The sequence below is a fragment of the Anas platyrhynchos genome, chromosome Z (assembly GCF_047663525.1).
Source record: "Anas platyrhynchos isolate ZD024472 breed Pekin duck chromosome Z, IASCAAS_PekinDuck_T2T, whole genome shotgun sequence".
In the NCBI taxonomy this organism is placed as follows: Eukaryota; Metazoa; Chordata; class Aves; order Anseriformes; family Anatidae; genus Anas; species Anas platyrhynchos.
Genome location: NC_092621.1, coordinates 74,301,554 through 74,372,167, shown reverse-complemented (window position 1 = coordinate 74,372,167; position 70,614 = coordinate 74,301,554). Strand labels below are relative to the sequence as shown.

The following is a 70,614-nucleotide window of genomic DNA, read 5'->3' as shown; positions in this document are numbered from 1 at the left end:
CCATTTCTTCCTTATCATGTTAATAAATGGGATATAAGGAAATGTAGGAAGCAGCCAGGAGGCTCCGTGGCTAAGTATGTGATTTGAAAACACAACATATTTTATTTTATTAACAGGGGCAGTTGTAGCTGGGGTTGTTGGGACCAAAATGCCACGGTATTGTTTGTTTGGAGATACTGTGAACACAGCTTCCAGGATGGAATCTACCAGTGAAGGTATCAAGCTGCAATCTGCAGGTGCAGTTCTGACCACCCCTTAATGAGTACTGCAGAAATGTTATGCTGAGAAATGTCAAGTCCTGTCCTATTTCAATGACTGCAAGTTCTGTAAGGATGGTGTTGGTTTCTGTAGCCAAATTTGCAGATGTTGTTCTCTACAACCTTTGTAACCATGCCCTCAATTTCCCAAGTCTTAGAGGGGGATTTTCATGGCTTTACAGTTCTCTACAATAAGAAATGGTGTACAAGAATCAGATTTTAGAGAAGATAAAAGAAAGAGTTAAACGTGTAGGTTAACTGTTCATATTCTTTCCTTGTACCCAGCTGTGTTTATAAGAAAAATATTTTCATGAATCCTATTTTTAATTGATAACTTTTGTTCCATGAAGAACACAGGAGACAGTAAGATGCCAAGGGAGCTGTGTCTGTCTTTAGCCAATATAGAAGGTTATATATGTGTTTCCTCCCTCCCCCCAAAAAAAGAGATTAGACCCAAAAAAAGAGATTAGACAGAAATCTCTGTACCTTAAACCACAGAGGTATCCTCACTTCTTCCCAGGGGATAACAGGACCCCATGTACAGCTAACAAGCTTTATTTTTAGCCAGTACGAGTATCTGAATCTCAGCTTCTGAAATATTTTAGCCTGAACGATAATAACTGGAAAATAAAATAAAATAAAATAAAATAAAATAAAATAAAATAAAATAAAATAAAATAAAATAAAATAAAATAAAATAAAATAAAATAAAAAAGGAGGGAATGAATCAAGGCCAGACGTCATGGATGCCATGTTTTTGTTTCTTTCAATCATGAAATGAAGCTAAATAGTTTTATGGCTTATATTGTGATGCTTTCTAAAATGAATTTATAAATTAGGCAAAATCTGAGGTGTTGTCAAATTTAATTTTAGGATAGTAAGTGATCTTCAGTATTTTGCATGATCCATTAAAAACAAAGCAGGAAGGCAGAAGAGTGGTCCTACATCATGCCTTTGGAGGATTAGCCTGGGGATTTGAGAATCAAGCCAAATCCGTTCCTTCTTACCATTATAAACATTTTTTTCCAAAGCAAATGCTAGCTAGAGTGGAACACATGCAGCATTTTTCCTCCCGTCACTCTCCCCAAAAGCTCCTCTTCTCCTCATCCTCTTTTTAGGCTCGTTGTATGGTCTCATTGAAAGTGTTTTAAAAGTGATGATTTCAAAATCTACTTCCATCATTCTTGGTATTTCATTTTTTGTTCTGTATGTATTTCATAAAGAAGAAAAAAAGAAATAAAAATAAAAAATAAAATAAAAAATAAAGGAAAATAAAAGATTTGGGGGCAGATTTTTGCACATTGTGCAAAAAAAAAATTTTGTGCAAAAATCTGCCTTTTTTTTTTTTTCCCCAAAAGCAGGAGTATTCTGAACTCATACTATCTGTCCTCCTCTTTGATCTTTGTTCTCTCATTTGCAAAAGGCAATCAGCCTAAGTTTCTCAGCTAAGTAAAAAAAAAATTGTCAAAAATAAATAGATAAATAGATAAAGAAATAGTGGAAGTATCATAGTATTATCTCTTACCCCTGTTTTTATTCACAGGCTTGGAGACAGAGCAAGAATGGCATTTTCCTTTATGGTTAGACTTTGCTGAAAACATTTTGTGTGAAGGCAGTGCTGGGTTTTTATCAACCATGATGTAAAACTACGTGTGTAGAGCTTTCTTCACTAGATGAAAAGGGTGCTTGTCAGTAATTTCAGTCAGGTGGCTATGAGGAGTAGAAAAATAATATTGGATGCAGGATGTGAAGAGTAGAGTTTGCTGACAGCCATGTATTTGTCCCGAGATGCCCTCACAAAGAGGCCAGGATATTGGAGCTTGTGTGTGAACATTTCAAATAACAGAGGAATGACAGCAAAGACATGAAAAAAGCAAGAGGAAGTTCATTAATGAGCCTTGAAGTCTTTGGCATGCAGAGGGATATGTGTCTGTCTTGAATGGTTAAATCATTACAACAATATGACAATTGTCTCTTTTTCCAGCTCTTAAAATACAGTGCAGTTCAAGTGCATACCAGCTGTTGGAGCAGATTGGAGAGTATGTGTTAGTATGCCGTGGGAATTTACAAGTCAAGGTGTGTATGCAACGTTTATACTCAGCTTTTCAGAGAGGAGAGTGTGAAAGTACTCTGGAGTTCCTGAATTTTAACCCATGCACTCCTCTGTGTCTCAAAATCTGTGGGTTTTATTTCCTGACTCTTAAAAGAGGGCCTTAGGCTTTAAATCAGGACCTTGTTAAAGGACAACCCTGATAATTCAGAGAGTAAGGGACTAAGCCCAACTTGGATGTACTACTTGGCAAGTCATTCCTTATTGAAATCAAATATGTTAATTAAGAGAAAATATAAATAATAACACTTCCATAAGAAGTCTTCCATAAGACTAGTAATAATAAATAATAACACTTCCATAAGACTAGTCTTCCATAAGAATATTATAATCTGGAACTAGTTTTGAATGGGACTTCCATTACAGCACGGTTTTTCAAGGCAAGGTTTTGTGCCTGTTTTCCTATGTGTAAAATGGCTGACATGCACATCAGCTTCCTTTTGGGACTTACTTTAAGGTGAAATTAGAAGATTATTACACAAATGATGGGTGTTATTCATTCTCTTCCTCAGGGAAAAGGAGACATGGTAACTTACTGGCTTGAAGGTAAGAAAGCCTCTGCCACCCAGAAGGAAGTCCCCAGCCCATCTGTGACTTTTCAAGATCCCAACAGAACTTCGTTTAGTTTAATACCAGGTGTCTTTCAGGGTGATTCTCTCTCAAATCCTGCTTACTAGCCTCTCACTGACCCCAAGATCCATACTGCTTTCAGCCTGTTAGATGACCCTGCTGGTTTAGAAAGTAAGAAAATAGATAGTGTGTTCCTCTGGCCTCGTGGTTGTATTAGCCTAGATTTTATTCACTGGTGTTCCTCTTCCATCCTTCTTTCAAGATAAAAAACAAAACAAACCAACAAAAACCCTGGGCGTTACTGGGTTATGCCTTGCAAATAGCATCCATCGCTTCACAGCAGGTCGGCTGGACATTCAAGCCTGTAGCTGCTCTGACAGTAAAGAAACAGATGGAGTAGTGTTGCTGTTTAGTAGTATGATAAACCTTGTGGGTGTGATTGGTTTTGTGGTGAGAAAGGAAAAAATGATATGTAGATTGTGATAGAAAACAAGGCCAAGTCATAGAGGGAATGAAGCAGTGCAACCATAGTGGATACAGGCACAAATGAGAATTTGGATTCGTGCTTTAGTGTCATCACCATGGCCTGGAGCACAGGAAGAAGAATGGTAAGAAAGTCTGGGGTAGTTCCATAGATTCAACACTCAGCAATACTTTCCATCTTTGTAGAGAGATCTGTAAACCTAAGGAGAGTGATGGAAAGTATTTCAAGCTGTTAAACAGAGGAGAGTCCATTACAGCTGCCCTTGTCTTCGGCTGCTCTGGGACCTCTCTGAAAAACTACACTTAACATTAGCTTGTATTATGGGGTTGCTTTGACTAAAGTGGCTGTGAACCCCCTATTGGTGGCTAGTTATCTGACTGTGAAATCAGGCAGGCCTCTGAGTCACAGTGTAATTTAGGACACAGTTTAGAAAAGGTCATTCCTGAACAAGCATTTCCTGTAAAGAGAGACGCATTACTACAAGTGGAGTAATCTGTTGATGAACATGGTCTGTAAGCATTGCTGGTATTGACTTTCTTTAAAGAAAAAGTGTATGCATGGTAAACCCTGCCTGTACTTTTTAGGGTTCAATTTATGGCAGTAGATAACCTTCCAAGGCTAATATATTTTTGAAGAGTTTGGGCAGTCCAGGTGAACTGATTAAAAGTGCAACAGAATTATATATGTAAAATAGGTGAGGAAAGCATAGTCACAGCAGTTCCACCATAACACCATCTGGACTGGCCAAACCTGACTGGGAGGAGGTGAAAAGGAAGGGCTATAGGTGACATGGCAGCATTTACTCTCCTTTTTCTGCTTCCTTACCCTCCAGTCTGTTCCTGATTCTAGGTACATTTAGAAAAACATATATATAAAAGCAGGTTTTTTGTCTGTAAATTTGTGTAACTCAAGCAAGCAGCTGAAGAATTGCCCATGTTCCCATGAAGTCAGCATAGTTTTAATGTTGAATATTTGTGTGTGGTAGTGAGAAGAGGTTGACATTACCGCTCCTTCTTCAGCTTCTGTGGGAAGTTAATGCAGCAATAGCATTAGATTTTTCCAAGGTGCTTAATGGAAGTGGAAACCTAAATCTTTTTGTATTACAGAAGACTTATTGGAAATAATAATAATAAAACAAAACAAAACAAAACAAACAAACAAACAAAAAAAAACATCCTGAGTGAAATTTTGTCTCAGAAATCTGTGGGAATACCAGCGATCTTGGCAAGGAACATGCAGAGAGCTGATCTTAGAACGTGAGATCCCAACATGGAACCTGTCCTAATTTTTAAAAAGTTGAATTTTAAATTCATTTCGTATTTTTTTCTAAACTGGAAAAGTTCCTTTCTCTATTTTTGATTCTTGTATTAGTACCTGGTGCAGTAAAGTTACCCGATTTGTAATCTTAGCAAAATAAACCATTCAGTTGTCCAGAGTATAGTGCTGACTTTTAATAAAAACATTTTCTTTATCCCAGTTATACCTAGATATTTTGAAACTCTCAGCATGTAGTAGTACCGCATGGTGTATAATCTAATTTACATTATCCCTTTAATGAGTTAGCATGCTTTCTTTTCTTACTAGAAAGATGCATATCAAAGGATCTTTTATCAAATATGAATGTGAAAGCATGCACTTTGTTATATGTTCATCTGTAGAAGCATTGCAGTTTTAACTCATCTGCTTTCTTTTAATGTTTTCGGAATTAAAAGCTTAAAAACGAATGTGTTCTGAGTCTAAAGTTTTCTACATATAAATGAATTCTGAGTGACCATTAGCAATCTTGTTGGATGGACAGCCTCCACCATGGGTATGTCCTTGGGTAGTATTCAAATTCTGCTGATGATAATGGACAGACTCCTGTTGACTTCAAGAGGCTTGGAGTCTGTATGGCTATTTGCAAAAGAGGTACAGCTCAGGGAGCACCAGTGCCATTCTAACTCTCAGTTTTTTCACTGTCTCTTCAAGAGAGTATCTCCAGAATGAGATTATTAAGTTCTGTTGAATCTGTGGTATCTCTCCTGAGACTTCAAACAGTAGTCCTCATTAGTGTTATTTGTTGGCTGACTGTGATACTACTGTTCATTTTCTAGAATATAGAAGTAATGAAAGTTACGGATACAAACTGAAGTGTCCTCAGTCAACTGGCAAGTACGTAAGATTTAACTCAAGACTTTTGAAAGCTGCTGTCGATGCCTCCAGCCGTATTTCATTGCCACCTACCAAAACAACAGGCAAGTTACAGGGACATGTGCACTACAGAGTTGCACAGATTTTATCAGGCATTATATAAAATGCAGCAATCTGCAGAGGTTGTACTACACAGCTAGCTCAGCAAAGGTGGCTGCAGCATAAAGCCTGTGAGATTGCCTTGCTTTTACCTTCTGGGGATGACATAACTGCAGAGATTTTTTATTATTATTATTTTCTCTGTATTGTGGCCACACATACATATAAGTACGTAATATATATATAATATATATAAAAATATTATGGTTATAAATATAACTATATAAGGAGACATTAGTGCAGATCAATATCCAATATAAAGTCACAAAACTGTTGACATCTTTATTAGAAGTGTCTCAGGTTTGAACACTGCAGACATCTCAAGTGTGATCCCACTGAGGGAACACAGGATGGTTGTCAACATGAAACTTCAGATACAAGGGCGATGTGGTCTTTGTATCACCTGCAAAACAAAAATGCTGTCCCATTCTGCTGCTCTAAATCTATATACTTGTGCGGGGATTCACTTGAGACAAATGCTACTGAAATTCAGCTCTCCAGAGGGTTCTGCTATAGCTCCCAGTTTTTCTCACTGCCTGAGAAATACAGAGAGGTGTTGTGGCTCCCCTGGAAGCTGCTGCCTAAAGTCCTCGTGACCATGGCAATGCAGAAAAGCTCTGTCGAGTGATTGCTGTCTGGTCACTGTGAAGTCTGACAAGCAGCATGATGCACATATATGAGATGTGTTAAATCTGCAGAGATTCACATCCCAGTCTTTCAGTGTCTACAGTTATGGAACATAATGCAATGGATAATGTTCCATTATGTATTCATGATGTGGTAATCTTATGAAAAGTTTGTGTGTCTTATTGTTTGTTTATTGTATGATTATTGCTCATTGCAGCCCGATCTACATGCAGGTGAGGACGCAGGCATGTACTTTAAATAAATCTCATAACACAAAAAAATGACTTAAGAAAGTCTTTAATTGGATTGATAAACCATCACTTTTTTTTTTCATTTTGAATGTTGAGGAATAGATTGAACAACCACAACATTTAAAAAAGTTGCAACAAGTTAAAAAAAATGGTTGATGTATTTAAAGGTGTAAAACTTCCTAGACTTTTTTTCAAACCATTTACATTGGAAAGAGACTGTGTTTTGCCACTGAAAAATTAGTCTTTATCCCCAGCAAATATCTTTTTTTTTAGTTTGCTATTGATATTTGCAGATATCTCCAGTTCCATGCTCCTTTTAGCGTAAACAGAAAAGCTGTCTGCTTCTTCCTACAGCTATGAAGTGAGATCAGAAACATCGGTTTGTTTAAAGAAAATAAAAGGAAATCAGGTGGAATGAAAAACAGTACAAGGGCATAGTATGAGTGCTGAGCCTAACGATGGAGTCAGCGACTGTGTAGTGTCTTGAAGGTCGGGTCTGAGGAAGAGATTGGCATGAGGTTCCCCAGGACGCAGAGCAGGTAGTCGTCTCTCTCTCCCACCCCACTTAGATCCCCGATAGTAATTAATAGCCCTTCCATCTCAACTGACCTCCATAGTTAAGTCTTTGGTTTTTAAAGAGTGTCTTTCTGGGGCTGTCCTTTCAAAGCAGTAAAAAGGCAAAGCTATACAAGTTTATTCTGATTATTCTCCAGCTGGCTAACATCTGCTTTTCGGATAATGAGTACTCTGTCTTCCTAACTCCTGTCTCGATTGTGCCCTACCTCACACCAGGCAGTACAAAACACTGGATTAAACATTATTACATTCTAGCAAGGAATACAAAGATAAAATCATTTGCAACTGAATGTTCTCTCCAGGGAAAGTGGGGGAAAATTCCCTCCCTTCCTAATTTAAAACCTATTAAAAATGCACTTTCTGATATAGAGGTATGAAGTAATAATTTTGAAATGTGAGATATTTTTTTTTTGGTGGTGTGGGAACCCTGATAATTAAAACTTCCAATGAGCATACACAAGTCCATATGGTGTCATTTAGAGTCCCATAACATACTAATCACAGCCCTCTGGTTCGGACAGTAAGGGAACCATGCTACACCACCTTCTGTATTTTTACCCCATTTTTGCACTGCCCTAGTTCTTATGCACATATGTACCCTTTTTGAAACTAACTTGTAGTGTTGGATTTAACAGTTTCTATATTTCACTGAGTTTGACCTTGAAGCTCTACGTTTTTTTTTTACTTTTAACACCTTTTGGAATTTTACCTTGTATTTCTGCGGCAAGGGAACAGGTTCTTCCTAGCCAGTGAATGTTAAAAACAAAGCTACTGTCATTGCCTCCTTTTGTGCTTGATTGGGCACAATTGGTAATGGTTATCGCTGCATTTCATGGTCAAATACAATCATGTGTAAATGTGGTTTGATGAGATCTGAAGACAAATTGGCATTCCTGGCATCAGACCCCTGCTACATGCATTAGACGTATTTTTTATGGGACTAGAATATAGCTCAGTAATGCAATACTGTCTGTGAAACCTTTTTGGTCTCTTCTGCTTTCAAGAATATTTTTTTTTCTTTTTTTTTTTTTTTTAAGGTACAGAGTCAGATTTTCAAAATGTTCACCCCTTTTCCATTCCCTAAGTAATGAAACTGTATGTTGAAAAGATTCTAATACTAAATCTAGCGGAACTAACCAAGGGCTCAAGGCTTTTACCAAGGATTTGGGGAATTGCTGGATGCAAAAGAGTAGAAAATCTGAATTTTCTACTGGTAATGATGCCACAATTTCAAAGGGGCTATGATAAAACATGGTACTGGGACATTCAAAATCCGTATCCTGCTGGAAGAACTATGTCCTTAAAGAGCCACAATATAGGGATTTTTTGAAAGATTCTCTTATTGTAAAGAATATGATTTTCAAACTTTCAGGATAGCAGCAATAGGGTAGAGGCAGAAAATTGATGTGAGCTGTCTGAAAGACTGGGGGTCCCGTGTGTAGATCTCAAATGGATTTATCTCTGTGCATCCTGTTACCTGCTCTTGCAAACAAGTGGTTGACATATGTACACCTATGCATGATGCAGTGTTTCTAAGAAATGAGAATAAACCTCTCTGCAGGCATCTGACAATAGGATAGTCAGGAAAGGTCCTCGCAACTATTCTCAAGAGAAAGTGGCAAATGGTTTAAAAAGCAGTGATAGCTGGACCTTCCTCTCTGGTAAAGAAATACGGGGTCTGACATTCCTCCTCTGAGAGGACTGATAAACTAAAGGCAATGTTTACTGATGAAAGTTTGCCAGAAAGCATTATAAGTGAACTCTAGACTTGGTCTCTGCGTTGCTTGAGAACACAAGACATAAAAGTGCTGATAACACCAGACAAGTAACAAACGTACCTAGTTGTCCCAGCAAGCATCACGTTTGGACTGGCTGCAGGTTACAAACAGGCTCAGCAAAGCTGCTTTGCAGCCGATGCCCCATGCTGTGTGTCAAGAATGTGTCAAGAAAATTGCTCTAGCCTACATATCAAGAAAAAAAAACTAAACATTTTAATACTATTGATAACAGTATTTACATAGAAACCTTTCAGGATTCAGAAAATTGCTCCTTGTCCAAACTGCATTCTCCAGCATGATGTATTTACTGGCAACATGTTGAGAGTCCAGTGTCTGAGTGCAGGCTGTGCTCTGCAAATGAATAGATAGTTCCTAAATGCTTGTGAAAATCAGGCTGAGATTTTGAGGGGTGACAGCCGCCCCTCCTTAACCCATGTCTACAGCATCTTTAGAATGAAAGGCGTTCATTCACACACACAGAGATGCAAAATCCTAGGCCTGTGCTGCAAGCACTTATGATTTAGTAGATGTCTCTTACATTGGGTCGATGCTGCGGGCTGAGATTCTACCACTCTGGTCAAGAGCAGGAGCTCTCCCTGCAAACAGTCCTGTCATGTATCAGATCTGCAGAGAGGGGGTCATAGTGCCTGTTACTCTGCTAATTGCAACGTGATAAATGCTCGCTGGAGCTGGGACTGCAGTCAGTTTTCATCAGATGGGGAGGAAAAACTGCCTGTGGGAAGGCAATTTCTGCTCAACTCAGATCAGGAATGAAACACTGGTCCTGAGGGATGCTCACCTCCCACTCACTTGGTTCTGGTCAGAAAGCACCAGCTATTGTTTACTTCTCAAGAGGGACAAGCCACACGCTGATTAAAAATCCCAATTTCCTGCTAAAGGCTTTGCAATGATCAGCTCATATGGCTGTAAAAATGCTACTTCTGCCCATGGATATCGAAACAAGGCAGGACAAAACTGTCCTGAATACAGCTGATTTGTCACATGGTTTCTTAAAAGAAGGTAAACTCCACTGTAGCACTATGATAACTTCTAGTCTAAAACCGACTTAATTATATATTTTAGGAACCTCGGAGTGTCTAAATCACTGTCTTTCCTTAAATGCTAAAATATGCCCTAGGGTAAGACCAAGCAATGTGCAGCCATTGACCTCAACAGGACCACAAACAGAGCTCCACTACAAGTGCCTTCTTTGGAGAACAGCACTGAGGGGAGAATTTAAACCCAGAGAAATTATAAAGTTAGCAAGGATAGAAAGCAGCTCTCATCGCCAGGTCATGGCTTGGAATCGCACCCAAAACTGTGGTATCCTGGAGCCAATTTCAGATTCAGGACAAGCAGCAGCTGCCTCTGAAAAGCAACATAATTATTGCTGCTTGTTCCAGGATCAGCACTGGCCCTACAAGTTCTAGCAGCCATCAGAAGAGAGCACATGAGCTGAATGAAAATAAATCCTCAATAATTCTCAGGCCTGGACATGTTATCTGCATAAAAACCCTGAGGCTGCTGTCATGCTGTCTTTGATCAAATAAGCAGTGGATTTTTACTGGCAAAACTATAGTGTATGAAAAATGCTCACTTTGTGGGGGGGAAAAAAAAAGCTTTGGTTTTAAATGGCCAAATTCATCAATTACCATTTCATTCTCTGCTTAGCTAGCAGAAAAGAAAGGAAAAAATCATAGAGATTGGGATTTCAGAGGCAGTACAACTATATTTATTTAACTTCAAACTCTCACATGTTCAGAAAAAAGCCCTGTAGTGAATTATGCTGGATTAGCCTAGAAACATTGCTCAAAGTTATATTTTGTTGTAAAGTCGTACCTCAGCTAATTCAATGGAGGAAAGACATTGCGTATAAATATGCTCTAAACGTACATTTTTTATGTCTGTCTCTATGTTGAGGGAAAATTTTGTTTCCAATAAACTTGGGTTTAATACAGATTTTCTTTAGGTTTTAGATTCAGAAAGGAAATAAAGCAGATGCCTCAGATCTGCACGGCAGCATCTCAAGTTATGTATTTACTGTTCCATTTGTCACTAGGGTTTGCTGTCTTGCCTTGCAAAACCCCATATAACTTTTGACAGAGAACATCTAATCCTAGACAAAATGGAAAAAAAAAAAAAAAAAAACAAAAAAAAACTTGACCTCTTCCTATATATATTTGCAGAACTGTACAAATCTAGGCTCCCAGCGGGCTGATGCTTTGCTCTATTATGCAATGCTAAAGGATTGCTCACAGCCCTGGCAAAGGCAGCATTCAGCTACCTGGCAGCATGCTTCCCCTCGGTGGGTCTGATCTCCAGGGGCTGGGTGAGATCCTCACCTGTGTCCCCTAGCAACAGAAAGAGATTAAAGACCCCATTCCTAATCATGTACCTGAGCAGCAGCTCAGCTGTTGACTTCAGAGGTTACAAGATAAGATTTTCCCATGCCATCAAAGAGCTGCTTCTGTACGTTGCAGAGTAAAATCCTGCAGCGATTGAGCCTGCAGGAGAAAGCCTGTCTGACAACGACAGAGAGCTTTTATCTGGACATGGGAGCTCGGCGCTTCTGGTAGATGGTCTCTTTTTGTGAAATTCCTTTGCTCTGTGTATGAAACGTGGGTTGCACAGAGTTTTTTCATTCCCACAGCACTGTTAATGTATTCCAGAGCAGCAAAGCTGCCCTGTAACCACCTATTAAGAGGCTTTAACTGGCTCAGACGAGATAGCATTTTTTATCTTTTTTTTTTTTTTTTTTTAACTTCTCCTAATAGACTTCAGATGTCCCATTAAAGCTTGGCCACAGCAGAAATGTAACATCTCATTTGGTCTGACAAAAAGAAACCTTCCATAAAAAAAATGTATTTCCCCCTTTTGAAAACCTCTTCAGAGTCTGTTAGTCTATAAGAAGTTGGCAACAACAATCAAGTTTCCAAGCAAATAACTAGGGGACGTGTAAAGTTGCCCTCCGCTTCCCCATCAGTTCCACAGGCTGCAAAGAGTGGCTCCTTTCAGTGGAAAGTTCTTTGCCACTTTCTACACGGTATTTGTGGGTGCTACAAGAGAAAGACTCTGTCTTCTTTCTTATGCTGATAATTCAAAGTGTTTGTCTGCTGCAACTTACGGTCGATCGAAAGTAGGTGAAGTAAAAACAGTTACAAACACTGCCGTCACAGAGGAACTATTCAAAGTAGGTCTGAGAGTTGAGTTACAGGGACTGAGACTTTGTGAGATGCTAGCAAATTACTCCATGTTTTAGAAACCACGACCCTAAGAGCTTAACCCTTAGAGTAGCTGTTTAGCGTACACATCACACAAGGTCGCGTCTCTATTATCTACATAGCTGCCAGATAAAATTTTGTACACTACATGGAACATGCAATTTTCTGCTGGGGAGAAGAGGCAGGATTTGCATTGCTGTATGTAAGCCGCAGGCTCAGAGTTTGAATTAATCCTCATTACTCACTTCATACGTCTCATGCTGTATATCCACAAGTAGTTAACAAAAAGCTCTGCCAGCCAGGTCCTCTGCTCCCTCAGCTCCTGTGTGAACTGTAACCACTCATGAGCCGCAGAGAAACATCTGGCAGTTTAGAAAAGGCACATGAAAATGACATTTTCCAAAGAGTCAGATCCAGCTCTCAACAAAACCCATGCAAGTCTATTCCCTAGAAGTACTGGAATATTCCCTAAAAAGTACTGGAATCATTTTTTTTTAAGATCCTGAGTCCACTGACATCTGCAAGAACTGTGTCATGATCATGTTGTAATCCCCTTGTCAAGTATGCCTTGAAAATCCAAACGTGTTATGCACGTCTCAGTGAACTCAATACTGGTAAGGAACAGAGCTAAAACCTGTACCTTTCGTGCCACTGATGACAGCTTAGTCTTTGAAATCTCCCCCGAGCTCATCTAGCTCCTAGGAGACTTCCAGAAGAGCCCACAGGGTCGGCACATCGACACCTTGAAACAGGAAAGTAAAATCCTGCCAGGAAGGAGAAGGAAGGGAAAAAATGCTTCCAGGCTCCCTAACATCGGTCAGCTGTTTGAGGGCATGCTGGCACCTCTCAGTCCCTCCCGAAAGCAAGGGGACACTATTGACAGGATGTACCAAGAGCACCACAGAGTTTCCTACAGACAGCTCCAGAGTTTTGACTCAGCTCCTGCTCCCAGCTGACCTCCTGCCAGCGTGTCTATGGGCTCGTGTACCACAGACAGCAGGAAAACAAAAGGGAGAGGAGGGGAGAAAGTAAAACTATAATGGATTTTTTTTTTTCCCTCAAAATGAAAAATTGAATTCTTTAACCTTTAAACATGCTTGTTTACTTACAGAAAGAGTATTTCAGGCACAAAAGGTTTGAGTATCAGTCACATACCAGGTTAAATTGTAATAGTATCAGGATTGTCCCATGCAGTGCAGTCAGCTATATTATCCCCTATCAAGAAGTTGGAGCTGTAGTTTTTGTATGAATACGTACATATATATAAAGTATGCATTGTTCACACTATGGTCTCCTGGTCTGAGGCGACTCCGGTAGGGTTTATGTAACAACAGTATCTGTCATAAGGGCTGTTCTCCTTGTAGGAGCAGACGATGATGCTGTCCTTAGGAGCAACAAAAATGTTGTCTTCAACGTCTGGGCAAGCATCGCTGTCCCTGGTGGGAGAAGAGCTCGTCTTCTCCAAGGCACTGTACGTGGAGCCGTCTCCCACAAACACGTTCCCTGGCATCTCCGGGTAGCAGGTCTCCAGGTATCTCAGCATCTCCTCCTGGTCCACCTTCCTGATGAGGCTCTTACACTCCCCCGCCGTGGTGGTGGTGGTGGTGGTGGTGCAGATGGACACCGAGTCCTCGGTGCGCGGTGCCCTGCGGTCCTTGTGGTACACCTTCTTGGCCAGCTCGTCGCAGCTCCCCTTGCCGGACTCCAGGTCCGAGGGCGTCCTCAGCAGCTCCATCACATCGCGGTCCCTGCCTTGCTTGCAGCACGGGCACTTGTTCTTGGGCCACTTGGTGCAGCCGTCAGTCTTCCTGGTGAGCGCAATGGCAGCGATGCCCGGCAGGCAGATGGCCGGCCCGATGGCCAGCAGCGGGATGTCCCCCAGCGTCTCCCCCTTGATGCCGGACACGGTGAACATGAAGCCGAACACCAGGAAGACGCTGACCAGAGCCACCACCAGCCCCGTCCGGGGGTTGATGTCGTCGGGTCTCATGGTCCTCGCCATCCTCGCTGCCCTACCAGGGGACCCTGGAGGATCCCCGACGGCTGGGACGGGTTTCGCACGGCTTCTTCTCGGCGGCACGGGGGCCGGGAGCCTCCTGCCTTCCTCCTCCTGCCTCCCCGAGCCGCTCTGCGCCGCGCTGCGCCGGCCGCCGGGCTAAGGAGGGAGCGCCCCCCCCGTCCCCCCCTCTCCAAAGCCCCGGCGCCCTCCCACGCGTGACGGCGGCCACGGGTGGGCTCGGCCGTGCCACGAGAGGTGGCTCAGAGCCTGCCAAAAAAAAAAAAAAAGCGAGGGGTGTGCGCCGGGAGGGATGCCTGCCCTTTTTCTTCTCCTTCCTCCTCCTCCTCCTCCTCCTCCTCCTCGCCCGCCCGCCGTGAGTACGCGCACCGCCCCCACGGCCGCGGGGGGCTGCCGCCGGGGGTCGGGGTCGGTGGGATGTGGGGCGGGGGGCGGCTTTAGGAGGGTTGGTGTGGGGTGTGTTAGGGGTGTCCCGGTGCACACAGCAGCGGGGGGGTTCCTCGGACACTCCCCTCTCCCCCCCCCGCCCGCACGATGGGCAACACAAGCCGGGGCTGAGCTCCCTTCCCTCCCCCAAGACCCCCAATTCACAGCACCAAATGTCACCGGGGGACGAGCAGGCAGGGAGCAGCGCCCTAGGAGATGCTGGGCTCCCACCCCAAGAACCAAGACCACCCCCTTTGTCACCCCTCCTAGACCCCAGCCTGGCTTTTGGGGTGCAGTTCGGGGGTCCCGTGGTGCCAAAGTGCCGCCGTACACTGGGGTTGCTGGCTGTGTTCGGTGTCTGTGAGCAAGCACAGGAGAGGACCCAAAGTGCATGGGAAAGTGGAGAGGAGTGAGGAGCCCACCAGCATTTTCTGGCAGGTTGCTTCGACACTTAATGGTGATGTAAAGGAGTAAATGCTTTCACCCGGAGTGGAGGCAGTGGGAGGTGGGAAGGAGTGCCACCAGAAAGCCTCTGAGGGAGTAAGAGGGCATCCTGAACCAAGCTGCGAATCCCCAGCTCCTGTGAGTTACCCCATTAATGTGACCCCTTCTCCTCGACTTGCTGTCAAGATTAGGAATGCACAAAGCTCAGAGAGCCCATTAAAAATGCTACCACCGACCCTCATCTTCACGCACCCTCCCCACCGCACACCATACACAAAGCACCCCCACGCTGTGGATTTCCACGCTGCCTGCAGACAGCAAGCCTGAGGATGTCCTCTGGGCAGAGGTCACAGCTTCTGCCTCCCTGGCTCTTCCCTGGTAAGCAAGGTGTCAAGTGGTGGAGCCTTTGGTGCCTTAACTTGAAGGAAGCACAGGTGTGAGGGAGCAGGACTCAGGCTTCCTGGAGAGGGAGCTTGAAGTGGTGGTAGCAGCCTGCGTTTGGGTGAAAATTGATAATAGTGATCCCATAACAAACTAACATCCTTTGAACAAGTCCCTTAGGAAACTATCCATAAAAAAACTCCCTCAATCTCTGTGTTTTCCATGTCTTGGACAGGAGTAGCGTGGTCTCCGAGAAGCACCACAAAAGTGCGTGACATTAAAGGCTTCAGCCTGAAGCCTCCCAGCCGGATTTCAGCACAGGGTGACTCCTGCCGCCGAGCAAGGATTTTGCGGGGCGAGCAACGGCTGTGGCTTCTTGGCTCGTATTTTCTGGAGCGAGAATTTGCTGCTTGTTTCCATCTGCTGTTATTTGGATACACAGCTCGCATGTCCTCACGTTAGAGTGAATAATGCCTTTTCTGCCCCTCTGTTAAACTCCGGATGAAGGGAACAGATTAAGCTCCAGCCCGTCTGTCCCACGGAGATGGAGAGCAGCGAAGGCAATGCAGGGTTATGCCGGTAGCAAATTCCATGAAACTCATCCGTCCCTGCTCCCTGACCTTTCCTCCCCTCCCCTTGCACTCGTCTGAATAGTTCTCAGACTTCTTTTTGGGTGGAAAATTGATGATGTGCAGAAGAAATACACTATGCTCTTTGGGAATAGCAATTAGCTGTCACGGCGTTCATCAGGGTCCGTCAGGGAAAGGAAAACCGCCTGAGTAGATGACACAGAAATGTAGATGTCATTAGTGGCATCAGTGGAGGGGAAAACACACTGTAAGAACAGCAGTACATGTCAGAAGATCTAACAGGAATAAAAATGGCTCTTCAAATGGCAAGCGACAGGGTTACTGAGATGGAAGAGAGAACATCTACTCTGGAGCAGGAGGATGTTAGCAGGCAGGAAAATGCTTACAGGAGCTGTCAGGACAAAGGTGGAACTAAACGCCTCCAATTTGTTCCTTTGTAAACGGTTCCCCAGACTAACAGCACGGAGATTTTACGCTTTCTGGGGAAGGATGGAGATGGGAAACCAATCACCCTGTTCCAGGGGATTATGCTTCAATTGCGAAAATTGTCTTTCCATGCTAGAAATCAAGAGGTCATCGAGTATCCACTTACACAGGGGAGCAGCGATGAAAACAGTTGAACTTTCTTTCCTGGTCACAAATAGAGAAAAAAAATCTGACTCCTGTGGGCTGAAACACATCTCCCTTGTGGTTCCTTGCACAAAAGTTTTTGATTAAGTACCACGGTGACTGAAAATTCAAAGGATTGTTTCTTGTTAATTGAGTAGGTGAAGTGGTCATTAACCATCTCTTCATGCTGTTACCAATAACTTTGTTCATTCAAAGCAAAACTGAAGCAGACTTCAGAAACACGAGTGTTCTTGCTTGTGATTTTCCAGCTTGTTTTTTTTTTTTTTTTTTGATGACTCAGATTGGGTCAGTCTCTCTAGAAAAGACTTTTGGAGAAGTCTGGGGGTTTGGTCACCACATCTCCCCTACCAGGGCAGGCAGGATTCAAAGGCTGGACGTGGGTCATCACATTTGTATATCCTATATAAACAGAGATATTATGGTGAGCCAGTATGTTCCAGACTGCAACACTGATTTCAGCTTGTTCGACGACCATGTGCTTGTTTAGATACAAAACCCTTTTCCTGTCCCACGTAACACGTTGGTGTAACTGCTAATCAGGTAATGTGCCTCCCTCTCTCACTGTTTGCAGCTCAGAGAAACAGCCAGTGTTGGTAAAATCTCTGAGCATTACCCAAGTTGAAAGCTACTACAGCGGTGTCACCTGCCTCAGCTCCTTATGGCCGTGGCGCAGAAGCTGGAAAACTGCAAATTACAGCTAGTTTCAAACTGGAAGTAAGGGTCTAAAATCAAGAGCTAGTTCAAAGTGCACTAACTACTGTAGCTTCAGCCATTAAATGTAGCCTGTACCCAAAAGTGCACAACCCCCTTTTTCATCAACCAGACCCATCACGTGTAAAACACATAAACTGCAATAATCCCAAATGAATAAAATGAGGTTGAACATATGCTAGGAAGTTGGGAACTTTAACACGTTAAAGACCTGAGAGTCTTCAGCAGCTCTGATCCCAAGTAGTGCTGCGAGCCTGGTGCATCCATACAGGAGTAACTCATTCTCCCAAAGGGCCAGACCCCTCAGGCAGGGGTGACACCAATTTTTTTTATCTCCAGTGTTTTTAGCACTTGCCTCCTCAGGAATGTAGAAATCCTCAAACCTTTTTTTTTGGTACAAATCAGGACAGCATGGATGTCATTAAAAGGCTACTGGCTGAGGGACACACAGAAATTTTCTTGGCACTCCTTTCTTGAGCCTGCTCTGAACCCTCTCTGTTGCAGACCTGGTTTTCCACTTCTGTTGGGAACGCTGTGTGAAACAAAAAACTACCTGATGAGCAAAGTGTGTAGTATATTTTTTTTAGCATCCTAAAAGGAAACAGACCTGGGAGATGTAGTTTCAAGTCAATACATTACAGCTGACAGCTGGCCTATCTATAATGTCCAGACTATCCCATAACGAGAGTTCAGGAGCCCTTGGTAACACTGCAGGTAAAATGAGACTCGCCACCTTCTAACCTCGGTGGTGATGCTAAAACTTGACACAACTTGATACCACTTCTGAATGTGGGATCATGTACATCCCAGCTGTAATTTGGATATGAAACACAGGATTTGCTTTGCTGACAAGTTCTGTGTGGGCAGGGATGCTCAAGTTTCAAGCTCTTACACTGATGCCGTTGTGCACACACTTGAGCCTCTCCATTAGCTTGAGCATGCTGGTGTCATTCTGCTGAGGTCACTGGCTCTTCAAAGCTGCTCGAGAGCTGCTTCACCACATCCTTCCAGCCTGTTATCTCCATCAAGTAGCCAGTGCTGGAGGTGGATGATGAACGCCAAGTCCATCTCCAAGTGCTCTTTAACATTGTCTTTTCTCAGCCATGCTGGCAGAAGAAAGTACTTACTAATTTCTCTGTGCTGAGCAAAAGTGTGCTGACATCCCTGTGTTCCTCAACTTATAGCTGATTTTAATATATTTTATTATTCTTCATTTGAAAGAGCTTGTGGGTAACCTGGCTCCACATACCAAACTCCTCTTATTTACATGTATATCACTTTGGGGGTCAGTCTAGCAGGACCTTACAGCTCTCCCATCCCTCCTCTGAAAGCCACAGGTGGTTCTCTGCCTCCTCTTGTCCTCAGTTACAAGGAGCTCACCTGAGGAAAGATTTTTAGACTGTGGCTGTTCAGTAATACCCCCGTGTCACGGTGTTTGCAGGCAATCATTTGTGCTTGATTGCTGCTTGCTGGCCAGTTGGCCGTCGGTCAGATGTGGTAGGGCACAGCTGGTCCTCTCAAGAAACAAGTGGCAAAAAGGAAGTAGCAGATGCCTGAAGGGCTCGTGCTTTGCTACTGAGCCAGCACACCAGGAGCAGGGCTCAGAAATCTTGATAATGAGTCATGCATCAGTCTTGAGGTGACCTCGGGAACTTCAGCAGGGTTGCTCTGGAAGAGGTATGGGCTGTTGTATGAGTCACAGCACCAGGCAGTAAATTTTCTCCATAGGAGCAAAAATACCCTGCCCATGTAATTCAATGGGAATTATGTTTAGCTGTATCACTCTGCCTGGTGTGCTTTTTCCCCTTAATATATTTCTGATTAAATACACTTTATGCCTTCTGTCTAAAACCGCTCAGACAAAAGATGCAATAATCTCAGCGGAGTCGCTGACAAGCGCTGCATGTTATGAATAACGGCGAATAATAGGTGTCTTGCTTTATCCCAAAGAACACGGCAAACTGAGGCTATACTTCTTAAAAGGGGTCTCTAATTGGAGTCACATCTGTGGAGAGGGAGGGAAAATAGCTCATGTCAGGTTGTTTTGACCTAACTCAACAAAAGAAGCTAATGATTTCAGATGTGCTGAAAAACCTTTAAAACAGTTTTGAGCATAATCATGTAGAACTGACCACATATTAGGGCACTCAAAATGACAAGTGCTCCCTGGGAGGCTTGCTGGTACTCTTCCTGTCTCTTTGGGGAAAATTGGTGACAAACTAAGGGAGCTGAATCAAAAGAGTACTAGCACTTCATGTTATTTGCAGGCTCTGGAAGTCTGGAACTCGCCAAGCCAACTAAACTTGAAGCCAATGAAAAAGAGAGTGGGCATGCTCAATGGCCTATTCAATACCTCATTTAAACAATGCATTTAATTATTTATTCATTTATTAATTACCCCTTGTTGTAGGTATGAACAGTTGAAATCTTTGTCAGAACAGTCCTGTTGCGTCCCCTCTGACTACTTTGTGCCACACTGGATCTTTGCCATTAACCCTGGAAAACATTTCCAGGCACAAGGAGAGCAAGAAGAATCACAGAATCCCTAAGGTTGGAAAACAACTCCAAGATCATCTGGGCCTACCATCACCCCACCAACGATGTCACCCCTTAAACCATGTCCCTAGGCACCACTACCATCAGGAGAGGTCAGCATGGACTCACCAAGGGGCAAGTTATGCTTGGCCAGCTTTATAAGCGTCTGCAATGAAACAAGCAGCCTGATGGAGGAGGAGAAGGAATTGGATATTGTCTTCCTGGACTCCATCAAGCCTTTAACCCTGTCCCCACCACCCTCCTCGTAGAGAAGTGGTTGAAGTATGGGCTGGAGGAGCAGACAGTGAGGTGGATCAAAAACTGGCTGAACATCCAGACCCAGAGGGCAGCGGTCAGTGGTGCAAAGTCTGGTTGGAGGCTGGCAAAGAGCAGGGTGCCCTGGGCAGCAGTGCTGTGTCCTCCAAAAGGGAGGCTGCAAAAAAGATGGAGATGGGCTTGTTTCAGTGATGCCCAGTGCCAGGACAAGAGGCAATGGGCACAAAATGGGATAACAGAGGTTCCTCTGAACATCAGGAAGTGTGGTAAAGCACTGGCGTGGGTTGCCCAGAGGGGTTGTGGAGTCCTGCTCTCTTTAAAGATACTCAGAAGTCACCTGGATATGGCTCTGGACAGCCTCTGCTGGGTGTTACTCCTGAGCAGGGGGGGCTGGACACGATGACCTCCAGCATTGCCTTCAGCCTCAGCCATTCTGTGATTCTATGATGGCAGAGGCAATGATGGGCGAGAGAGGGTAAGGCACTGCAGGGGCTGTGGATAGAGGAGGAGGGCAAGATGTGCTTTCCCAGAGAACAGGGATGCAAGCAAATCTCTTTGAAGAGGGTGAAATCAGCTCGGCGCATCAGGAGCTCTGTGTGTGGGGAGGAGTGCGATGTGCCACAAGGAGCAGGGCAGCTGTGTCCCCGAATAACACGAGATCTGTATTTCCAGCAGGCAGCCTGTCTGATCCTCATCAAGACCTCACCCATCCACTCCGCTAGGAGAATCTGCCACCACAGTGGCTCCCAGCTCCCTGGGGACAGCTGCCACCTTGCCTGGCCACCCCTTGCTGTCCCTCCAGCCAAGTGTCTCAGCGGGCCTTCCTCTAGTGGTGACCCCCCTGCTGCCATCACCATCATCACCACCTCAGGTCCCCAGGGCATGTGCTCTGAAATTCACCTGTCAGGGGGCACCAGACACCGAGGCCAGGGACAGACCATGTCTGGGATTCCCTCCTGCACAGCCAGCTGCTGGAAACTGCCCGCAGAACAAATGCTGTTTGGGTTTGTGAGGAGTTTTGGGGGGAAGGAGGGGAGGGAGAGGTCATTAGATGCCAGCATCTTCCTCCGTGGGTAATGCAACAAAGTGGTAGGAGAGGGTAGGAGCTGTAAGGTCCCTGATGGAGTGGGATAACATCAGTAGAAGTTCTGTTACCCAAAGGAAAATGCCTGAACCTTGCTTTGGGACTTGCATGGGTTTGTCTGAAGACCAAAACTGACTGGAACGGGCACTGCCCACAAGAGCCATCACTGCCAGCAGTGCCCAGCCATCTGGGGGACCTCAGTGCCATACTGACCGTGTGGTTATGGGGACGGCTCCACAGACTTCACTATTTCCTCCCAAAGGATACACTCTGCCTTTTCCTAAAGCTTTAGCCTCAGTAATTGTTAACCAAGACCTTGCAGCTAGAGAAACGATGAAGGCTGTGAGTCCCCCACGTTACTGCTTGGTATCGGGGAGCAGGATTTAGAGGCAGGGTATTTGTACACGGTGCTGGGAGTGCAGCCATGTAAATGCTTGAGAAATAAAATAGATGGTATATTTACTAGATGAGGAGATGTGTAATCACAGAGGGAGAAAGATGGCAGTGGGGGAGGACTTTGTTACATACCTTTCAGTGTAATGTACCATATTTTTTTTATCTCAGAGCATTCAGCACAGGGGGTAATGTTAAAGTTTACACTGTGGTGCGGATGGAGTGATTGCAGCACTTGGAGCTGGTAAAAACCTTGGATGCTAATATGTGAGGATATCAAATGGCTGCTGATTGCAAGCGTGGGTGTAAATACACTGCTAATTCACTCCCTTTCTGCAGAACAGACCTGTCTCTCTCAAGACACGGGGAAGGATGCTGTGCAAACAGCCACATATGTTGCAGAGGAGGAGCGGAGCACGGGCAGGTCTCCAGCCCACCCCGGGAGCGAGGGCTGTGTCTGGTGGGTGCGCCGAGCCTCCGAGCATGGGCTGACGGGACCACCATGCGGGATGCTGCCTGCTACAAAACTTCCGAGCATAAAATCCTGTCACTCGCTGCTGCCAAAGCTGTGGTCTGTCACTTGCACAGTGGCAGAGAAACTACTATAACAGCAGCTTAATTACAGGGTCTTTTCTTTTCCCTGTGGGCTCTGGAGGCATCTTGAGCCGCTCTGTCTGGGCACCTCAGGAGCTCAGCAGCAGCAGGACAGCTGCTGGAGGTCTGTGGCCCGGACCTGTGGGTGAGCAAGCTGCTGCAGGAGGGTCCATCATACTGCCCTGCCCTGAATAGCATGCCATGGGCAGCACAGTGATACCCTCACCCCAGGTGCATGCATCCTTGCACTTGCAGTTTCCAGGATACCTGCTTCCTGAGACTTATTCCTGCTTTCCCATCTGCAGGCTGCCTCCAGCTGCAGGACGTGCTCGTCCTGGGCTTGGCACCAACCCCACCACCCCCTCCATTGCAAAGAGTGAGCAGAGGCCAGTCCACAACCCTCACGTGCTGCTCTCATGGTCCCCAAAAAAGGAGCAAGCAGCCACCAGTGTGCACTGAGGAGTGCCTCGTGCCCTGATGGGAAGCGGCAGTATGACGGGATGAGTAATTAATTAGCTTTGTGCTGCCATGGGCATTTCCAGTCCCAGCTGACAACGGACTAATTAAGAACCTCCCTGTGGTGTCTATTTTAGATAGCCAGTTACTCTGGTACAAATTAACAAAGGCTTCTTTAATGGTTTATTTCACAGGCTACACATTAAATTAATTTATGGGACAATTAGCAGGAACCTGAATGGACATTTCGAGTTCCCAGCCACCAAAAGCCCAGGCAATTCTGCTGAAGAGTGCTGTAATTTTATCAAGGCAAAACACTTGCTTCCTTCTAATTTTGTGTGTCGTGTCACTTGTTCTCAGGCATTACCTTAGCACAGGTCCAGAGGCTTTGGAAGCTGAAGGTGACCTTGTAAATGCCGCTACCTGGGGATGGACTGATGGCTGGCCCACCTCGTACGTGCAGTGTCTACCTGGAGTGATGGAGTGCCCCATTCCAGCATCGTGATAGAGGCTGAGGAATCAAACCTCGTGTTGCCTCTGTGGGTCTGCATACCAAAGAGTTTCCCCGGAGAAATTGCTCAAGCAAGGGATGCATCGCTGTGAGTCCTCCGCTCAGAGCCACCTGCCCAGCGGTGGCCAGGTCACCACCGTTTGTTGATGGCAGGGAGAATTTTCACCCTCTTCTTCCTCAACTCAGTTCTCAAGCAGATTAACTTACTGGAAGTGAAAACCCTGGTGGGATTGCTGACTGGCATTTCTCAGCACCCCTAATTGTGCATATTCTTTGCCTTGCTCCTCCCCAGCTGTTGTGCACTGGCAGAGACAGGAACATCTCCCTGGTGGGGACATTTCCCTGATGGGAACATTTCCCTGACAGGAATATTTCCCTATTTCATGGCAACAGAGCCACACAGCAAAGGCTCTGCCAAGCCAGGCCTCCACTGCAGGCCTTGCCCCCTGCTGCAGGCTCGGCAGTGCGACAACTTCTCTTTGGCCCTTTTGGGATATCCCACTCATCCTTTTGGGATATCCCTGTGGCCTTCAGGCCCAGTTCCCTAGGTCTGGAGGTATCTGGGAGCACCATGTCGCTCGGCTGAAGCCAGGGCAGATGAGAGGCCGTGCAGGCCGGACATGGTCGCTTTCTGAGGTGCTGCAGCAGATGCTTGTGCAAAAGCTGGGTGACAGGGAGCTGTCCCCGTGCTCACAGCCAAACACCTCTGGGGAGCCTATTAAGCTGGGTCTTCTAGGTATCTTTGCCAAGAAGAAGCTTTATGTCAGTGCTTCATTGGCGCAGTTTGCACCTTCATCCTCTTCTGGCCTCCTTGCTTTGCTGCGCCAACCCTTCCCTGGCCAGCTCCTGCGCCTGGTGAACACAGGGGCATTTGTCTCCTGGAATAGTCGCACAAGAGCTGGGATTTTCATTCATTTGCCTTTTATTTTTTCAACTTTAAATGGCGGTTTTCAGGGAGGATGCTGCCTGCAATACCCCCAGGATGCAGACTGACATGCCTCGGGATGTTAGTAGATGGGATGCCTGGGCAAGCTGTGGTGCTGGCAACCCGTCTGGCTTCTGAAGCTGCCCCTGCCTCCACTGCTCATTTTCCAGAGCAGAAAATTATTATCAGAGCATGAATCTAGGCAAGACCTCAAGGGTGAGCTGGGTTTAAACTCTGAGTGACCACAACCCACTGTGCTACATATTTCTCTGCAGAGGCTTGCTCCACTGCAGCAGATGCAGACTGACCAACTTCACAGCTTTGGTTTTTTTTTTCAGACCCTTACTAGACATGCAACTCTGACTGCTGGGTACCTCCAGGTCCCCATCAGCTGCACTGCACTGGCTGCATGGGTGATGCTGTCCCAGGGAGAGCTGTCTCCTGCCAGTCTCACTGCAAACAGAGCATGCAGCCCTGGGGCTTGTGCTGGAGACTGTGGCCACATTTCTCCCTCTGGGGTATGGGCTCCTGTTGTAAAACCCTATCCTGAATTCCTCCCCCTTCTGCCCCAGGGAGACCACCAGCTGCTGTGTTGTCCCACGGTTTGTTGCAGGGTCACTGCTTGTGGAGGACAAGGGCTGGCACGCGTTATTCTTCCCCTTTGGATGATGCCTGCTCTCACACATGGTGCAGCTTGTGTCAGAGAAGCATGCTGTGGCCCTTTCTCTCATTGTAATATATTTAGCCCTGTGTCTGGAAGATGGCTCGTACCAGGCAGAGCTGGGCTAAGGTTACCTCTGTGACAGTCCCTGTGCATTTCTTGTCCGTGCAGCTGCTGGTGCTGCAGGACCCTGCTTTGAACTTCCGCTCCTTTTTATTTTTTCCTAGCAGACTTTTTACAGGAAGGGACACGGAGGTGATTTCCTTGCCCAATATTTATATCTCTGGAATATGTCTCCAGTGCAGTTAGGGAAAAGGAACTGAATTCAGCAGTACAACTGCACCAGCAGAGCACATGTTTGGCTGGTGGTAGCCGTTTCCCCCTTCATGCCAGCAAAGAGTTTGTTCTAGCATTCCTGAAACACCTCTGAACACTTCACTTCTTATTCAGAGAGCTTTGCGAAGAATGCACTTAGCCCCTACAGAGAGCAAAGCTGTCAGGTGGGAATGGCTGTGCCTGTGTTCATTCTCCATCCATCACCCTCCCTGGAATTTGAGATGATTTCTCTTTTTGTGCCTATCACCTTCTCATTTCCTTTGGCTGGGATCCCTGCTTCTTTCTGCTGAAATGCTTGGAGGGCAGGCGATTCCCTGGCTGTCTGCTGATGAAACGAGATCAGCTTTCGGTGTGAAGTTGTGTAACAGCTGCCCACTGTCACCGCAGAGCCAATTTTGGGACAGTGTCATCAGCTTTGTCAATCCATATGTCCCGGGGAGATGTTTACTGGATCAAAGCTTAAGTGCACATTAACTGGATCAAATTCTTAAATGCATATCCGAGAGCTGAAGTGACGAATGGCACACCCAGCTCCCACTGGCCAAACAAAACTGCTGCTCACTGGTTCAAGCTGAATGCTCCGGTGAGTTCCAGCTATCCTGAGAGGTTGTATCTCTCTCCCCCTTTATTTATTTATTTTTAATGTGGATGTCTTTGAATGAGCAAAGAACTTTTTTAGCATGTTCTCTGCAAATGTAGCATTGTTTTTATTCAGCTTGCAGTTGTCAAATCCTACTCTGTGGTCGTGAAAAGTATCTCACAAAAGACCAGTGTGAGTAATACCAGGGTTTTAGTTTCAGAGATCGAGTGCAGAAAGGCCCGGTGCAAGCTCGCAGAGGTAGGTTGTAGCTTTCTAATAATAACAATGCCTTATTCGTCGGAGATGTGGGACGCTGTGTCCTGGAGGATGGCCTGCTGTTACCTAAGAGCTGAGCCTCCCCCAGTGAGGGCATGTCCTACATTGAGCTTTGCAATGGGGTTTGTTGGTGAGACCCCAGCACCGATGAGCCCAGCACTTCCCAAACAGCGCTGGGTCCAATTTTTGGGGGGTAAAAAGACCCAAAGACCTTGCTACTGAAAAGAAGGTCTCAGGACTGAGTTTGGGCGAGTATCTCTGGACAGTCCCAAAAGCAGGATCGATTGGGCTTGCTTCTCTTCCGTGCCTTGTTCTAGTTACATTCATGTACAATTCTCATCTTTCACAGTCTAATAATGACTTAGACTTTTCAGTCTGATAGCAGCTTAACTTCACCATCAAGCTTAGTATTTCTTTAACTGACTTGATTTACATAAGAAACCAACCACATCTGTTGTGAAATTTGCATCATGATTGAGATGTGGGCCTGCTCATGAGCCCATGGTCTGACATTAGCTCTAGGTCACTTCTCTACAGACTTCTGAGCATCTGCGATGTGACAGCTGCCCTCAGGGTAGACAAAGCAATGAAAGAAAAATTAATGCTTATTTGTTTTAAATAACCATCTCATGCTGTAATGAAACTAAAAAACATACCTTAGCTGGAAGCACCGCATTTATCAGTCTGTATAAGCAGCTCCATCCCTCTGCTAAAGCCAGTCAGTGTATATTGATTTGCATCTTTCTCTGGTCACACCTGCCTGCATGAGATTAACCCCCTGAAATTTTCTTCTCTCTGAAAAGTGGCTTTAGCTTGTTTCTTTGCAGCATTGGATAGTTTATAATAGAAAATGTCAACCCAGCATTCTTGGTGCCTGTGGACAGCAGATTTCCTTATGGAAGTTGCCACAGCAATTTTCTTGCAAGAACAAGCTGTCTGTTCCAGGCTGGACAAACTCCAGCTCACACACACACGGTGAATGCATGTGGCTGCTCTCTGTGGCCGAGCAGCTGTCGCGAGCACATCTGAGGGCCCGCAGCCCTCTGTGGCAAAGCCCTCGTACCTCGTTCCTCCTCGCCCTTCTCTTGCAGGAGCGGAGGAGGTGGCACGAGGTCCCGCTGGTGCCGTGGGTCCCCGGGGACGGGCATAGTGGCACTATGTGCTTGCACTGCACATGGTGTTCTGCATGCCCAAGACGGCAATGCTACTGAAATAATTCCTTACGTCTGTGCTCACGGGGGTCCCGCAGAGATGCGGCTCCCCTGCTCCTCTTCCTCTCCTTTTCCACCCCGTCTCCTTGCTCTCCTCCCTCTGCCTGCCCCCTTCTCCTTCCTCCCTCGCGCCTGCATGACCCAGATCCGCGTGGCTTTGACACACTACGGCTAACCTGCAGCACTACAGAAGGCTGATGCCTTCCTCAGAGCATGCTGCTTCCTATTTTTACCCTCTCTGAATGACAGCCGCCTCAGACCGAGCTGTGGAAGCCTGGCCCCTGGCTCCCTGTGCAGGATTTGCACGGCTGGTGCTGCAGGCATCACTCACTTGTGCTCCAGCCTGTGTCCGGCCAGACTGGGGCTGCACTGAAAATGTGTACCCATGAAGTGTGTAAAGAAGGCATGGGAAACTTGCATTTGCAGTTGTGCATATGGAAATGAGAATGACATAATTATAAGTAGGATTATGGGGTTTTCTTCTGTATTTTGAATTTCCTTTCTCCCACACCCCCATCTAGATTTTGCCTGCTTTCATAAGCGCTGCAGGGGGTGAGACCACCTGCACTGTGACACTACGGATTCGCTGTGGTACATCGAGAGTGTGCACGTGCTCTCCTCCGGCGCATTGCAAGTTTCTCCTGATTGCATGGTTTTGTTATATATGGAGTGGTACTTCGTGTTGAGAAAATGGTTGATATTAATAAAGAAGGGGGAGATTTGGGAATGTGGCCATGGAGGTTGGAAAGCCCCGTGGTTGAGATAACATTAGACTCTTAACGATGAGGCCATCAGGAATATAAAAGAGTTTAGAGGGAGCAAAGAAGGGTGATTCAGGGGACCCCATGCAGTCTCAGGTTGCTTGTTCTCCAGCCATTAAGGCATGGAAGTTTCTGTGTGTTTGCTGTTGTTGTTAGATGCAAAGTTGTTTGACCAATGAAAAGTTGTTTTGAAAAGAACTGCTGTGGGGAGAAGGGTATAAGAGGGGAGCAACACGATGAAGTTGCGTCATCAATAAAGAAGCAGGAAAAAGGAGTGAAGAGGAACAGGCTGGCAGAATGGAGACCAGGATGGGAACAGGCACACTGATCGCCTCATGAAGATGGGTTCGGCCAAATTCAGCAAACAGCTCCAAGAAGCTCGTCCAGAAAGTCGCTGGAAATGGGCGCACCGGGGCTGGGAAGAAGCTCCAGCTGAGAGAAGCGGAGCCGCGCACACAACTGCCCCTTGCTGGTCAGCAGTTGCGCGTTAGGGGGAATCGTACGTCCTTAGGAACAAAGACTGTCCTGGCAAGGTTACAGCTTATTCTCCTTCTTAACAATCAGACAGTTTATGAGCCTGAAACATGGGACCAAACTGAGGTCAAGGTGTGGGATTGTGCAACTAAAAACGACAAGGTTGCAGCGGGATTGCTCGGCACCTGGCGAGCAGCCTCCGAGGCCTTACAGAGCCATGTGAGCCCACAGTCAGACACGTGCGGTTTGCCAGACAGTGAGGGAGCTGCGCGCTCCTTTACTGATCCCACTGCTACACCATGGCCCCTTTGCTGCCACAGCCATCTCAGGCCTTTGCTGTTACACCCCCTGGTAACCTGGACATACCTTTTGACCCAGGCCTATTGGCCTTGAAAAGGAGATGGATGTGCTTTTCTTCAATCCGGGAAGAACGGGATACATAAGGCCTGAAGGCCGAGTTGCTTGACAACTTACAGCGAGACATATTGTTCAAAAGGAGTGAAAAATGGAGACTATTGAGTTGTGGAACTTGGAGGATTGTTTGTTACCTTTCCTGATTGTACGTATGTATAGGCATACTCGGGTTTAGGATGTAAAGCAATGTTCTGTATATTTAGAAGGTTTGATCTTCGTGTGTGCATGTTGGTGGAGCGTAGACTCCCCATGAACCCAGCACTGTTTACTTTCCTTTTATACCTTTTATAAGTATAAATATTGCTAAATTCAGATTGAGTTGAGACTTCATTTATAACAGTTTGCTTAAACAAGACTCCAATAACAGTTTATCATAAAAACAAAACAACAACAACAACAAAAAACCCTCAATTTTTCATCACCCTCAATCTGGGTTATTTTTTCCATATTTAATGGCTGGATAAACAAATATTTACTGCATTTATTCCATGCGGTTGCTTTCCTGCTCAATGGTAGTGATATCCTTTTATGTTTCACATCAGCATGTAAATTTTGGGGGTCGGGGGGGTGTTGTATATTTTGTCTTGCAGTCTGACTTTAAACCTGTACAACCTTTACTAGCCATTGCACTAGCAACAAATCTAACCACATGCCCATTGCAAGCACTGAAGGTCCAGCACTTCCAGAGGGCCTGAAGTTGTTTGTAAACTGCATTGTTGGTGACATCAAAAAGAAGCTATTTTGCCTGTAAATAGAAAGGATTTTGATGCTGAGGGATCCAGCTGGACACCAAACTTTCCAAACTACAGGAATTCTAAAATCAAAATTTTGAATGAAATAAAAAATCGCACTTTGTAACTTTTCAAAGTCCCCAGTTTTCACGTTGGAAGGCCTTCTTAGCCTCCCAAATGTCTAAAACTGAGGCTGCGTGGATTGCACTGGTGTAACTGAAAAACTAATATTTTGCAGCTGTTTTCCACTCAGGTGTCCAAATCCTGAAGCAGGCATAAGGCGTAAAACCAGATTTGAACATTTGTTATATTCTTCAATACAAGTTGCTTGTGTAACTGGGAAATACGTGATCGATTCATGCACTGCAGCATCAGCCTGAATCAGATGTTGCCTCTGCTGTGGAGCATGCAGGCTCCCACAGTCTGAATGTTTGATATTGGCTGCTTAGACATATAAAGCATAATCATAATTATTATTCTTTGTTTTTTTTTCTCCCATTACATAAGAAGAATGATTTGGGTTCATGGAGCTTTCTGGATATTTAAGAGAAAGAAGCCCTTTCACCAAAGGTTGAGCTCTCCCAGCAGATGCATGCCCCAGCGTGCTGGCAGCAGAGAAGCCCCTTGTGAGGAAGCATCTCCCTGCATTCATAGCCACAGAGGTGAGGCCTGGTCCTGCAGCCCATGGGATGGGGTTAAAACTTGTGCTGGCTTGCAGCAGGGAGCGGGAGCTGCATGGGAGGGCATTTTTTAAGGGAGATAGTGAAGCACCTTTTGACAGGAGTGATGAGGATGTGTCTGAGCCCAGCTGAACTGGCTGGAAGTGTATGCAGGTGTCTGGGGGCAAGCACATGGGCCCTAGCCCTGTGTAAGTTGGGGGAATTTTAGGATGACTGACTATACCTTCCAGTAAAATCATTGTGCCCTTGGTATTTCCATGCAAATGTCCAGGTGAGCTCTTCAGTGCAGGGTTTTACTGCTGCTTCAGCATCTTACTCCATTTTCCGCAGCCCCGGAGCTGGGATGCTTTTCCTGCCTCCATCCCACCATGGAAAGCACAGGTGTCTCGGCGCTGTTCACACCTGCCATGCAGATCCTATCCCAAATCCCTCTGCACTCAGGGTGCATTGCAGTCACGCAAGCAAGGCTGCTCTGCATGGCACGGTGGTGCCTTGTGAGCTTGGAAATGCCCTCTACAGGGCATTGCAAGGGCTGCCCTGCTAGCATCCAGTTCTGAGGAGGATGGGGTCCTCACTGCTTTAATTCCTCAGAGGGAAGCTGAGCTGTTGGGACCTACAAGGACAATCCGCATGGAGCATTTGGAAGATGAGAAGTTCTGCACACCTGGTTCTACCTATTAGTAGATGTGGGAAGTTTTCACTGCTGCCCTCACCTGTCTTTAAAAGCGTGTGATTTAGTGCTTTGCCCTTATCAATATGGTTGTTCGTGCTTTTTCCTCCTCACCTGCCTGTTTTTGTGTACAAGTGCTGCTCACAGTGCAACTTGGGCCTCCTTTATACAACCCCTGCTGTGCTGCAGTTTCAAAACTGTCTCCTGTCTTCAGCAGAGCACCAGGAAAAGCAAAGCACAGGCAATATTGCCTGGTGGAGCAGCTTGGAAATAACAGTCTCAGTTTCTCACTTTACTTAACAGCCTCTGCTTCTGACCCTTTCTACCCAGGGTTTTCAGGGCCTGAGAGCTCGTTGCCTGCTTTACTGGGTGCCTGCTGTGTGGCTCTTTCTGCTCAGCAATTTCCACTTTACCTTTCTGGTTTCTCTTGCTGCTTTGCCCTCAGCCTGCCAAAGGGCAGGTGCTGAGCAGAAGCCTGTTGGAGGCAGCAGGCTGCAGAATTGGTGCCTGTGCATCCCTGTGGTAATGCAAGGCATGGCCAGAGGGTGAACAGCTCGCTGGTCGAAGGCTGTGGGTCTGGGAGAGGCTGAAGGGCTTGCAGAGGGGAGCCTGTGCCAGGGAATACTGCTCCATGAACAGAGATTATGTTCAGCAGATACTATCATGCTGAAGGGTATTTGTCTGTGACCTCCCCTCCAGTTGTTACCCAGAGGACTCCTCAAGGCCAGCGTGTGATTTTGCAAGCGTTCATCCCTTCCTGAGAGTGACTGCATGCTGTACACATCTTGTCTTTTTCATCATGGTGCTGGTTTAGATCCTACATGTTCTTTCGTGTCCAGGAGACAGAATGTGTGGTTTTGCTTAGAAAAGAATCATTAAAAAAATATAGAATAATTCTACTTTAAAAAGCATTTAATTTTATTATTTCTCCTGATACTTATTCCTTTTTTTTTTCCTTTCTTGTCTGGCTTCAAGGAGCAGGCGTGGAAGCTAAGCCTTTACTTTCCAAGTCTGACTCAGTTCGCACTCACGTGCTAGCGTGCAGTGTTGCCATCTGACAGCTGCCTGCAGCTCACTTCAGAATGAGATGGTGGTTTAAGTCCGGTGCTTCAGGCTTAAGAAAAACCAAAGAGAATTAAAATAATAATAAATCTAATTTCTCCTGCAGGTTGGGACTGTGTGAGCACCCCTAGTGGAGAGCCCAGAACAGAGATGGGAGGTGGCAGAGATGCCCTCTGCCTGGAAGGCACCCTTACCTCAGTGAGCAACCTCACCTTCCTTCTCAGCTCAGGACGTGACCCACGTTGCAAGGTGCATCTCAACAGCTGTGACCTGACTAACAAAGTGGTGATCTGGAGATGTGGTAGGTGCTAGCTGCTTTCTGTTACCTGAGAGCTGTGTACCTGCTGGCTCACTTTTCTTTGAAAAGACAGCGAATTAAGTCTGTAATTTCAGTAAAGATACGTGCAATTCCAGTCACATTATTGAAACTCCTTGTGGCCTCCCCACGTAATACATTTTGAGGCTTTGCAGCAATAAGGAAACAAAATCTGGCCTCTTAGATAAATCAGCTCCCTCATGTGCAGGGTCACTGCCAGGTCCATGGCTTGATACCGTGCTATTATAAGCCCATGTATTGTCCTCAGAGCTGGTCCGTAGTCAGACTATTGCTGATTTCATGCTTTGATTTAAGGTTACTAAAAAGCTATACAGGCCCTCTAGGGGGTAAGAAGATTGGAAAGGAAAGATTGGAATGGGCAACACAAGGAAAATAATCAACAATGCCTGAGCTCTGGAAAACAGAAGCTCCTCTGGGAAAATGCCTTCTCAGTCACTTACAGCCCGTCTGCCCGGTGGTAACCCAAGCGCCAGGGCAAGACACCACATTAAGCCCATCAGGTGTGCTGGATGGCACAACCTGGCCCGATTTAATGAGCTGCTTACACAGGTGTTGTAAGTGATGTGAGTTAACATTTTGGTGGCATGACTGGCGCACGCTGTGGGAAGCCAGTTGCCTGGAAGGTCAGCTCACCCAGCGAGGCTCAGCCACTGGAAAGCATCTTTTGATAGGCAGAGATGTGGTTCTTCCTGCTATGTAAATGCCGATCTACTCATTCCTTCTCCAATGTATGAGGCTATTAGGGGATGCTGCCTAGTTTTCAGAGGCAAAAAAACTCAAGAGTTTGCCACAGTGTCAATCTGCTCTGGGTTTAAAAAACAGAGCAGAAAAACCCAGCTCACATGGCATTTGCCCATCTCCTCACCGCTATGTCCTCACAAGTTTTATTTAGAGATACACAATTCACATGCCAGCTGTCCCCTGTGAATGGTGAGTGGCAAATGCAGCTCACCCCAGATAAGCACTCCTGATATTTCCTTCTTATGTGAGCCCTGTCCTCACTCAGGAAGATCTGAACTTGGCATGCCTCCTGCCTGTGCTGCACAGGAGGATGTGGGAGTGGAGGGATCCACAGTCGGTGCTGGGAAGGAGAGGTGTGGGGCAGGGAGATGAAGCCAAGGACATCTGATTGTGCTTGACTCACCATTCTGCTGTAGCATCAGCAGACCCCGATGAAAGGGTGAGGAAAGCAGGGAGGCTGATGTTCGTGCTGTCAGTCCCACCTCTGGGCAGGAACCTCCCTCAGAGGCAGGTGGTGTTAATGATTAACACGAGGTGTATGTGGTTCTTGCTTGCAGCCCAGGTCGGATGGCCTTCAGAAAGTCTCTTTTCTAACCAGCTCCATTTCACTACCAGAGCAAGAACAGACATTTATATGGCACACATGCTGCATTTGTGGCCCAGAGAGAAGTGAAGTTATTTCATTTTTATTTCCTTTTGAAGCATCTAAATGGAAGCATCCCTGTGAACCAGGGAACAAACGTCTGGTGGTGCACAGTGTCAGCTGCATTGCAACATGCAGTGGGCTGGGGCGAGAGTTTAACGTGGTCCAGTTAAGACCAGATGCCTTCTGCTGGGCTTCGCTGGATTTTTCTGAAATGGATTTAGATGTGGGAGTGTGCTAAGACATTGGAAATGCCTGGCATGAAAGGTATGATGAGTGTTTTCTGTTGCTTTAGATGACCCCTGTGAAGCTAATCCTAGCTCTGTCTGAGATTGCCATCTATAAAATAGGTATTTTGCTTCCCTGCCAACACTGCAGGTTCATTGATAGATGAAGAGTGAAGAGGTAGACCAGAGTCTTTTTGTCTGTGATTGCTTGTAGCTTGCTAATTCATCGTTGCCATAACTCTAAAGCCAGAATATCGCTGCATGAATTTATAGAAGAACTCGGGGGGAGATTTTTGCTTTTCAGCATGCTCAGTTTGCTGGACAATGCCACATGTTGCTTTTGGTTTCATTTGTGCTTCAGTGTTAGTTGTTTTACAAAATATGCCCATGTAGGTACTTAAGTATGTTGGAGTATGTTGGGTTTGCTTAGTGCTAAAAAATACCCTCCTGATTCTTTGTTACCTTTGTTCTCATTAAGAAGTAATTGAAGAGTTTGCATTTGAAAAATGAAGCACATCTCATAATTTTGTAGCATTTAGGTGGCTTTCTTGCTGGTTGCTTTTTTTCCAAGATCAATAGCAGGATAAAAGGTACATCTACTGATGTATAACTCGGGGTGAGGCAAGTCGAGAAGGCAAACTGGAGATCTAAATTGCTGATTTTATTCCATGTGTTAAGTGTTCTCAAAAACTAAAGGCAATCCAGGAAACAGCTGGACATGGAAAGAGCATGTTATGATTTTTGATGTGGACTGTAAGGAAAACTATGTAGCAGTTTACAGATTGCCAGGAAAAAAGAAAAAGGAAACAAAACCAACCAAACAAAAAACAACTATTTGCAAGGTTATACACTGCAAGAAATTTAGAAAAGTTGGCAGTATACGGAAGTTTGGCACATGCTGAGTGGAGGCAGACTGTATCCATGTAGGTCTTCACAGATACAGAGAGACACTTACATATGCTTTCTTTCTTAATCTTCTAATGCCTCTCCAAAACACAGAGAAAGCTTGTCTAGGTTCTTCCTGGAAATTACATTTTATTTTCCTTATCCACACAGAATGAGGAGGTGAACTCCTGTCCAATTTCTCATGATTGACCTTTTTCAGAGAGCTATTAGTCACGAACAGGAAAAATGTCTGTACTCTCATACTGTGCACAGGTTAACTTCTGTGTTGCTGTATCATCCTCTTCACATATTCAGTTTAATAAATGCCATCGTTTAAGGTTATTTTCATCAATGAATAGATTACAATGAAGAGCAGCAAACAGATGAGGTGCTCAGGAGATCCGCACCTTCTGTGTCTGTTAGTGCAGTTGCTCCGTTTCAGTCAGTGGCATTTCTCTGCCCTATGATCCTCTTGAAAAATACTTTAATTCAGATCTTATTTATTTATTTATTTATTTTTGGCAGAACTGTTGCTTCAGAAGACATAAAAACCTCTGCATTGAGCATTGCCTTACAGCTTCTGTATATACAACGCTGGGCAGTTTTCTGAGAGTAAAAGTAGGGATGATCTCCCATACAGGCTAAAGCACATTCCTCTCCTCCTCCCCTCCACAGCTTCCACTGCATAAGCTGAAATCACCAAGAGATTCTGGAGTTAGTGTTGTTCTGGCATAGCAGCATAACCCTTATATGTCCTTGGATGAGAGATGTCCTCGCCTGCATGAGAGGACAGGCATCAATGCAGTTACGACTCAAGACTGATACACACTTTGAAGGTGCTCTCAAGAATTTAGAGAAGGCTATAGTTCATTGATCCATCTTCCATAAGCCAGCTGATACTGACACTTGGGTGAATAACATGACACACAATCATCCAGTAAAAATTAAATGGCCCAGGGTATGGTGAGAAAACTAATATAGGCGAGATACCTAAATTTTGGGTGGTGTATATTACGAGGCATTCATCCTGTCTTTGTTGGCCAAAGCAACTTGATGCCACAGTAATTCACGTGGGAGGAGAATAATACCAAATACTAACAATACCAAATCCCCAGCTTCAACCTGAAACTTTAATTTAAATTTGTGGCAACATGTGCTTAAATTTAGTATAAATGCAGCAAAGTAAGGAACATTTTTTTTTCTAGTTCTTTTCAAAGGGGTGACTGTGTGTGCTGGCTCGATCATGTCAGCAAATGGAGCCAACCTTCAGCTGCCAGAGGTGGCCTCAATTTCTTGGGGGCAGGTGGTTTCACAAGTCTCTGATGGTGCACTTTGTCCCCTACCAGAGACATAGAGAGGTGCCTGGTTTAATGCTGGCAGCTCTCTACATTCATATGCATATCACCAGTCTTATTGTTTGTTCGTTTGGGCCTTTCACATACCTTCAGTAGGGAAAGAGGCATTTATTTTAGTGAAGAATGTGACCGTGGAAATGTAAATTATCAGCAGGCTGCAGGCATAGCTTACTCTCCCCTAACATTAATTGTGGCTCACTTTTATTTAGCACTTGACATTCTCCATTTAATTCAGCACTGAAGTTTTAGAAAGGTTTCTAAAGTATCACTTACATTTTCTTTAACTGCCTTTAATAGCAGAAAAAAACACACAACCAAACAAAAAGACAAACAAAAAAACAGCATAGGTGAGCTACCACTTAACTCTAAAGCAGTAATAAGAGAACATATGCCCATTAAGCAGTAACAGAAGAATCCTACTAGGCTATTTCTAAAATTGCTTGCCAAACTGGGAGTGTGCATTCCTCAAATATATATAGGGTAGTCTTTCCCTAGAACAAACTACTCGGTGTTTATTGCCAACAAGAATGCATTAATGTGCCTGTGAGAGGCATGCTGGCCAGTGACAGACTGCACTATGATCAAAGTTGTTTTGAGAAGTAGTTCTGTGTCTTTCTTCCTGTTGGATAAAGACTTCCTAATTTAAGTTTATCTAAAGAGAAAAATGACAAAACGTTCAACTCACTCACAAAGTAGCAGTGGGTGGATCTTGTGCAGACAGCACAGTCAGGAACCTAAGTCTACTGAAATCCCTGCTAAGAAATTGCAGTTTTCTGAACTTTTTACTATTTTGATTTTATGAGGAAAGAGGCAGATCCATCCCCCGTAGGGGCTGCTGTCCCTGCACAGCCCCTTGTGGCTGGTACTGAGGGGCTGGAAGAGTTGATCCTTGCTGGATCAGCTTGGAAAGAGCTGCTTTTATCTGAGGAAGGTGATTTGCTGTTGTCTACTGGGTAGAGTCACAGAAACGTTCAGGTTGGAAAAGACATCTAAGGTCCTTTAAGAGCTCTGAGGCCTCTAAGGCCTCATCCTCTCTCCTGTCCCACACCTCAGACCAGGACTGTCCCTTTGCTGACCTTCTCCAGTGTATCCCTTGCCCAGGAAGAAAGACAAGGAAGGTATTAAGGAGAATTCTGGCTGGGCACAGAGGATCTGGAGAGAGCGGGGACTGACAGAAATGTCCCTGGCAGAAATAACCACCTGGGGTGGTTATTACTTAAAATCAGTGAGGAACAACTATCTGCAGCAGATTAAATTTGCTCTTCTCACTGTTTGTCAGGTTAGCTGCCTGTTGTAAGGAGAATTGGAAGTTTCTGAGGAAAACAGAAGGGCCTGAGAAGATGCACAGGCTGGTCTTGGGGCAGTGCCCCTGCTGTGACTGCTGGTTCAGGAGTGAGATTAATGTGAGCAGTCTCATCACAGCCACGGCCCAAACTGTTCAGGCAGGGCTTAGCAAGGTACACCATTTATTTTAACACCTTTTTAAAGCCCTGGGTGTGCTGGGGGCCCCAGGAGGGCCCCAGGCACCACCTGGGTTGTTGTCTCTGCGAGCCCAGTCAGCTTTCTGACCAGCTCCTCTCCTCTTGGCCCACATGCAGGGAAATAGAAATGACTGCGTTTCCTTGCACCAGGCTGTACAGGCCACATGCTGCCTTTCACTCTCTCACACAAATTTGGTTTACCTCACCGCTATGATTATACATGCCCTCAGCACAAGGGTGCTGGCAGACGTCCCCGAAGTCATTACCTGCACGGTGCTTTGGATCGAGGCCTAGTGGACTGCAATTATTTGAGGAGGGTTTCTTTTTGGAGCCGACACCTTAATTGCTAGACCACATCCCTTGGTTCTTTACAGAGGCAGAACCCTCCTGGCCACAATTAATAAAATCTGCAGGCTGTGGCCCCGTGCAGCCTGTGAGAGGCAAAGCATTGTGCTTTAATGGTTTAACCTTTTGGGTTGGTGCTTAACTCCTGACAGGTGCCACCAATCAGCATAAAAATGGAAAACCAGAACTGAAGTGTGTGCTTTGCTCTGTGTGTTTCTGTCCAGGTGCAATAACCAAGCAGCTCCTCTGCCTGGCAAAGAGCTCAGCATCTACCAAGGTGGGAGGTGTTGGTTTGACCTTATGGACTTCCTTTGAATCAGTGATGGGATGATTGAGGACAAATGTGCTCAGTCACAAACTTCTACACACACTCTGTATAAATCCCACCAGAAGTGGGCTTGCTGGAAGCAGGGAAACCAGCTGAGCCCATCGGGACCACTGCTGCCTGCAGCTGTGTGTGGCGGAGTGCAGCCTCTCTTTTGAGATAGATACTGGTCTTGGGTGCTGGTCAGGGGCACCTGAAAGCTAAATACAAGTGCTACTTAATAAATAGCAGCCCTGTCAGGATCACTTGCTTCTAAGGAGACAGAATTAATGGGGTTTTAGTCCCAATTCTGGATGTTCATGAAGGTTTTTGTTTTTTTTTTTTGTATGTGAACAGTCCCGTTGAAATCACTGGGATCAACTATCAAGGTCAAAGCAAGGTTTGCATCTGCCGCTGATCTGAAGCCTACTGCAGATGTTTGCTCAGAGCTTTATTTTTCAGACTGCATGCTTTTGTTGACTTTGATAGGATTATTTGCCCCAGTTTAGTGCATGGAGTCACAGCCGTATGTGTGGGTCTGGGCTTTAATCTGCTATCAGAAGCCTCCGTTCACATTCCTCCCCCTGTCCCTGCACTACAGATCTCACCTTCTTGCATTATGTCTACTCAAACCTGCTGCAAAATGTTTTGTCCACTCACAGGTATAGCTGAAAAATCATAGTGCAGAAGACAGAGTGTTACCCTGTGCTTGAGAGCATCTGTAGAAATGTGGAGCTGCTGGCATTGAACTCGTGCTTTATGATGAACACCAGTATATATTTAGTCTTCTTAAATATTATTTGATATATATATATATATATTATTATGATGCTGCTTGAATCAGTGTAGGGATGGAGTGAAAGTATTATTTGGAACAGAGGATTAGGAAAATAATTCTATCAAAAAAATTAGCATGTTGGATAAAAACATGTGGCCATATGGATTGCAACCAATAACACCCAAAGATTTTAAGACTGAAGTCACACCAAAGGAAGAAGTAAACACTGTCCCTGTCTGCTGGCAACATTCTGCTTTCAGCTGCTGTTATCATTTCAAAATAACCCTCATGTGAGTGAGTGGAAGAGAATTCCTTGTGCTGCACCTCAGCATGGATGCTGTGCTCTTGTTCTTCCGTGTGGTGCATATCACAGAGGAGGAAGCTGAAGGAACTCACTGCATGTGTTCTCCCATCCTACCAAGTCCAGAAATGCCTTTCAGAGCAGTACTGTACGGTCACAAAACTGTACTCAGTTAAAAGACTGTTGTGACATTATTATTAGAAATAGCTGCAGCAACGACTTGCCAAATGAACCATTAAAAGAAAACCAGATTCACTGAACCACAGCAAAATTCATTAAAGCTTGCTTTGGGCAACATATGGTTTTTGAAGGTCTCTATCTTTTTAACCATTCATCTCTTCCAGTATCTGTGGCAAAGCCCTCCACCTCTCCTTTTGTTTCATTTGAATGTAAATACTCATGTACAATAATGCACGTTTCCTTTAGTGACAAGCTCACTTGGCAGTGTCACTGGTACATCAGACAATCTACCGACACATAGAAATGTGAACATCCAAAACAAACAAACAAAAAACCACGAACAAACAAAAAACAACAACTTTATACTGTTAAAGTAAGTGATAAATTATTTCTGCTTGGGGAACACTAGTTAAGACTTTTTGGCTGTTGCTTTTTCTCTTTAGTTGAGTAGTTTCTGGTCTTCAGTCTAAAGTTTCAGAGATCCTAAACGACATTTATTTCAGGTGATGAATGAGAGATCCAAACCCGATTCCTGTAAATGGAAGACTCACAATTAGAGCCCACTGTGTAAAGTACGGGCAGTAGCTTGCCTGTTCCTCGGAGCACGTGCCCACACTGCCGTCTAGCTTCTGCAGAGGTTGTTGCACGCTTTTGCTTCATTCTAGCTGATTACATTCATACGCTGGGCAGCATTACCGAGCCACCTGTGGTGGCTGGGGCATCACGACATGGGCTTCTGTTCTTGGACAGGGTCCCCTGACATGCCACCCTCTGCTGGTCTCGGTGCTGTCTTCCACTTGCTGTGCCTCTCTCCTGTCCTTATTCTGTGTCTCATGCTATATATACCATGCATACAACTATTTTTTCTCTTTCACCACAAAAATCTTAAGTTTTCTCGTTAGGACTACAGGCATCTTATATACAGTCACTACTGGGATCTTAAAAGGTCATTAGGCTTCCATTTACTATGCTATGAGCTTGTGTATATTTACCAAAATCTGTATTTATACAGTTTTTAGGTTACAGGTAGTGTTGCAAAAAAAAGCAGACAGGAAAATAGAAAGCAAATACTTATTATTAAGACAACAGGGATCTGTTAAACTGTGGCTTGAACTTGTGTAATTCGTCCAAACAATCTGTAATGCAGGAATTAAGCCATTACGTTCCAGCTTCCTTGCTGCTATAATTCAGGAGAAATTGATTATCATTGGTAGATTAAGGTGTTTTGAGGTAGAATTCAGCCCACGGTTTCCTGTTTTGTTTCCATTTCTTGACTTTCTTCCACAGTCTTCATTAAGTAATTCAGCTACAGCATTAGCTATCCTTACATATTCCTGTCAACCTTATAATTAACATGTATCCATGGGTACTGCCTCACGTTAGTGAGGCAAGGTCGCATTTGAAGGGGAATCTTTTTGCATCCGTTGAAGCAGCTGTTAGTGTGGCTGCATACCTGGATGAATCAATTAATCATTTCATTAAGCTAAAGTGCCTCTTAGCGATGCTAATCAAAAGCATGCTGATCACAATTTTCCCAAACAACCCCCTGAAACCTAAACAAACAAACAGAACACTTCGTGACTAACAAACACGCTCTGCTGTCACAAACAGGCTAAGCTTTGTTTAACATAATCATCATAATAATAAGATCTGAAGGGGATTTCGTCGGCATTATGAATATGTTCCTTTAGGGATGATAGGCATTAGCAAAAGAGCCATCCCTGGTGATTGCATCTGAATGGTTAATGCTGCTGAAGGCATGGTTATTTGCTATACCATTTTGGACAGGAAACGTTTTCTGATCTTCACTGCATCTTTGTGGGTGAGGAGAGCTGGCTGCTCCTGGCCCTTCCTGGGACACCCCTGGTGCAAGCTGAGGGGTTTTGCACATGCTCCCTGACTTCCACAGGCAAGCACAGGACTAGCCAAGCACAGAGTTTGGAAGGGAAGGGGAGCTGGAATACACAACACAGGTGGTAGTGCTGAAAGTGGGCAGCTTCAGGGGAATTTTCCTGAGAGGTATGCATGTACATGTAAATAAATGAGACAACTGGCATCAAAACTGCATAGGAACTGAATTTTTAACAGTTAATGCTGATGTGCTGAGTTTGTATTCTCTTTTCTCCTGAAATTAGGTATCTGTTAATGTAATTTCTTAAATCCGGGATCTGAATCCTGGGCACTGATCCCTATGGCATCAGCATTAAAGCAATGCACATCTGCTGGGCACAAGAGTCAGAGTGAAGATTTTCTCCAGCGTGAGAAACTGAGCTGATTCTAAACCTCAAGTTTTTGGGATTTCTCTGGTTACTTGCAGCTCTCCAGAGCTGTGGGCTCTGCTTCCCACTGCAGGGAGCATCTGAGAGTCTCCAGAGGTTGCTGGAGACCTGTGGGGCCGGCAGGGAAGCGGTGCTGCGGTGCACTTCTCCATCTGGTGGCTGCCTGGGGGTGAAGCAGCTCAGGGTGCTCACAGCAGCTCAGCTACCCTGAAGGCACAAGGCTCCCTGGAAAAAGAGAGAGAGGCAGAGGGTGTTGTCTGTCTGCACATACACCTTCGCAGGGGGCACTGGCACAGCCTGTGGCAGTTTTTATGTATTTGTGAGGAGCCCTACTGGCAGTCCCAGGGCTGTGGCTGCTGCTTGGGGCACAGGAGCAAGGTCCCTGCTGGGTGGATGAAGCTCTGCTGCTAGCAGAAGCCCGGGGAGCTGAGCCCAGCCTCGCAGGGGAAGGCTTTTCCCCAGCCTGAGGAGGTCTGTGGGTCTGAAGGGGTGACACAGGTCAGGGTGAGGAGCCATCAGGCTTCTGCTCCTGCCAGCCCCATGCTAATGAGCTGCCGCACCCCATATTGTGACCCCTTCAGAATTCTAACGGTTTTGGGTCACAGTTGAGCTGCCTCAGGCAGAAGCTCTGTGTCCTCCTCCGAGGCAGGTCGCAGTTCACGAGCTCTCTTCGAGTGAGCGTCAGGCAGCGGGTGTAAGCAGCTCCCAGCAAGGGAAAGCGGCTCCCAGCTGCCCATTTTCGTGACTCCGGAGTCACAGCTGGTCTCTCTGAGCGGATCCCACCTTGCCTAAGAGCTGACACACGCAGACAGCAGTTAGAAGGTGGATCACGGAGGACCCTTGCAGATCGTGTAGAGATGTGGTGCAGATGTCCGCAGGTAAGAGGCCTGATAGCAGTGATAGAAGTAAGTAATGGGGAGGGGCTCAGCCCCAGTGCCCAGAGCAGAAATGGTGCGTGTACCCCAGATTCAGTTACTGGGTAAACGCAGTGAGTAAACCCAGAGGCAGTGCCAGCACTAGGACTGCCGATCACAGCACATATGCCTGAGAATTGGTGAGCGGGAGTGTTTCCGTCTCCCCCAGATGCTACAAGTAAATGTGTGTGTGCAGGTCGATGTAATTTGCTAGCAAACTTCCAGCCTGCCCTGGGAATGGGCTGGGCTACCGGGCGGGCAGAGGCTTGTGCTGGTGTCCTGTGGGGAGCAGTTGGGGGCACTGGGGCTGTTTGGTCTGGGGAAGAGGAGGCTGAGGGGAGACCTCATTGCTGTCTGCGCCTGCCTCAAAGGAGTGTGTGGGGAGCTGGGGGGGGGGGGTCGGCCTTTTCTAAAAAATAACTGGTGACAGGACTGGAGGGAACGGCCTCCAGTTGCGCTGGGGAGGTTTGGGTGGGAAATGAGGGGACATTTCTCCTCAGAAGGAGCAGTCGGGCGTTGTTAGGACGCGTTGCCCGGGGAGGCGGTGGCGGCACCGCCCCTGGGGGTGTTCGGGGCCGGGGTTTGGCGGCCGGTGAGTGCGGGGATGGTGGGGTCGGCCCCAGCCCTGCCCCCCGCCCCCGCGGGAAGCTCCCGGTGACCAACCAGCGGGGCCCTGCCCTCGGGGCTCCTGGGGCGGCGTCCTTCGGCCTCTCTCCTCCTCCTCCTCGTCCTGCTCCTCCTCAGGGCCCCGCGGGGCCGCCCCGCAGCAGCCGCCCGGCCGCGGCCCGCGCCCCGCACAGCACGTAGCCCCACGACAGCAGCACCAGAGCGGCCAGAACCTGAGGGAAAAAAAAAAAAACAAACAAACAAAAAAAAAAGCGATAAGAGGCGTAACGCGGGGCTGTCGCGAGGCGGGGATATCGCGATACGGCCCCTCCCCCCCCACCCACCAGGCGGCAGAACGGCCGCGGGTTCCGCCGCCCCGTCATGGCGCCCCCTGCCCGGTAGCAAGATGGCGGCGCGCAGCACGGAAGTGACGTCGTGAGGCAGCGACCGCCATGCTGCCTCCGCTGACGGGCGGGCGGCGGCGGCGGCGGCGGCGGCGGCGGCGGCGGCGGCGGGAGAGAGGGGGGGGGAGGGAGGGAGGGAGGGGAGGGGAGGGGAGGGGAGGGTGGGGAGGGGAGGGGAGGGGAGGGGAGGGAGGGGGGGGTGGTGAGGGGAGGGGGGGGGCCCGGTTGCCGTGGCAACGCCACTTCCGCCGCCGATGTCGGAGCCGCGCCGGGGCCTGGCGGAGCGCGGCCTCCGCCGCCGGCCGGGCCGGGAGGAGCGGCGGGGCCGGGGGGGGCGGGGCCGCGAGCGGCACCGGCACCGGCAGCGGCAGCGGGAGCGGGAGCGGAGCCGGGCTGGGAGCGGGTCCGGCCGCTGCCGGGCTCGGCACAAGGGGAAGGCGGCGGCGGAGCTGGGCCGGGCTGGGAGACAGGCGGTGAGTGCGGGCCGGGCCCCTCCGGCTGTCCCCTCCGCCCGCCCGCCCGTCCCGCACGGGCACCTGTTGGCATCACCCACGCTGCTCACCCCCTGTTTGCCTCCTCCTCCTCCTCCTCCTCCTCCTCCTCCTCCTCCTCCTCCTCCTCCTCCTCCTCCTCCTCCTCCTCCTCCTCCTCCTCCTCCTCCTCCTCCTCCTCCTCCTCTCCCAGTGCTCAGCCAGCTTTGGCTTCGGCGAGGAGTTCCCAGACGACGACGACGAGGACTCCCCGCCGATACCCGGTGCCAGCTGGCAGCCCCAGACCATGCCCTCGAACACGTCGCCGGATGCCAAGTGCCCGATCTGCCTGGATAAGTTTGACAACGTGGCCTACCTGGACCGCTGCTTGCACAGGTTCTGTTTCCACTGCATACAGGAGTGGTCGAAGAGCAAGGCAGAGTGCCCACTTTGCAAGCAGCCCTTCTTTTCCATCTTCCATACGGTGCGTGCTGAGGATGACTTTGAGGAGTACGTGGTCAACCCGGTGGAGAGCGGCTCTTTTGCCAGCCATGATGGCCGCAGGTTTCGCTACCGAACCACCTTAACCAGGGAACGCCGCGAGTTGCCTTTCCTCCAAAGCGGTTCCGCCTCTCGACTGACGATGTCCCCGCCGGATAATGGGATTTTGTTCGAGGGCTTGTCCAGCCAGCCGGTGCAGCAGAGAGATGAGGAGATTCAGCAGATGCTGAGGAGGCTGGCCTCGAGGAGGCAGGCCAGCGCGGAGGGCAGATCCATGCGGCAGATCCAGGAGGAGGAGATGATCAACTTCCGCAGGGCCCTGTACCGCACCGGGATGCGCGTCCGTAGCATCCAGGACGGCGGCCGCTACCGAGACATTTCAGCAGAGTTTTTCCGCCGCAACCCTGCCTGCCTTCACAGGCTGGTTCCCTGGCTGAGGCGAGAGCTTACAGTCTTGTTTGGTGGCCACGGGTCCCTGGTTAACATCGTGCAGCATATCATCATGAGCAACCTGACCATGTACGACCTGGAAAGCGACGCCTTTGCCGATGAGTTGAGACCATTTTTGCTGAACCGGACCGAACACTTCCTACATGAGTTCATCAGTTTTGCCCGATGCCCTTTTAATTTAGACGCGTACGATCAGCATGCCAATTACGACTGCCCTGCGCCTTCATATGATGAAGGAAGCCACTCGGACTCGACAATCATTACTATATCTCCAGATGAGGCAGATGCCCACGGACCAAACCGCAGTTCATCCATGACCAGTATTGGCCAGGCCCCCTGGGATGATGAAACTCCAGGGCCTTCCTATTCCATTGCAGAGGACATCCGTACAACCATAGTTTCTCCTCTGGTGACATCAGAAAGTTCTGATGAAGACTCTGCTGCAAGGAGAATCCTACAGCAGGCTCAGTTACAGCCAAATGCTTACGCAAATGACGGTGATTCTTCTTCGGACAGTTGCGTTATTGTTGGGTATGTTAAGCCACTAGCTGAGAGGACACCAGAAGTGGTTGAGCTGTCCTCAGACTCCGAGGAGTCCATCAGGGAGGAGAGAAGGGAGGATATGACACAACAGCAGCCAGTCCAGTGTCGCAGCTGGAGTGACAGTGAACAAAGCAGGAGCTTATCACCACGCTTCCCCATGTATGAAGAGACTGTAGGCAGCTACAGGAGCTCCTTATTCCCTGCAGCCGAGACAACAGAGTTGAATGAGGAGAAAAACAAAGGTAAAGCAAAACGTCTGCCTCCACAGAACTTGATCTGGAGCCCCTCTTTGGAGAGGGACACGACGTGCTCCCCTTTTAATCACAGATGGTCCAGAAAGACAAAGCCCAGGAGTCCTCAGGCTTTTTCACAGAACAGTCAAGACAGCCATGGCCATGGGTCTGAGAGGGAGCATTACAGCAAACGCCACCCTAGAAAGAGGCGATCAAGAAGCAGAGACAGCGGCAAACATAGGAATAAAAGGAGCAGGAGGAGGTCAAGAGCTCGTGCCAGGAGTGGCTCCCGAAGAAGCCGGAGTCGCTCCCCAAGAAGCCGTAGAGGCTCCCCTAGTCGTGAGAGCACTACGTCCAGGGAATTAAGCAGATCACGGTCGCTTAGCAGAGGCCGTCGCAGAAGGAGATCAAGGAGCAGAGACAGGAGATCAAGGAGTAGAGACAATGGCAACTATTACCTAAAAGACCATTACCAAGGCAAGCACCACTGGGGTTACACTTTGTATAGTCGAAAGAAAGGTGAAGAGGACTCCTACGGCAGGAATGATCCTCCATCCAATGCCCAATGTTCAACACAGTCTGCTAATCCGGAATGCAGAATCCAGTCCTTTACTGAAAGGCAAGATCCGCACAGCCAGAAGGGACCTCACGAGCGACACTATTACGAGCGATGCAGATCAAGGAGTCGATCAAGCGATAGGTCAAGGAGCCCACCTGCAGGGGCTGACAGAACAAAAAACGAAAAGCCCGGTGGGAAAAGGAAGTACAAAACTCGGCACTTGGAGAGGGCAGCACAGGGGAGCACAAGTCAAGAGAGAGAAAATGACCACAGGAGAAATTTCTCGACATTCAACGACTTCTACGGAAATGAAGATAGCCTTTCAGACAATCGCGCAAGTAGCGAGACCAGGCATAAGAAAAAGAAGAAGAGAATGAGAAGCCCAAGTGTGGAGATAGTCTATGAAGGAAAAACGACAGACGCAACAAAGCACATGAAAAAGAAGAAGAAAAAGCATAAGAAGAAACACCGCAAACATCACGCACATTCCTCTCCAGTGCTGATTACAATTGATACTGATAGTGGCAAGGAGCCGGAAAGTACTGAATGTGACAGCAATGTTACTTGGACAGGCACACCCAGCTTAAACGAGCAGGAAAATGAGTCTCTATCATCTCTTCTGGGAATGACAGGATGTGACGATGTTTACAGAGCGAGCGAGGAAACTGGAGAACCAGCCGGAAACTGCAATGTTCCTACTAGACGTGACTTTGATGCTGACATTAGTAATGCTGACACTGAGCCTCAGGAAGCAGCTGGTAAGAGCCTGGTAGCGGATGCGTCAAGCAGCAGCACCACTCACATAGTAACTGTGATAAACCACGGTCAAGAAGCACAAGCAACGCCTTCCAGTCAACTGTCTTCCCCCAGGACAGAGTATCCAGAGTGACTATCACTGATACCAAGGCTGCCAAAGAGACTTGTTAACAAATCCCATTGGCTTGAGTCCCCAGACAAAAACATGTAGCGTATTTTACACTGAATAATTCTTAAAATTGTGAATTTAGTAACTTTTTTCCCCCATTGAGAACAAAGCACCTGGTATGACTTGTTTGTGTTAAAATATGTCTGGGAGCTGTGTAAAAACCCTTGAATGTGTATGCACTTTTATGTCAGAGAAGATAAGAGTATTGTTAGTATGTAACTTAGGTTTCTTGAAGGACTACTTAAAAGCTATAATTTCATAAAGCCATCGTATTTTCTCATGGTATGTAAAATTTATCCACAGAGTTATTTCAAAGCTGTGTTTAAAAACCAAACACGCAGCAAAAACATACCAAAAGACAGAAAATACATCTTATGGGGATTACTCTTCTTATACGTAAGAAATATTGCTTAGTTCTTAAAAAATATTTCATGATAAGTTGTATTTTGTGTAGTTTAAGCTGGTCTCTGCTAAAAAGCAGTTGGCAATTTCTACAAAGATCTTGAACAACACCTTCAGTAATATAAGTTGTTAAGTCAAAATTTGAACAAAGCAATAAACTTTTTTTTTTTTAAATTTTAATAATTTAAAGCCATGGACTGTGTTCTTTGCCGGCAGAACATTTCTCTTTTGGTTTTGGGTTTACAGACCAACATTTGTGCTGTTGGTGGTTCTCTGGGTTGGGAGGTTGTCAGATCCTAGCCCTCACTGAAGGCAGGAACACCTTTGGTCAGATTGCTCAGGGTCCGTGCAGTTTTGAATGTTCCCCAAGCTGGGGATCTCAAAGCCTCTCTATGATACCTCTTCCTTTTTTCACAAAAAATCCCTTGGGACTTCCAAGTCCCTTCCAACCCAAGCCACTGTATGGTTCTGTGATTCTAAGATTTCCCTGAGGAAACAAGACACTGTGTCCCACTGTCATCAAATTTCACCCCCAGGTAAACCAGGTGCAGCTGCCCCCTGGGGCTAAGCATGTAGAAGTGCCCAGTTTTGCTCCAGAAAAAGCTTCAGTAACCCAGAATACTTTGGCATCGCTGACCCTCCAGGACAGGGGCTGCAGGAGAGCTTGCCCAGGGTCAGTGCTTCCAGCCATATTGCTTCAAGGCGGGTCTCCAGGGCTGACCAGGCCCAGATGCTGAGGGGACAGCAGCAGCAACAGCGTGTCTGCTCTTTCCCAGTCACCCACATGGGCACTTTTCAGTCCTTGCTGCTTGGAGGGCTGTGAAACCCCAAGCTCATGAGATGTGACTGAAATTCAGTGCTCCGAGAAGCCCCCAGGGCCAGCTGTAGAGCCATGTCGCTTCAGGCTGAGGGAGGTGGGGGGAGCTGCCTGTCCCTGGGATGGGAAGCTGACAGGGTCTTTTCCTTTGGGCATGGGCATGGCTGGGAGAAAAGCAGCAGCAGCAGAAGCCAACACACTCCCATAAGGCAGCACTCTGAGATACAGCAGCCCCTCCACCACCAGAGAAGAGTCAGAGCACCCTGAACCTGGTGTCCGTCCTGGCCAACATGACCAACCATCAGCTGTCTGATGGCAAGAAAATGTCCTCCCGCAGGTAACATCTGTCTTCTCTGGGCCAGCAGCCTCCTTTCCAGAGCTGCCGTGTCTCACCTCTTCTCCCTGCCTTGTCATTCTGCTGTGGATCCCACCTCGGTGTCCTCCTTGGCACACCCAGCACTGCCAGGAAAGCTTTACTGTACAAGGCAGTCCCCATACCCACCTGGGTGCTGGTGCTTTTGGTGTAAATCCAGACCCGATTTTATGCTGTAGGCCAAGGGATTCAAAAAGAGGAAGGCAAGGGAGTGACTGCTGCTGCAGCACCGTTTGCTGAGGTTTTCTCCCAACCCTGCTGCTCCTTCCCAGTCAGTCTGGCTTTGCCCTTCCAACCCCAGCGCTCCAGCTTCCCTTTATGAGAGCCTCCTGCTCTGCTCTGCCAGAGGTAAGCTAACTGTTGTGCCTGCAAGCTAGGCACCCATCTCTTTGTCCTTGCCACTGCTGACCGGTTGACTCCAGAGCCTTCCAGGATGGATTAGGTTGCAAACTGGGTTAAGTTCACCTGTTTTCTGGCCCTCATGGTGCACCAGGGCAGACCGTAATGAGATGACATGGTGGCAATTTGAAATTACTGTAATTCCACATGAATCCTGAAATTTGGAAATAGGACAAGGTATAGTGAGAGGTACTGCACTAGTGAAAGTTTAAAAAACCTGTAATAAAGCTGGTGGCACCTATGGGGTTATCTATGAGAGAGGCAGTGGAACTGTGTCAAACAGCTTGGCCTGCTACAACCACATGTGGTGCTGCAGACCAAAGGTGAACACAAGTTCGCAGTTTTAACGTCCATCACCTAAACGTTTTGTGATTATTATTGGAGGACCAGTTTCCTGCCCAGCTGGTCTATTGGTAAATATGGACAATTTGGAGAACTGTAAGGCAGAACCAAAACATTCAATTTAAATAAGTCAAACAGTGGCAGGAAGAAGGTGTTGTCTTGTGCTGTTTTGTCTCTGCAAACTCAAGCAATTCCTGATGCTGACAGTGCTCCTGCTGTGCTGCTATGGCATCGGTTTCTTCCTCTCTGTCCCTTTCTGCACCCCTGACTGCTTATTGTGCTCTGCCAGCTCTGTTAGAGGAGCTCACACAGTCTCCACCCTCCTCATGTGCTGTGAAGGCAGTGCAGAGTGTGCACGAGCCTTGTTGCATGGCAGAAAGAATGGGGTGCAGCAACAGATGCTGCGGTTATGGGAAAATCCAGGAAAGGTGTTACGGATGTTTACAGGTATGGTTAGAGCATACGATCCAGTATGGAAAGACATTTATCAGTTGTTAGATGATTTGTTTACTCTGGATGAACAAAACAAAACAAAACAAAAAAACAAATACACAATGATTTTGACAAAGGACTGGGCTGTGGCCCAGTAAGACAGAACTGCGTGCCTAGAGCAAGAACCAGGTTTACCAGAATCACCAGACTTGGGCAGGGGTGGATGCAGTTAAAATGGGTTAGTGGGGCTGTTTGAAACTGGTCCTAATCTAGCATGGGGCAGTTTCTGGATTCTTCTCACATGCCACCACATGTAGCCCCCAGCTACCAAAACCTTGCCATGTAAACCCACTGCACTAGGCCAACAGCCCAGGCACGTGGCCTAGCACCCAGCAGAGCTTTCAGGCAGACAGATATTTTCTCCTCTCCGTGTCTGGCCGACATTTTCTCTCACAGCTTCGCCCAGCTCCACCAGGTTACCCCTGTTGCTCTTTTGCAACAACTAAACCTCAGCGTGCTATCAGCATTGTTCTCATCCTAAATCTATAACAAAGCACCGTACATGCTAGTTGGAATAAAATTAACTCCATCCCACCTGAAAATGGGATGGTTTGTGTGAAAAGCAAAAAAACTCTCCATACTCAACCAGTAGTCAGACTAATGAGACGTCATATTTTCTAGTGCTATTTAAAGGATAGCATATACATATATCTATTTATTCATTAAGTTGTGAATTTTATGAATATAAAAATACATTTTGAGTTTTATGAATATCTAGATATTAATCATACAATTTTTAAGTAACTCGACATTTCAGCAAAGTTTCAGCCTGTTTCAGGAGTGAGAAAAAACACAGACACAGAAGAGAGAAAGGAGGACGAGCAGCACGGGTGGTTTCTGAGGGGGAGCAGCTGCATCCCTGGTGAAAATCAGGCCCTTTTGAGACCACTGAGATGCCAAGGGGTGTAGGACATTGGCAATGAGGCCACCAGAGGGTGCTGTTAATGTGTTAATGCCCATCTTCCTGAGACAGCCTCCACAGGATGTTTCTTGCTTTCTGCTGCTCTCTGAAAGCAAAGGGTTTATTTCTCAAGCTGACTCCTGCTTCCTGAGGCAGGATGAAGCGATTCGCCAGTGTCCTGCTCCATCTTTATGACCGCTATCATTTGTCTGCCCCACTTTGAGGTGCTCAGCACAGGTCAGGGGTGGCCCTGTCTCCTCCTTCCTGTTCCTAGGCCAACCCAGCAGAGGTTTCAGGTGGGCAGACATTTTCTCCTGTCCATGCCTGGCAGACATTTTCTCTCACAGCATGGTGTGGCTCCACCAGGTTATCCCTATCACTGCTCCATCCCCTGCATCCACCTGGGATCGCAGCAAAGAGCCCAGCAGGCGGGTGGTGAGCCCTCCCTCAGATGGAGGAAAGAGGCCATGGCAGTGCTTTGGACCCAAGGCCATCATCACTCCTTCTGAAGGCACGGAAACTCCTACAGCCTTGGCTCCCTGGGCCATATTTAAGGCAGGTTCCTGCATTTGTCCTGTTGCCCCGTGCCGTGCATATGGCAAGAGAGGTTCTCTGCTAAGAGAAGAAAGGGCAGCAGAGTTGCCACCACGCAGCCTTTGAGTGAGATTTCTTTGCCCAGAAATTTTTGAGATTTCTGGGTCCTGCAAGGGTCCTCCAAAGCCTGGCAGAGAAGGCACAGGAGCTGTGGGACATTCACAGCCTTCTTCCTCAGAAGGCACCTGGACTCTGGACAGAGCATGCAGGGACTGTCAAAGGGCCCCAGCTAACTGTGTGGGCTGCTCCATCCAGCATCATTGCTGGTGGAAGTCGTCTTGCCTAAGCCTGCAACAAAATGGAGCCAGGTGACCCCTGAAAGAGATGCAATTGCTGTCCCCTTGTGCATCTCCAGGTGTGTCCACGTCAGGGCTCAGTGCAGTCCACAGTCCCCCCTGCAAGTGCTTCTGACACACCTAGTGTTAGAAACATCCCACACCTCTGTGTGCTCTGCAGTATCTTTCCTTAAAACAAAGAGCTGGGACTCCTAACTTTAGAAACCTCAGAAATGGCAGCACCTTCCTTGCTGTGCTCAACTCTTTGTATCTCACAGAAGCCATCCAGTGACTTTTGCAAGCTCTTGTGTCACTTTCAAGGGGAACTAAGTGAGGACACCAGCACTAACAGAGGGACCTGTTGCTGCCACATGCCCCAGTTCTTTTGGGGCTCCCCCTGTTCCCTGGGGACGCTTGAGGCAGTGGGGTGGCCGGTACCCCAATGAGGAGCAGCATGGGGTGTGCTGGGCTACTTGTGGATGTAGTCCATCCACGAAAGCTTCTGTCCTATCCCCCAGGCATCTCAGCAGCTGCTGGACTAGGACATTCCTTTCTGGCCCGGCATGGCACAGGGTCTGCAAGATTATGTTCTCTGCTACCATTGCTGACCACCAGTGTGCCCTGTAGGTGACAGACAGCTCCCAACGCAGCCAGGGCAGCACAACTCACCGCCAGCCCCTCTGCTCCCTCTGCTCCCCTCATGTACTGTTATGTACTGTACTTTTTTTTTGAGAACAAACTGTGAGAAGAAGTATTGAAAACTTTGCTGAAATCCAAAAAGATTACATTGACTGTCTGTCCTTACATAAATTGCCAGTCAGAAGAAATACATACTCCACCTGGCAATTTTTCAAAGTTTTAAAGGTAATTTCTCCTCAGGAAACCTGCAAGACCTTTTATTAAGATTTTTGCCACATGCTGTCACATGTTCTGCTCTTGGGGACCTTGGACCACCATTGCAACCATGTCTGCAATGTGTACTTTTAACAGGAGTGAAACTTGCTAAAATTTCCAGTGTGACCGGCAAGCTTCCTCTGAATCTATCTATTTAGTTGAGCTTTCCTGGGGATGCAGATTTTATTTTTACAAAGGAAATACTTCCCTCTCTTCCAGGACACGGACATAAGAGAGGAGTGATATTTTGGATGCTTCCCTCTAACTCCAGATACTTTAAATTGATGAAGTAATTCTAGTTCCATCAGCACTTTGCAATAACATACTTGGTTGGTTTTTAAGCTACACACATAAAATTGTGAGAGTTGTGGTGATCTTGGGAAAGCATCACACAGCTCTTGCTCTAGGTCCAAAGAATTAAAGGAAAAGGCAGGCCTGTCAAGCCAGCAAACTGATAAAAAATGGATCAGTGCTTTATAAGACATCTTTCCTTAGGGAGGTATCATTTCCTACCTACTGCTGATTAATGCTGTCTGTGCTACCATCTTGTGGTGAGTACATGGTAAGGTGAGTTAGTGACAGAGCATTTTTGATTCTTTAGAAGTTTCTTTGAAACTCTGAATAATTTTCATCAAAGCTGACATGGTATCATTTTTCAGCACCTTTAATATAACACCCTATTTAGTCTTTCATGTCACTGCTGTTCTTTTCAAAAGCAGAAGGTACAGGTGTGTTAGCTCATGGGAGATACGGTGAGAACTCTACACAGATGGCAGTGCCTTTGGAGGCCTTATCAAGAGCCAGATTTTCCTTCTGCCTTGTGTTCTTAAAAGCATGTAGCATTAATTCAGGCTTCTGTGTGAAAACTGTGGTGTTTTCTGCTGTCTTGGGTTTCTGTGTGCAGGTGGGGGCTGCCTGAGAGTCCTGTGAGAGAAGGTGACACAGAGGCTGGCAGTTCTATTTCTCAGCAAGAAGTTTCCAACCTTGGCTTCGCTGTAGGTTTAAGCATAAGAGTGACGTTTGCAGGGCCTTGGTGTACCTGAGCACTTCAGCTGGTGCAGACAGCCTTTCTTCTGCCTTCTGGGGTGCTCCTGAGGTAGGAGAAGGAGCAGGGAAACAGCAAGGCCATTCCCAACCCCAACAGAGAAGTGTTGGGGTTGGGAATGGCCTTGAAGTCCAAATCCACACCTCATAACACGAGGAAGAAGGAGGGCGAGGTGTTTTCTTATCTGAGCCCAGTGGCACCATCTCTGGCTCAGCCCAGACTCCAGCTCCGGATCAGCCTGCTCTGGGTCAGGAGGAAATCCTCACCCCAGGTTTCTTCCACACCAGGAGAGATGTTCACGTCTCATCTCCTGCAGGGCCTTCCCTTGGGCTGCAGAGCTGTGCCTTTGCTGCCTTCCCCACGCCTGCAGCACTATTACGGCACAGCCTTGACAGCGTGTTAATTCACCTGAAAATGGTCTTGCTGATTCTTGTCCCTCCTGAACACACAAGCGAGCAAGAGGATAACATGCTTAATGAAAAGCCCTGCAGCCAACCTCTGCTTCACAGCTTTTGCTGCCCAATCTGTCACGACAGTCACAAAAACGTGTCAGACTGTCACAATAAGGAGCCCTGGTTTAGGATGTTGTTTTGTTTGGCCTACATATAAAATAGTTTTTGGTACATTTTTGTATGAAAGTATAACTAAAATATAGCAAAAACGTGCCCAAAGAGGGAACAATTACTATAGCAGTTTAATTTGAATGGAGTGTGGTTTTCCATTTGTTGGTTTTGGTTTCTTGGGCTGACTGTAAATTGTCACAGTTGATTCCATTGGGGAATGCTAAGCAAATAAATATTGGTTAGGATATCATTGTCTTAAAGCCAGTCAACAAGGAAGGCGAAGATTTAATTTGCTTATTCAATTGATTTAACTGTAGATTGCTACTCTTTTGAAGTTAAGCTCACGCAGTCTAGACATTAGTCCATTTTTCATTAAGTATTCCTCTTCTGTCTGATTTTCCACACATGCCTGTCATGTTTCCCTTTCTCCTTTCTTTACAGCCTGCAGTTCTCTCGAAGCGGAGATGATTGTTTGCTTCCAGTTTTCTCTCCTCCTCCAGACACTGGTGGACCTACAAGAGGACGTGGGTAAGGCTTGCAGCTGAGAGAGTTACAAAAACACAAATTGTCAGAAGAGTAGAGCATTTCCTGAGGGAAGGGTCACGAAAGCTCACCCAGGTGTTTAACTGCTCCCCTAAGACTTTGCTTCACCTCGCCTCTGTTGTTGAGGGAAAGGAAGGAAGGCTGTCCCCCTACACAGATAGCCTTCCATCTAGCATTACTTTTAGGCCTCCCTGGGTCTTAGTAAGGATCTGGTCCAGAGTGTTTACTATCTTGGGCTAAACCTGCCTAGCACAAGCTTGTTCTGTATGCATGAGTGGAACTAGCTATTCCCCAAAAGCAATGGGTCTGCAACAGGCTTGTAACAGCAAAAAGCCTGGGGCTGGACAGGCATGGACTCCAGCCTAATATGTTGGGTTTTCATGTGAGATGTGCAGCATCAGCCTCATGAGAGCTGTTCAGGGAGGAATAAATGGCATCTCTTGTCTACTGGCCAAACATTTTTTGTAGTAACTGAGCGAAGTTACGGGCTTTTCTTCCCTGAATAGACGTGAAGGAGGCACGGGGGGAGCAAAACCATTCAGAAAGGACATGGTTTGCATCAGCTGCCATGATTCCACTCAGTTCTGGAGCTAAACAATTTACCTGAGCTGAGGATGGGTCCTAAAGAGATTTCAGTTCCCTAAGGGGAAAAGAGAGCATTCTTTGAAGCTCTTTGAGTAGGTGTTTGATGCCATTAAACAACATGGGGAAGCCTTTGCGTGATGAATGCACATCCCAGAGACAAATCTGAAACAAATAGTCCAGCAAAAACATTGTGTTTGTGGGAGAAACTCTTTGAAGTGATAACAGTAACAGTATTTTCATTTTTCACACTCTAAGTGTTGTCATATGGTTAGTTAATATTTACAAAATCATATTCTAATTAACATATTTCATTATTTAAGAAAATCCTAGTGCCTTTTGACCACTAGAAAAAACATTTAACAAATATGTAATCGCTGTTACTGAAGTCCTCATTGTTAACCTGCTTGTACAATCTACCAGGCTACACTTTACTGAGATTAAAATTTAAGCTGCAGGAGAAAATGTATTTGGATATGCCTTGGGAATCAACTAAGATTTTTTTGCAGAACATATCTCTGTTTTCTGAAGATCACTCAAAGTTTTCAGAGCCAATAGTTTATCTGCTACACACAGTAGAGACCAGCAACACATTTCCAGACCCGGGCACTACCACCTGCACCAGAGGAGTGTAAAAACCTGTCTTCCTGGACAAATGCAGGATCGCATCAAAAATTACTTCTTTCATCAGATCTGATTTGATATGGACAAAAGGACGACAGGTTGTTTGTTCCTTTTGTCATTTTCAAAATGGTGAGTGCTCTTCCAGCACAGCAGATGACTGCCTTTAAGTGTTACAGAGCTTCTGATCTCAGCAATATTTATTGGTAATGAGTTTCACAACCTAATTATGCAGCAAGAAAATGCAATTCCATCCCTTAGTCTATAATGTGTTATCTGTTCCCTTCCCTTCCCTTCCCTTCCCTTCCCTTCCCTTCCCTTCCCTTCCCTTCCCTTCCCTTCCCTTCCCTTCCCTTCCCTTCCCTTCCCTTCCCTTCCCTTCCCTTCCCTTCCCTTCCCTTCCCTTCCCTTCCCTTCCCTTCCCTTCCCTTCCCTTCCCTTCCCTTCCCTTCCCTTCCCTTCCCTTCCCTTCCCTTCCCTTCCCTTCCCTTCCCTTCCCTTCCCTTCCCTTCCCTTCCCTTCCCTTCCCTTCCCTTCCCTTCCCTTCCCTTCCCTTCCCTTCCCTTCCCTTCCCTTCCATTTTTGCAGGTGGGGAGGATGTCAGTTCACCAGCCTGCTGGTGCTGGTGGAGATGGGGTTGCTCCCTGGGGAATATTCTACAGGTCTTATGTCTTCCCTGCCAGCAAGGACATTTTGGGGCTCCTCTGTGGGTGCTGATACCTCCCCTGTTAAGTCTTAGCCCCCTGTTAAGTCTTAGCCCCCTGTTAAGTCTTAGCCTGTTAAGTCCTAGCCCCCTTCTGCGTGTGGCGAGGCACTAAATAATCACTTTTTGCTTCTCAGCTCTTAAGTGCAAAGCCTTTGTGTGAGCAGCTTAAAGCAGCTGCACAAACTGACCCAGAAGAGGTTGGTAATAAGCCCCTCACAGAGAGGAAAACAAATTCTGGAACAAAATATTTCCTTCAGCCAATTTGTCATGACTACATCTCTAGAAATTAAATGCAAAGTTGCCCGAAAATGACATTCAGTAAACAAACACTTAAACATCTGAAGTAATCTTAAGAGCTGTTTTCCACGGAAAGTGCATGCAAAAACTATTCCAGCTGACAGAGCAGTGCCACAGTAAAGAAGTTCCTCTTGACATATCTTGGAAGAATTTTGCCATCCATGACAACTACATCGGGCGCTGTGCTGCTTCCTCTGAATCTCTCCAGCACCGCCCTGTAATTATGCACTTCATTTGCTTGGGACAAGGGATGCTGGAAGGAGCACGGTGTCCTTCCCTCTGCGCGCCCGTGCTGCACGACAGGCACCACCTGCCTCCCTGTGCTTGCAGCTGGTGCTGCTCTGACCGCATGGCTGACGATTCCAGATCAGACCGACCCAGAGGACGGCAGTAAGAAGCTAGCAAGTTTTTCCACCCATTTGTATGTCACACCTAGTCATGGCACAAGGGATAATTTGGTGAGGCACAGTAGCATTACAGATGTCAGGCTTTCCAGTGATTGCTTTACCAGGGGCAGAAATGTGCCGGCACAAACAAGCCTGAGTACGGGCATCACCGCCAGCATGAAACTTCCTAGTGATGCAGAAGCTTCCTTGTGGGCAGGAATATTTTAGCCTCAATAAATGCAGAAATACTCCACGAACTATTGGTGCTCTGGAGTCCACCATTCAGAGTGGTTTTGTGCTTCCTTTTGGCTGCTGATAGTTAAAATGGTATCAGGGCAACTCATGCCACATGGAAGAAACTTGTAGAGATGACAAAGTGCTGAATTGATTTGCTCTGCATTGGGTCTGTATGGGCAGATTTCTTTCACTGTCCATAGAGACTCCCAGAAAGTTTAGTAAATTTGTGTTTCATTCTGAGTTTGTTTTCCTCCCTGGGCTCCACTGCTGCTGTTTAGCTGGACTGGTAAAAAAAATAAAATAAAAATGAGAAGAGGTTAAAAATTCTAAGGGGAAATGCTCCTGTCTTTTACCAGCTTGTTAATAAATTAGTTATTTTGAAGATTATTTAGAAGTTCTAATTGCTTTCTGAGCTTCTCTGGGGTTAAATTTGGAGACTACATCTATCACTGAATGGAAAAATATTCAGATTTGGGATATTTGGATTTTTGAGTATTTGGATATCTGAATATCTGGAATGATGTGCATTTCTCACTGCAGTGCTGGTCATATAGGTACACATGTTGTCTGCAATACATTGTTACCAAAGTGATATACAAAGCACCTGATTCAAAAGATAATACCTGGAATATATCTGGCACTTTATCTACAGTGAATGAATTTGGTTCCTGGAAGCCTCTCTCTAAAGCCAGATTAATCATGAATCAAGATTCATGATTTAATACCAAAAAGACAACAAGTGCGAAAAAAAACCAAAACAATAACAAACAAACAAACAAACAAACAACCCAATACAAAAAACAAATGGAGAGTTTCTAACAAATACATGAAAAAGGATCTCAAACTTTTATTGTATTTACTTTTAATTATCTGATAGGAGCTACAATCTTATCTCTGAAACTATGTTTTAATTAGAATTTGTGAGTATATCTATGCCACGATCATTGCTGATAGCTAAGATACTTAGCCTTCATATTCTCCAGCCTCCACCCCAAACAGAGTAAGTAGTGGGGTCATACAGATACATTTCCTATTAAAACGTATGACAATCCTGTAAGTAGTTATTGGACAGAGACTACAAAAATGTTCATTATGATGATTCAGCATTTTTCTTCAGTGTTCTGTAAAGTAGAAATCTTGTGAACTTTTAGACTTTTGTGAAATATTGAATAGTTAATGTATAGTATTATATAAACTTCTGTTTATAAATACAATAATGTTCTACATCTTTATAATGTTCACTTTGACAACCAGAGCTTCTATCCTATTTGTGAGCCCTTGATTTTGCTAGTTTATAGTTTTAGCAGTGTTTGTAAAAGCACCTTGCTCAGCTTGGGAAAGATGTTCTGCTGTGACCAGCAGGAACCGAAAAGTCCCCCACAATGATTTTGGATGCTGGCTGCAAAAGTCCAGAGTGACTGAACTTTTGTATCTTAAGGGTGGTTAAAATGCACTTAGCAGTGGAAGAGTATCATTTTCTTTGTTGCAACTTTCGCATTCATGCATGACTGATGTAGGTAGGAGAATTATTATGACGAGTGTTTCCTTACTTCAAACGTCCTACTCTTCCAGCGAAGGTGCAAGCTCTATTTGTAAACAACCGAAGCATAATATCTGGCAAGGCATCATGTAAAGGTATCATCACTGTCAAAATGACAAGCCAGCATCACAGAGAGTGACTGCTGTAATTGACAGAGATGGTGATCAGGCTCTGAAACTGTTTTCTGATTGCATATTCATGATTCCTCTCTATGATATGCTACAGCTAGTCTGTGAGCTATTCTAAGCAGATGTTTTAACAGGACTAGACTGACACCTCATATTTTGAGATCTGTGAGTCTCATATTTAGCATAGTTCCCCCTATTTTTTTTTTTTCCCAAATGCCCGATTCCTGACATGTGGACTTAGTTGTGGGACACTCTTCCTTTCCAATGTTGAATATTGTTAAAGAGCTCAGAGAAAAGTTTGGGTTGCGAAATGCAAAGAAATTATCTGATCCTGTCCTTTTTCTCCGCACTTCTATTTCTGACACAGTAAGAAGGGTTGGGCAATTTTCCAAATACAAGCTGATTTTTATGTATTAATTTTTTTTTCCTTGTCCCAGGATGCAACAGTTTATCAAAATCTGAAGCTCTATACCAGAAGCACACAAACAGAAAAGGAAAAATATATGGCAACACCACAGACTGCTTGCAACATTTCTGCAGTTTCAGTTCAACTTGTAGCAGCAGCCGAAGTATTCAACAGACCAGAAAGCTTTGCTTGTGAAGCCCATTTTTAGTGCATGCCTAAATCAGGAGAATGCATTTAAGAAGACTGATGGAACTCCCCAAAAATCTTTCACACACAGCATGAAACCATTCAAATATCACCCCATTCTCCCAAACTCCAGACCAACTGGCAGCCAGACTGGAAATGTGAAATTGCATAAAATGTCTGAGCTGATCAAGCCTTACTGTTAGCACCAAGAGATGGTCTCGATGATGACTTTCTCATCCACCCCTCCTCTGCTGCACAGATCTACCTCCTGTTTTGCACCTGCTGTGAGAGCCTTCAGTAAGCTGACTCAGCTCTCTGTCCCTGGAAACTCCTTGTATGCAAAAGGACAGTTTTTATCTAAGGATACATGTCTCACCCCTTGCTCCCTCCAGATTCAATATGTTGTCTTGGTGTCTTCCTTGGGAGCGCAGCCACCTTGGACATTGGCTTGCCATCTCTCAGCCAGCAGCCCAGGAGCCCAGGAATGTGGAAACAGGCCCTACAGCCAGAAGGTGGCCTCATTTTTTTTTTTTTTCTTTCATGTGGGTGCAACACAGGCTGAGGAACAGCTCTGTAGTTCTGAATGGTTTCCAAAGCAGCTTGAAGCTATATTGTGGTTTGCTTGGGACTGTTCTTGTCTCCTTACTGGTACTTTGAAAAAAAAATGGGCAGGAAATTGAATTTCTTTTTCACACCATTTGTGAAACCTTCCTAACCTGAGCAAAACATCAGCTTTCCAGATGGGGGGTGAAATTTCAAAGAAGTGTAAAAAACCCTTATTCTAACTAAAATGTATAGTTGTATTTTATGTTTGGTTATTAAGCTTTTTTGTTGTAATTATTGTTTTTTTCCTTTGACTTTCAGATTTTATTTTTTTTTCCCAAATGAATACATGTGTTAATATTAAAGAACGTTAAATGACCTGACTATTCACGTTTAACAACGAGAGTGGCCTCCCTCCCAACGGGTGACACTTAATACCGCATGGTTATGACTGTCCATCACAACTGCAGTCATTCAGGTATGTCATCCAAATGCATCATTTTTTTAGGTAGCACAATGTGTAGTGAAAGGTTACTGGAATATGGTTTCAAACATCCTGTTGAAGGTCAGTATTGCAACTGGAGTGACAAGGGCTCTTTCTCCTACAATTCCATAAATTATAGGAAATAATTTATGCGTTGGCAGATCTTCCCGGTGACTCTAAAGTAGCATTAATTCATGGCTTTTCTCCCTGCTCATTGTGGTCATACTCATTGCAAAGACAGCGCTCTGGACATTGTATTTATTGGTCTGAAATCCACATGGTAGCATGTGCTCCTGTGTGTCTTGGCAATCAGTTAAGCTGCATCGAGCACTGCTTGATTACCCATTCATTCCTACATGTTTCTCTCCCACAGGCTAATTCATCTCAAGGTTCTTTAACTTTTATGGTCTTAATAATCCTGGTTTTCACAGCTGCAGGAGCAGGGAAGGGAAATAATGTATTTGTGAGTTTCCTGCTCAGACTCCAGAAGGGGTTCTCTCTTCCCTTTAAGGGACTTGGATGTCCCATCTCAGATTCCAGAAGGAAAAACGTGTCTGCATTCAGTGGCATCCTGATAAGATGGGAAAAGCAATAGTATTATAAAAAGGAAAAACAAACAAACAAGGGTGCTGGTTATTGAAATAAAGTAAACTTTTGCCACAAAAGAAAATCACTGCAAGCACCCCATCAAAACACAGCGTGTAAGGGTGCAGGACATATCTGTACCTCTGGAACACTCTTCAGGTGCAGCAATGCATCATGTAATACAAACCAAAATGACACTATGCCATATCTTGTGTACAGCAAATAACTCTTGCATCAGGTGAGGGGCTGACAAGCCATTAGACTGGAACAGCTATCCTTGAAATAAACACGAGGAAATTGTCTTTACCCTCTGTAGTCTGGAAGATATGTGTGATCACGCACATTTTGAAAGATGCAACAACAAGGAAAACTGTTTTTATTTTATCATGATGTATTTTTGAAGCTCTATCACTTTTTCATTGCTTTTCACTTTTTTTTTGTCATATGTTGATCTGAGATATTGTACATTTTGAATTGATGACCTGACAAAAGTCATTCTGTTAGTACTTCTCCATTTTTAGTACATGCTGAAACTTTTTGGAAAAATAAATCCTCAATAAAATACATCTTTGTAGAAATATGTTCTGCTTTGTCCATAGAGACAGGGAAATAAATAAATGCTAACAAATTATTTATTTTTTTTAATGCTAAAACATTTTTAAAAAGTCACAACAGATGGTTTGTTTTCCTTCAATTTATATAGTATATTAATGTGATATACGTATATGTATATTTAATAGTATATTGTTTAGTATAGTTGGTAGTATAGTAGTATATGCTTAATATTACACATTCAAATTTTTGTAATAAAATGTTCTCTTTTTAGAACAAAACGTTTTGGTAGTGTTGGGAAATGCTTAGAAATTTACAGAATGAGTATTTTCATTTTTTAATTTTATGGCAGATATATGAATCTTATGAAATTTGGTTTCTATATGAAGTAATATTTTTTCAGCTAACAGCTATAAATCTCTTCAGAGCAGAAATTATATTTTATCATTTTTCTTCACTTTTTTTTAAAAAAAAAAAAAAAAAAAAAAAGAACTAATGACTACCCAGCGTTTCCCACGAGATGGCAGTGATGAGTTGTGAAGCTTACAGCTGAAGATGTAGAGAGACACAAATCTCTGTGAAAACAGAAGATAACAGTTTTGATAAAGCAACAAGAACGAGGATATTACAGAGTTCACGGAGAAAGCTCCAGCTTTAGTTCACTCTTCTGTGTCCAGAGTAGCATATCTTTTATTTTAAGTATGATTATATACTCTTCTCCTTTTTAAGATGAAGCCAAAGTTGACTGCAGAATCTGATTACAGTCACCTGAGATAATTTTTAGCTGAAGTGTGTGTGTGAGTACAGATTTCTATCAGAAATACATATTATATTCATGCAGTTTCAGTGCTTACAAGTTAACTCCTATGAAATGTTGGTGTTTGAAATCCGCTGTTAACTGAATAGATAAAACCTAGAAGCTGTTTTGCCTGGGAAAAATACTGTAAGCAGAAAAGACATCTCAAGTGACAAAAAAAGAGAAAGCCACTACAAATACAGTGACAAATGCATATTAGGAAATTAAAAATTTATTATGAATATGAATTAATGTTTTATTATGCTTAATCTTACTCTGAATCTTATTCTAATTAACATTAAAAAATAAAAAAAAGGAATTCTATGTAGCAATGAGTTGCCCCACACATACAATAAGGAGTTTGTTCAGTCATGACAGAAACTGTTATCAGATTGAATACAGTGATTTTCCCTATTCCTAACTGAAATGCAAACCTGTCCCCATCACAATCATAAAAGTCCTACAATTCCTTTCATATCTGATTTAATCTAATCTTGTCTAGGAAGCACGTGGGAGTAAGGAAGCTGATATAGAAAATTTCAAGCCTTAAGCAAGAAGTGATTCTTCTTTTTTTTTTTTTTTTTCTTTTCCCATTTTTTGTCTGAAACAGGGGCAGCTTGGACCATTCATGTCTCTCTACAGACACATACACACACGTGCCTGCACATGCAAATGCTCTTAGTATTTTCGTTTCTTCCAACACTATCTCCTGTCACTGTGTACTCCTGTGTAGATGAATACTACTTTACAGCGAGAAAAAAAAAAAAAAAAAGATTTTTTTCTGAAGATGTTGGTAGAGAGTGGGTGGTAGAAAGCAGCAGTCTGCAGACATGGGGAAAAATGCCAGCTTACACTGTGCGGGGTGATGGTCGGGAACCTTTGGGGGAAACTTGTAAATCACAGCTGCCTATGAAGGGTAATAGATCTACTAGAGGCAATACAAAGCCTTCCTATGGGATTTATATGAGCAAACAATTTACCCAGACAGATTTCAGCTAAATCAAGGACAGGTCCCAGCTTGGCCACATCCAGCATCTACACCTGTTTCAAACTCTTTCAAATTTGTCACTGTATTTTTTTTTTTTTTTTTTCAGGTGTGGTACCTGGGATCAGATGCAGTATGCCTGGAATCAATGCATCTGACTTCACTGAGAAAGGAGTTTCCAGCACTGTTTGTCTGAAATGACATTTTTTATTGTGCTGGCTTATTGTTGTTGTTGGTAGTGTTTGTGTGTTTGTTTTTTTGCTATTCACTAATGACCAAATTCTTTAATGACCAAATTCTCAGTTGCTGTGTATCTGCTACAGCCTTTGAAGGTCTTGAAGCGTGATTTATGTTTCCTGTAGGTGTGTTTCTTGACCACAATAAGTGTTGTGTTTTGTTTGTTTGTTTGTTTGTTTTGTGCATTTTTGTTTGCTTGTTTGTTTTTTTTTTTCCTTAGTGACATTTTATGGCCTTTCTGCTCCATTCATATTCATTTTAATTCCATTTGCTAAGACTTGGGTCTTACTTCTGCTAAAACATTGAGAGTTGTACTGTTTTGCCAAGAAAAGTTAAGTTCAGAATGCCCAAAAGCTAACTGATGCATATTGCATCATTTAGGTATTACATTGACAAATGCAAATAAGGCACAGGCTGTGTCTTTGCCTTTTATTGGTATACTTTAGTGTTTACCGCCTACTGAACAAAAGTGACTGTCAGATACATTTATGTTTTCAAAAATACTTTGAAATATAGAAAGTCTGAGAGGATTTTGTTTGCTGAAGTGAAAGCTTATGTTATAGATGTTAGATATGCTTTTTGACTCACTGCAGTGTCAGGTTGACTTTGCTGTTTGGATGACTCAAAAAATAATTGATTTCTATAAATGCCCAGCTTTTACTGAGTTGGAGTAAGTTGTTTTGATCTTTTATTATTATTATTAGAGTGTTTCTTTTTGTTTGTTTGTTCCCTTTTTAAAAAGTTCACAAGAAAGAATCATGAGTACATATAAATATTCTTTCCCTTTCTTAGGCTTTTAGGCTGACTTTGGACCTTCAGATTTTGTTAAAGGTAGATAAAGCAAGAAATTACAGTACAATTTAGCTACACAATGGAGTGAAAACAAACCAAGCAGACCGTAGTTTGTACGTATTAGTTTATCAGAAGAAAAATATCATTTGTACTTAAGATTCTGTGGCTCCTGAAATGAAATGCCTGCAAGAATAATCACAGAAGCTGCAGTTAAAAAGATAATGTTGTCTAAAATGCATATTCACTTTTCTTCTGCCAAGGTATCATCTCTTTGCACAAAAACTGTTGAAAAGTACAAATGAAAGGATATAAAAAAACAAGTGACTTTGGTACTTCTGTTTGTGAAAAAAACTACATCTCTAATGTAATGTTTTAGAAGCTGTTTGTTCTATCTCATAAACATATGGTCGTTGTAGTTAAGCAAGAGGGGATAAAAGGAGTTGGCATATTCTTTTGAATTGCTGATGAAGAATCTGGATTACAAACCGAAGGAAATGGTGATGAAATGGATGATATAACTAATTACATTACTTTTCATATATGCACAAGCATAAACAAGAACAGAAAATGCTCAGCTTCCCACATTAGGGAATAATGTTGTCTTATGTGTATTATGCTGTAAACACCAGAAAAAAAAAAAAAAAAGAAAAAAAACAACATACAAAAAGTTCAGTAATTTCTGTTCACACATTACTTGGTTTTGGGGAAGCAGAAGACTGTATTCAAGATGTGTCTCAGACTTACATTGCAATGAAAGAGAAATTAATTCAAAGCACCATTCTACTCTGAAAAATAAATAGGATGTGTCATCCCAGGAGCGTTATATTTGCCATCTCTTCATTGTCTCTTAATTTGGGCCATTTAGAAGTAACATTAAAACATTTTATTGCTGCTGGCTCTGAAAACTTCTTGGAACTTTAAAGTGAAATTCTGCCCTTTACATTTCACCAGAAATAAGGATTCTGAGACCATCACTTTTCCAAATATTCTGTTGATAGCAAGGCAGAAGAGAACCAAACTCATTATCCTAGCTATGTTCATGGACTGATGATAAAAGAATAAAAATATTTTGTTCACATAACTCTACAAACAACTGTCTGAATACAAACAAGGAGTAGTACTTTTATCAGCACTTTCTAAATCAGAATTTCCATAATAGTGAATTAAAGAACGAAGGGAAAAGAATGAATTTACTATACTGCTGGATTAATCAGTCCTATTTGATTTTTAGCCTACAGCTGCAATGTTTTCTCTATCCCTGAAGTACTTTCAGAATTTCAGCTTGCATTTGAATAACTCTGAGACTTTTCCAAGCTCTACTTGTCTCTGATTGAGAGACTGCATGTTTTTAATTACTCCCAACAATATGAAAAGATGTACAAGGATATATAAAAACTTTTCAAGATTCTGTAGAAACGTAGAGTGAAAAAATAATCCTGCCTCCAAAACTGGTTATTACCCTGTCTGAGGAATGTTACCTGCAGCAAGTTTTTCAACAAAACAAAACATATAGTTAAAATAAGGGAAGATATCACCCTTTCCCCCTGGTTATTTTATGAGAAATATTTCCATTTTTCAAACAGTTTTACTATCAAACTAGGCCACTCTGAAAAAGCCAAGAAAAACAAAACAAAACAAATACTTGCATATGAATGCTACAAGCCTATGTTTTTATATCTGCCAGGGTTTGTCTGGTTTCACATCAAAATGATGTGAAACTACAAATCTCTCACTGCACCACTCTTCAGAAACAGGCTCCCAGAGGAATACTTTAGAAAAGAGGAATAAAAGCCTATCTGTTTGTATTCTCTCCCAGGTTCTCTCTTTAAAGTTCTGTTTTAACAGATTTTCTAGGTTTTTTTTTTTTTTTTTTTTTTTTTTTTTTTTTTTTCAGACCTTACAGAATAAAACCTTTCAGCCATGGCCATTATCTGGAAAAAACTAAAGTCTTGAATTAGGCACCTGGTCATGAAACATCCTGTGTTTAAATCACAGTAGCCAAAACAGTGGTATTGGCTCTCTTTGACTTTCAGCAAGGAACTTTACTGTAGAATTACCAAACTTCAGTTCATTTTTGGAGACCTGTCCTTTTTTACTCAATTGGCAGAGCAATTCAGTACTGCCCTCACAATTGTGACAGTTAAGCTTTTCACAAAGCATTTTGCATCTTTAATGCGCACCACAAATATTAATCAATGTGTTAATACACAAGGCAGGCAAAGAAATAGCACAGTCTTTCTGTAGGTGAAGGGTGGGGAGGTCTGGGGTTTGATTCTGCTGGAAGTTACCTACATCCAGCCTCTCACTGACTCCGAGCATCTTTACACAGCTGGTACTTTCACACTGGCTTTAGACCCCCAATACCTGCCACAAGGTTTTGCACAAAACAAAGCTAGACAAGGATGTTGGTGTGGCTTGCACCACCAGCTTTCCTGATGCACCAGGCTCAGCAGACATCCCCAGCTGCATCCTGCCCACAAAACTGACCATCAGCCTGGACCATGCATGATCCAGTGATCACACATAACACGGGGTATCTGGAATAACATATCCCATCTAAAGGATAAGTAGTTTTGTGAGCAGAATGACTGACGTGTGAATCTGAATTTCAGATTATCAGGCATGCTTTTACTGCAGTTTTTTTTTTTTTAATTATTATTATTTATTTTTTGTTACCTAGTCTCCTTTGTTACCCTGGCCTTATTGCTGGGCAAATTACTTGCTTTACCTGTGCCCCAGTTTCTCTAAATGTACAGTAAGGAAGCACACACTTACTGATATACTTTAAAAATATCTGGGCAAATTCACTGCTAATTGTCATTAGCATTTATCACCAGTGACAAAACTTTGCAGGCAAAAATATTTCTCCAGGTACAAGATATACTGTAGGGTGAGGCTCCTTGCGATCGCAGATGAAATTACATTGGCCTAATGGTCCTTGACACACACACAATTGTTTTCATGCTGGCAATACAATACAGCCAGGCCTAATAGACCAAACACCATCCCCAGGGTAAGTACCAAGCCTCAGACTAGTAATGACATACACATCTAAACAGGCGTACTTCAGCTCAATATGTGCAGATTTGCCCCGATGACATAAATGACATCTGGAAACTAAAGCCCATATACGTACTGACAGTGAGTGACAATCCCCACACAATTCCTATACAAGTCTTACAAGCGAAAGGCAAATATTAGGAAGGAAAGTATTTGGCATGCAAACAAACAAACCCCAAAGCATCTAATTTCCTCTTACTGGGGTGGAAAGACACAGCTCTAAGTTATACTGCATTTCCTTCAGCGCACAGCTTCAGCGACAGATATTTCCAGCTGGCTTCTGAAAAGGGGGAAGAACAACATTTTGAGCAGTTTGAAATACTTTCCAGTATTTCCTGTGCTTTAGGGCACAACCTACATCCAGGTGGTAAAGCCATTAGTGTGCTGTCCATCACAGGCGGTTGTGCATCGCCCTCGGTGCACAGATTTGATTGGATTTGGTAGCATGCAGCTCCCACCTGAGATGCTGGAGCTGGACTCCTCTCTGGATGCAGGGAGCTGTGCACTTACAAAACACAACACTCCTGGTGGAGCTCTTACTATGAAACAAAGTCTGCTTCCTGCCAGCTGTTTTAAAATTCACTTTTTCTCCTGTGTCTTTGAAATTCAGCTGATTTGTTAGCACAGGATTGCTTTCATGAAGTGTTGATAGGCCCCTGCGAGGACTCTGATCTGCAGAAGGTGCTAGAGTTTTTTTTTTTGATCAGTCACTTTGTTTTCTGGTTTGGATCCTGAATTTATCAGCTTTATATGTTGTTTGGTTTTTGGTTCTGATTTACTGTTTCTCCCCTCTTATATTCAAACATTCTGTGCTATTTAGCAGAGCTGTTGAATTCCCTGACTCTCTCAGGATAATTGGGTGGATACGGAAGGGGACTTCTTTATTTTAAGAGACTTTCTGATTTCAGTATTGAACTTAGTGCATTGCACACACACTGTAAAAGACCCTTTCATTTCTTTTAGGTAAACTCATAGCAGAGTGGGTGCTGAAACTCTCTGCTCACGGAGTAGCCATGGTTACCACCAAAATGCTCTGGATAACTGGTGGACCCAACTTACTGTTGTTCAGAAAAGGCGTGGGAGGGTTGTTCTGCACCTTAAAGTAGTTATTAGCCGCCTGGATGTGAGGTTAATATCAGTTAATTCATCTGGGCTTTCTCAAATTTGCCTTAATCCTGTCCTACTGTTTGTGCTTTGTCTCTTGCCTCAATTTCCCCGTGACTTACTATTTAAGCAGTTTTCCAAAAGTGAGTCGGTTGTAGTTAATGTCCTCTGCACTTGTGGGTAACGTAAAGTACAAAACTGCCTGACCTCAAAGTAATAGTTAAATATAATGAGTTATCTAAGCACTCAATTAAAATAAAATATGAACACTCCACCTGTACTTACCCTGCAGCCTAAAAGGCAGTAGCCAGCATTATTTGCAGTGCTGTAGCACCTTCAGAAGCCACCCTAGTGAGTGAGTCTTGTTTCAGTGTTGCCGTGGTGTTTCTGAAATGAAAACCCGAGAGACAAAATCACTTGAAAACTGATAGGCAGATTTGAAGTTCTTTGTCTACAAAACTTTTCTGAAAGACAGACTCGAGTCTTGTCTGGGAGAACCAACGGGGTACACTGCTGGGATTAAACTAGTACATGGACACAGCTAGCCTAGCACAGATTGCTCCTGAGTAGGAGGAGGAAAGAGCAGTTAAAAGAAGCATTGATGCCAAAGCTGGTTTTGCTTTATGGAGAAAGAAATGAAAAGGAAGAAAGGAAGAAAGGAAGAAAGGAAGGAAGGAAGGAAGGAAGGAAGGAAGGAAGGAAGGAAGGAAGGAGGGAGGGAGGGAGGGAGGGAGGGAGGGAGGGAGGGAGGGAGGGAAGGAAGGAAGGAAGGAAGAAAGGAAGGAAGGAAGGAAGGAAGGAAGGAAGGAAGGAAGGAAGGAAGGAGGGAGGGAGGGAGGGAGGGAGGGAGGGAGGGAAGGAAGGAAGGAAGGAAGGAAGGAAGAAAGGAAGGAAGGAAGGAAGGAAGGAAGGAAGGAAGGAAGGAAGGAAGGAAGGAAGGAAGGAAGGAAGGAAGGAAGGAAGGAAGGAAAAATTGCAACTAATCTTGCTATATATGTGTAAAATTTGGCAAGAGTATCTGTCAATGACATTGGAAGTATTAAATATACTAACAGAGTATTACCTACAGGGTTTTCTTTGTTTGTTTTTTTCCTTTAAAGCTCTTACCTTAAGAAATGCTGCTTACTTGCAACTTCCAATAACTGAAGCAGTTCTTCAGCAGACCTCCAATCGTGTCCCAGGAAATTAATCTTCTAGTGCTTGGGGTGAAGAATCTGAATGAACCAGAACTTTGAATTCGTCTTGCACTCAGGTAAACATGATTAAGAAATGATAAGGCATGGAGAATTAACTT

The 70,614-nt window shown here is 45.0% G+C and overlaps 3 protein-coding genes and 2 long non-coding RNA genes across 17 annotated transcripts in view; 3 read left to right on the top strand and 2 right to left on the bottom strand.

Moving 5' to 3' along the window:
- LOC101804639 (atrial natriuretic peptide receptor 1) overlaps positions 1–5,063 on the top strand; it is a 54,333-nt gene extending 49,270 nt beyond the window's left edge. For 10 of the 12 annotated variants that reach the window (XM_072031304.1, XM_072031303.1, XM_072031307.1 and 7 more), the window contains 3 exons: positions 117–236; positions 2,242–2,333; positions 2,880–5,063. In XM_072031304.1, the coding sequence (XP_071887405.1) occupies positions 117–236; positions 2,242–2,333; positions 2,880–3,044 (377 nt within the window). In that variant the 3' untranslated portion in view covers positions 3,045–5,063. The remainder of the gene's footprint in view (positions 1–116; positions 237–2,241; positions 2,334–2,879) is intronic. The other 2 variants (XM_027446846.3, XM_072031312.1) reach the window with 2 other exon arrangements.
- A 1,442-nt stretch (positions 5,064–6,505) lies between these two features.
- TMEM215 (transmembrane protein 215) lies at positions 6,506–14,763 on the bottom strand. The gene has a single exon (XM_038171312.2). It carries the CDS (start codon positions 14,163–14,165, stop codon positions 13,443–13,445), a length of 723 nt encoding a protein of 240 aa, XP_038027240.1. The 5' UTR covers positions 14,166–14,763; the 3' UTR covers positions 6,506–13,442.
- A 17,114-nt stretch (positions 14,764–31,877) lies between these two features.
- LOC113840110 (uncharacterized) lies at positions 31,878–43,870 on the bottom strand. The gene is made up of 4 exons (XR_003492841.3): positions 43,713–43,870; positions 43,426–43,601; positions 32,205–42,073; positions 31,878–32,044 (listed from the first exon to the last, which is right to left on the bottom strand). It is a non-coding gene; the product is annotated as an uncharacterized lncRNA (long non-coding RNA).
- An 85-nt stretch (positions 43,871–43,955) lies between these two features.
- Positions 43,956–48,044, top strand: TOPORS (TOP1 binding arginine/serine rich protein, E3 ubiquitin ligase). The gene is made up of 2 exons (XM_027446200.3): positions 43,956–44,245; positions 44,457–48,044. The coding sequence occupies exons 1-2, from the start codon at positions 44,027–44,029 to the stop codon at positions 47,415–47,417; spliced, it is 3,180 nt and encodes a 1,059-aa protein (XP_027302001.2). The 5' UTR covers positions 43,956–44,026; the 3' UTR covers positions 47,418–48,044.
- A 4,877-nt stretch (positions 48,045–52,921) lies between these two features.
- On the top strand, positions 52,922–66,158 carry LOC140000618 (uncharacterized). Of its 2 annotated transcripts, XR_011805677.1 has the most exons (6): positions 52,922–53,493; positions 54,992–55,078; positions 56,185–56,428; positions 60,028–60,694; positions 61,047–61,203; positions 64,237–66,158. It is a non-coding gene; the product is annotated as an uncharacterized lncRNA (long non-coding RNA). The 2 variants fall into 2 exon arrangements; XR_011805676.1 differs by lacking the exon at positions 56,185–56,428 and having other exon boundaries at positions 64,237–66,156.
- The last annotated feature ends 4,456 nt before the right edge of the window (positions 66,159–70,614 follow it).

Bases quoted from the DNA above. Each gene is read 5' to 3' on its own strand.
- TMEM215 (XM_038171312.2), bottom strand. From the start codon at position 14,165: ATGGCGAGGACCATGAGACCCGACGACATCAACCCCCGGACGGGGCTG.
- TOPORS (XM_027446200.3), top strand. From the start codon at position 44,027: ATGTCGGAGCCGCGCCGGGGCCTGGCGGAGCGCGGCCTCCGCCGCCGG. The intron at 44,246-44,456 runs GTGAGTGCGGGC...CTCCTCTCCCAG, and splicing joins GCCGGGCTGGGAGACAGGCG to TGCTCAGCCAGCTTTGGCTT.